General features: G+C 36.0%; 6 protein-coding genes across 11 annotated transcripts; 3 read left to right on the forward strand and 3 right to left on the reverse strand.

Annotated features, from left to right (window-relative positions):
- The first annotated feature begins 8423 nt into the window (after positions 1–8423).
- Positions 8424–13444, forward strand: LOC141592423 (putative alkaline/neutral invertase D). The gene is made up of 5 exons (XM_074413095.1): positions 8424–8646; positions 10177–10604; positions 10792–11223; positions 11806–12364; positions 12908–13444. The coding sequence occupies exons 2-5, from the start codon at positions 10227–10229 to the stop codon at positions 13201–13203; spliced, it is 1665 nt and encodes a 554-aa protein (XP_074269196.1). The 5' UTR covers positions 8424–8646; positions 10177–10226; the 3' UTR covers positions 13204–13444.
- Positions 13445–13640: 196 nt separating this feature from the next.
- LOC141592424 (uncharacterized) lies at positions 13641–15683 on the reverse strand. Its single transcript, XM_074413096.1, has 2 exons — positions 15547–15683; positions 13641–14070 (listed from the first exon to the last, which is right to left on the reverse strand). Exons 1-2 carry the CDS (start codon positions 15620–15622, stop codon positions 13853–13855), a joined length of 294 nt encoding a protein of 97 aa, XP_074269197.1. The 5' UTR covers positions 15623–15683; the 3' UTR covers positions 13641–13852.
- A 1193-nt stretch (positions 15684–16876) lies between these two features.
- On the reverse strand, positions 16877–18424 carry LOC141592426 (NAD(P)H-quinone oxidoreductase subunit T, chloroplastic). Its single transcript, XM_074413101.1, has 2 exons — positions 17860–18424; positions 16877–17377 (listed from the first exon to the last, which is right to left on the reverse strand). The coding sequence occupies exons 1-2, from the start codon at positions 18195–18197 to the stop codon at positions 16960–16962; spliced, it is 756 nt and encodes a 251-aa protein (XP_074269202.1). The 5' UTR covers positions 18198–18424; the 3' UTR covers positions 16877–16959.
- A 500-nt stretch (positions 18425–18924) lies between these two features.
- On the reverse strand, positions 18925–22390 carry LOC141592425 (putative purine permease 11). 5 transcript variants are annotated; one of them, XM_074413099.1, is made up of 3 exons: positions 22188–22390; positions 20763–20870; positions 18925–20175 (listed from the first exon to the last, which is right to left on the reverse strand). In XM_074413099.1, the coding sequence occupies exon 3, from the start codon at positions 20151–20153 to the stop codon at positions 19041–19043; it is 1113 nt and encodes a 370-aa protein (XP_074269200.1). In that variant the 5' UTR covers positions 20154–20175; positions 20763–20870; positions 22188–22390; the 3' UTR covers positions 18925–19040. The 5 variants fall into 5 exon arrangements, 4 of the variants coding, with proteins under 4 accessions (XP_074269200.1, XP_074269199.1, XP_074269201.1 ...); XM_074413098.1 differs by having other exon boundaries at positions 20763–20900; positions 22188–22351; XM_074413100.1 differs by having other exon boundaries at positions 22046–22322.
- A 6129-nt stretch (positions 22391–28519) lies between these two features.
- On the forward strand, positions 28520–37751 carry LOC141592428 (phosphatidylinositol-3-phosphatase SAC1). 2 transcript variants are annotated; one of them, XM_074413102.1, is made up of 15 exons: positions 28520–28915; positions 29016–29386; positions 29997–30219; positions 30569–30645; positions 31077–31264; positions 31348–31445; positions 32173–32306; positions 32396–32530; positions 34212–34596; positions 34736–34857; positions 35363–35473; positions 35615–35824; positions 36046–36237; positions 36549–36660; positions 37345–37751. In XM_074413102.1, exons 1-15 carry the CDS (start codon positions 28766–28768, stop codon positions 37588–37590), a joined length of 2754 nt encoding a protein of 917 aa, XP_074269203.1. In that variant the 5' UTR covers positions 28520–28765; the 3' UTR covers positions 37591–37751. The 2 variants fall into 2 exon arrangements, 1 of the variants encoding a protein (XP_074269203.1); XR_012521155.1 differs by having other exon boundaries at positions 28540–28915; positions 36046–36297; positions 36437–36660.
- A 27756-nt stretch (positions 37752–65507) lies between these two features.
- On the forward strand, positions 65508–66056 carry LOC141590425 (uncharacterized). The gene has a single exon (XM_074411019.1). The coding sequence runs from the start codon at positions 65508–65510 to the stop codon at positions 66054–66056; it is 549 nt and encodes a 182-aa protein (XP_074267120.1).
- The last annotated feature ends 6033 nt before the right edge of the window (positions 66057–72089 follow it).

The following is a 72089-nucleotide window of genomic DNA, read 5'->3' on the forward strand; positions in this document are numbered from 1 at the left end:
AATTCTTTCAAATCAACCCCATTTTGTTAATTACTTTAAGATTAAACCCCATTTTAGCAAAAAGTTCTATTACATGAATGATGTTATGTTATGTTAAGTTATTCGTTAGACTTTGAACAATGATAAGTAATTTTTATCTTCTCACGTAAGTGGGGAGATACAAGAATAACGTGAGAAGATACAAGAATAACGTTGATGTTGAGTGAGAAAAGATAACAGAAGAAGGAAAGATGGTGAATATGTTAACTTCTCATGCAATCCAATACACGACATACATGGCCTTATTATATAGTGTAATACAATATATTATTCTAAGCTATATATTCCTAGATTAGCTTCATCTTAATAGGTAACCAATAATCTACTTACCTAATTACTATAACAAACTATATACACAAGATAAGAATAATATCAAGGATATTCCTTAATATTATTCTTTACACTCCCCCTCAAGTTGGAGCACTTGGTAGACCGAGTCCCAACTTGAATTGCAAATGATCAAATGTTTCTCCTCCTAATGCCTTAGTGAACAAATCCGCAATTTGTTCCTTACTCCGGATGTGTGCCGTGTGAATTTCGTTCGAAATCAAATGTTGCCGCACAAAATGACAATCTATCTCAATGTGCTTAGTTCTATCATGAAACACCGGATTCTTTGCTATATGTATCGCTGCTTGATTATCACAATACAAGCTCATTGGCTTCGTATGAAACACGCCTAAAGATGCCAAAAATGCCTTTATCCATATCAGTTCACTTGTTGCTGCACTCATGGCTCTATACTCGGCCTCTGCTGTTGATTTTGCTACCGTCACCTGCTTCTTAGCTTTCCACGAAATTGGTGACCCTCCTATTGAGATAAAATATCCACTTAATGACCTCCTAGTCAACGGACAACTCGCATAATCGGAATCACAATATCCTCTGAGTTGTAGGTCCGGACTTTTCTTGAACGTTATGCCCTTGCTTGGGTTCCTTTTTACATAACGAACTACTCGTAATGCAGTCTCCCAATGTTCCTTTCTTGGTTCATTAACAAATTGTGACAATACATGAACCGCATAGACAAGGTCCGGTCTCGTAATTGTCAAATATACTAACCTTCCAACAAGACGTCGATACTTCATTATGTCTTTCAAGACATACCCGTTTGCTAACCCCAAATTGTGTCGTGGTTGGATAGGTGTGTAAGCGGTCTTTGCTCCTTTCATTCCGGCTTCCTCGATGATATTCATAGCATATTTCCGTTGATTTAGAAATAACCCATTCGATCCATGTGCTACTTCAATTCCCAAGAAATATCTCAATCGTCCCAAGTCTTTTATTCCAAAGCTTTTATTTAGGAAGTCTTTGAAATGTTTACATGCCTCTTTATCGTTGCTAGCAACGATCATATCATCAACATAAACCAACACGGCAATGAAAATTCCATCTCGATTCAGCGTGAACAATGAGTAGTCCGCCATTGATTGTACAAACCCGTAATTTTTCATTGAAGTTGTCAATTTTGCGAACCAATTCCGAGAAGCTTGTTTTAACCCATAGATTGATTTCAACAGCTTGCAAACTTTGCTTTCCCCTTTTCTTTCGAATCCTTGTGGAATTCTCATGTATACCTCCTCGTCGAGATCTCCGTGTAGGAAAGCATTATTTACATCTAATTGTTCAATGAACCACCCTTTTATCACCGCAACTGCAAGCATGCACCGTACGCTCGTCATTTTCGCCACAGGTGCATAAGTCTCATGAAAATCTACTCCCTCTACTTGAGTAAATCCTTGTGCCACGAGTCTTGCTTTGTATCGCTCAACCTTTCCGTCTGCTAGATATTTAATCTTGTACACCCATTTACATCCAATGGGTTTCTTTCCTTTAGGCAAAGTGACTATCTTCCAAGTCCCATTCGTTTCCAAAGCTTCAATTTCCTTACTCATCGCTTCTCTCCACCGTCTATCTTTGGCTGCCTCTGCATAGTTAGTAGGCTCATGCTCCTTATCAATAGTAGCTAGAAAAGCTTGATGAGATTGTGAAAAACAATTAGTAACAACATAATCATCTAAGGGATATCGTGTACCCGACCGTGACCGTGAGGAGTCGCTTTGACGTGGTGAGCATTCTGTTTTGGGGTGATAATTCTCGTTGATTTACAATAATAGTCTTTCTTCCATGCCGGCTCGAACTTGTCGCGTGCACCACGCCCCATTCTTTGCTCATTTTGTTGTATACCCGTATCCCCATTCCCAGGAGCTTCTGCAATTTCGTGCTCAACATCTGATGCATCATTAACCTGTCTGTTTCCTGTTTCATTTGTGTCACTAATCTCACTGTCTCCTATACCCACTTCAGTTTCATTGCCTGCTTCTGCCAAATCATCACTCCCCCTCTCAACATGGGTAGGTGTAAGGGACATGTCATAATCAATAAAGAAATCTCCCCACTATTTCGTTCAAAACCAAAAGTAGGAAACTTGCCATGTTGAGGTGTAGTCGTATCATTTGAAACTAAATATGGGTATACATTCTCGTAGAAAATAACGTCACGTGACACAAAAACTCGTCGCTCCTTTAAATCATAGACCTTCCAACCCTTTTTACTATGTGGGTACCCAATAAATATGCATCTCTTTCCCCGTTCTCCAAATTTATCTCGTGGTTTATCTTTATTATGGGCATAACAAAGACAACCTAGCACCTTTAAATTATTCAATTGGGGTTTTTTTCGATACAAAATTTCATAGGGAGTCTTTCCGTCTAACAAAGGAGTGGGTGTTCGATTTATCAAATAAGCGGCAGTCATAATACACTCGCCCCAAAATTGCAAGGGTAACCCTCCTTGAAACCGTAATGCCCTTGCCTTTTCAAGAATGTGACGATGTTTTCTTTCTACCCGGCCATTTTGTTGGGGTGTATCTACGTTACTAGTCCGAAATAAAATTCCATTTTCTTCGTAATAACGTTGCATTGGCCCGGATAACAACTCCGTTCCATTGTCACTTTGAATGATTTTTACACATTTTTCAAACTGAGTTTTGACCATTTGACAAAAAATTTTCATGTAATCTCCAGCCTCACTTTTGTCTTTCATGAGATAAACCCATACTCCTCGACTATGGTCATCTACTATGGTCAAAAAATAGTGTGCACGAGTCAAACTTGCCACCCGATATTGGCCCCAAATGTCACAGTGAATAAGACCAAATAAAACATCACATCTTTTATTATTAAGCTTAAAAGGGGTACGAGATTGTTTCGCCCTACAACAAGAATCACAAACCGTATCCAAATTCCAATTCAAACGTTGTCCAACTAAATCGAAAAAAATAGGAAAAATACTTTTCGAAGGGTGTCCCAGCCTTTTGTGCCATAATTGACTTTCCCTTGAAACAGCGACTTGCCTCACCAACTCGGCCTTGTCCGGTTGATAATAGTACACCCCTTGTCGATGCTCACCCCGTCCAATCTGCATCCTCGTAGTCCGGTCCTGCATTTCACAATAATCAGGATGAAAAGTTATTACACAATTATTTTCACGTATTAATTGTTGGACGGAAATAAGATCGCAAGTAAGTGAGGGCACAAATAAAACATCCTTTAACACAAAGTTTGTGCTTAATTTGACTTCTCCATGAACATTAGCCTCTACTCGTCTCCCATCTGGTAGACTTACTGTCGATGAATCCTCTACCCAGGTGTTCTCAAGGTATTCTCGTCTTCCCGTCATATGATGGGAAGCTCACATTAATCAACCATTCAATATTTACAGCTAATTTCATACCTTGCAATTTTTCGCTTCCATCCGGACTATTACTTAACAAAATGCGAAGCCTTTCTATTTCGTCATTTGTGAATGGAACATTCTGTTTCAACGTGTCTCCTGGTTTATTGCTTGACCCATTCGAAACCGCATTTGCTTGGTAATTATTATTGATGATTTGTGTAACATTCAAATTGGGATTATCGGAAGGATGAAGGTATAAGGGTGATGTCATGGGAATTGTCTTTGGACCACTCCCAATACCGCTTAATTTTGCTTCATCACCAGGCATGGTGAAATCTGAGGACTTTTGAATTTTCGTTTTGACAGATGAAAAAAAACTGATCTTTGGATCTATTCTTGGCTCTGATACCATGAGAAAAGATAACAGAAGAAGGAAAGATGGTGAATATGTTAACTTCTCATGCAATCCAATACACGACATACATGGCCTTATTATATAGTGTAATACAATATATTCTAAGCTATATATTCCTAGATTAGCTTCATCTTAATAGGTAACCAATAATCTACTTACCTAATTACTATAACAAACTATATACACAAGATAAGAATAATATCAAGGATATTCTTTAATATTATTCTTTACATTGAGGGTAGACAATAACCGACGTAATGGGTAAGTAAGGGCAATCACACCAATAAAGTGTTACATACAACTGTTCGATTCTCAGAATTAATAGGTTGTATTCTACCTATAAAATAAATAAGCAAAGTTTGATTAATTGGATTTCTTGATAATTACATTCATTATACCCTATTACTAGAGGTAAACAAATCCATTATTTAAATAACTAGACTACTCTTAATATATAATTGACGTATGTAATAAAGAATACAATTTTTCGTGTAAAGCGAGTATCTTATAATTTTATTTTATTTTTGTAAAATATAAGTATTTTTAAATAACTACTTCAATTCGTACTTTCTTCATTTAATGGGCCACGATACTCGATCTTATTAGTTGATCAATTTTACGATCAATCTCGAATTCTGGATTCTCCACCACTTGGTGCAAGTAAATCATGGTCCACGGCACGGATGAACAGTTCCCATCAAAGCTTTGCTGTTAATGTACGCCTTTCTGCATCAACGTTATGTACATTTGCAGCAAAATCATTCAACAATAATACTCGTATTAGTACCAGTATCACAGTACGGACTAGGGACTACGAGTATTTTTTATTATAAATATTTGTCCAAGGAAAATGATTACAAATTCTATTTCCTTTTTTTTTTTTTTTTACGTTTTTTTAATTGTTAAATGACGAATATATTATCTTAGTTTATTGGTTTCGCTATCAAATGTTACATTTCATTTTTCTTTACGAGAATTTGTATTAGATAAAAGGTTTTCAATTATACTCCCTCCGTATCAATCCAAATGTAACATGGTAAAAATTGGGGGAACCAAGAAAAGAGGGTAAAAGTGGAGGCAAAAGAGGAATTGAAAGAAAGCTTGTAGTATTGGGTTGATGTGTGGGTACAAGTTGGTATTTATGTAAATATAAGCAGAAAATAAGGGTATTATTGTCAATTTACAGTCCATTTATAGTATAGTACGGACATTTTTTTTTTTTTTTTTGAGGAGAAAACCCGAAGGCCTTACTGCATTAATCGAGAATCAAAACAAACAGCAATGTTCGCAGTCGGTGGTAAAGTTTCCGACCACACATGTCTACCAACTATTCTAGGTAACAAATGAGCTAAGGAGTGCGCCACCGAATTGTTCACGCGACTCGTATGCGACCAAATAAAAGAAGTAAACGAATATAGTACGGACATTTTAGACAAGTATTACTTTTGGATTGGTACGGAGGGAGTATATAAGATGGAGTAGACTTACTCAAGTACTTGTTCGATCTCTTAAGTGAATTTAGTCAAAGACATAAATGGAGTACAATTCAAACTGATATTATATGAATTACCTGTATACATTGTACTCTACATAATATGAATGAAAATTCATAGTGTTTACGAGTACGGAGTACTCATTAAGAATCTGGTAAAGATTTATAAATAGGTAGAAAAAACAAAAATGAAAACAATGTTAGAGCATTTTATTATTCTTCTATACTTGGATGGGATTTAATCAAGGATTCTCGTATTAAAGCCGAAATTTTGGATTATTCTTTATTACTCCGAATCAACTACAGTATAAAATATGTTGAAAAGCAAATAACTTTTATAAACAGAAATTCAAACAAATACTACTATTGATATTCTTGGAGTATTTCTTAATGATGTTTGACGTAAAATGGATAGGGCAACTGAATTCTAATACAAGTACTAAAAGTAGTCCTTTTCATCATCCTAATTACTGTAATTAAAGTCATACCTTACTAAATCGTCAAGTTAGGTTGCTGTTCTATGTTGACCATGATAATGACTCAAAGTTGATGTATCACCTTTCTAACGTGCTAAAATGGAATAAGAGTATTAATCACTTTATAATTAAAACAACTTATTTTGATACGAAATAATAAGACGAGATTTTGAGACCATTTTATAGTCAAATGTAACTAGCACTAGTTAGACCATTGTGATTAAATGGTCACAAACCACATCTTATTATTTTAGGCGAAAATTAGTCATCTGAAACAAGAATTTGCGGGGATTAATAGACGTTAGGCTGTAAACGGCCCTACAACTCCAATTTTTATTTTATTTTTTTAAAAAGAATGAAGAGAAGTGTATCATATATTGGTGCTTGCATCAACAATAACGTACCAAATATATAAATATATATTTTTTTGTTTTTCAAATTTTCTAACATGTGCACTTTACGCACATGAGAAATATTTTCAAATTTATTATCGTATGTCATAAGGATACATGTTAGAAAATCCGTTTTTCTATTGTATTAGAGAAGACAGTAATCGAAGTAGAAGACAGAAATTTCAATAAGTTTATCAATTGGTCCGTCCAGTACGCATCGTACCACTATTTCCCTCGTGCGCATTCATTCTCACCACTCTAACCGGCTACTGCTACTCCCGGTTTTCACTCTTCTATACAGTATACATTAAAGTCTAGCCACTCAATTTCGTACGAGCTGTACTTTTTTTAGGTATTATCGACCCAATATTTATATTACAAATTTATGTTTAAGATTTTAAAATTCATTTTAAAGTTATAATGAGTCAACTATGTTAAATCTAACAAAAAATAAACACTGATCTAAGGTTTAACAAAAAAAGGATACTATATATATAATTGAGAGCATATTTAATCCATTTTCAACTTAAGATGGATATTGTCGATTTAAAAGTGACTTAGGTCATGTTCTGTTCAGCTGAAAAAAGATGAACTGAACTGAAGTGAAATTAATAGTGCTAAACTGAATTGAACTGAATTTAATCCTGAAATGAACTGAAATATGAGTTAATTTGTGAAGAGATGACCATAACTGAATTGAATTGAACTAACTGAAATGAGCTGAAATTAAGCCCAAAATAAGATGACCTAAGTGTTATTATATACTCCACGCGTACATAGACCTGGCAAAACGGGTCAACGGGTCGGGTTCGGGTCGGGCCAATTCGGGTCGGGTCAATTCGGGTTTCTCGTTGAGTTCGGGTTAATTCGGGTCGGGACGGGTCTTTTCGGGTTTCGGGTCTATTTCGGGTTTGTTGTCGGGTCTGTTTCGGGTCAAGCGGGTCGGGTCATTTTCGGGTCAATGAATAATAGAGAAATAGTCATTTCAAGTCTTTTCGGTTCAATTAGAGTATTATTTTATCGGGTCATTTTCGGGTTTAGTGGTTCTGGATCGGGTCATTTTCGGGTCGGGCCAGTACGGGTCAAGGAAGCTCGGGTCATGTTCGGGTCGGGTCGGGTCAATTCGGGTTTTCGGGTCACATTCGGGTGATGTAGTTCGGGTCACTTCGGGTCTCGGGTCAATCGGGTCGGGTTGCTTTTGCCAGGTCTACGCGTACACCACTTTATTGGGGAGGATTATTATTTGGGGGTAGGTCTTCATATCACAAATAGATAGATTATGATTCTGCAAAAGTTTTTGACATTCGCTATTTTTAAAATATATTTTGAGAAAAATTGGGAAACTTGGCTATTAATTTTTTAATGATTTATTTTAACAAAATATTTTTTTTTTTCAATATTGCTTATGATTTTATGAGGTAAGAAAAAGAAGAGTACTGGATACACCAGAGTGTGAGAAGGCTTGCCAAAAAGATGAATAATAGCTGATAATAAAAAAATACCAAATATGTTAGAAACGTGTCAACCAGTAATGATAAAACAGTCACTAAGCGGAATAACCGCATTAAAAGCTTAATATGATTTACAAAAAAATGTTTCTATTAAACCGTTTTTCGATTTAGTTGACCATTAAAAACTCGCTTTTTAAATAAAACTAAAAAAACCAAAAAAAACACAAATAATCTTATCTTAGTAGATCTCATTTCAGACGGCATATTCCGTTGTAACTTTTATGTGACCATTTTTATGGTCAAATATTATCATTTACAAAAAATGGTCACATAAACCTGTCTAAAAATTCCAGACCGAATATACAGTTTGCCGATATACCCTTTGAAATAAAATTTTACGATCTTATCTTATCTTATTAATTTCCCTAATCCAAAAAGTTAATCTCACTCTGTTATTAATCTTTCCTCGTTTTCAGTAGTAAACTACAAAATATCAGACCCTCTTCCTCTCCTCACACTATATAAGCCTGCTCCACCAACCCATGCTCTTTTTTTCCCTTCTTTTCCTCTCCTCCTCTTATTTTCTCTCTCCTCTCTCCTCCGCCGTCTCCGACTAATCTCCGACAACTCTCCGGCCACCTTCGCCGTCGATTTTGCCGGAAAATCTTCTCTCTCCTCCTCCTTCATCTTTCCGTACACCGAGGTCCATATTTTTTAAGATTTTTTTCCTTAATATATTTTGTTGATCTTTATTATGCGAGATAGATCTGATGTTTATGTTACATTTATGCACACGTTAAAAAAACCGTTATTTAATTTAGATATTTATTTGACGGATCTGCTTAATGAAATGTTTTGTTTTTATTAGCTCATTTTAATTTAGATACGAAATCTTATCCTAATTTTAATTTAAATATTCTACGTAGTGTAATTTAATTTTGTGCATTTTTTGTAGTGTAGTATATTATTATTGTTTTGGATCATGTCATAAACTCATAAGTTTGTTATATTTATGGAGCTCACGAGTATATGTTAGTGGTCATAGGATAGTGATGTTTTTGTGTAAAGAAGCGCGTTTTTAGTCGCATTATAATTGTATAGTGATGTTTTAATAGGTAAGTAGAGTATTATTTTATGATTTGATTTATATATATCTTGTGGAAATAATCTTTTGTATAGGTTTTAATTGGTTATGGATAAGGTTGCATACATTTGAGCTTCTGTAGGCCTTAATATCGACTTGATCCATAAATAAATGTGGTTGTAATAGAGATGTATGGAAATATACTTTTATGTAGGTTTGATTGGTTATGGATAAGGTTGCATACATCTAAGCTCTTCTAGACTTTAATATCGACTTCATCCATAAAAATGTGGTTGTAATAAAGATGTATGGAAATACTCTTATGTAGTAGGTTAATTGGTTATGGATAAGGTTGTGTACATTTGAGCTTCTTTAGGCCTTAATGTCGATTTGATCCATAAAAATGTGGTTGTAAGAGATGTATGGAAATACACTTTTATAGTCTTATGTAGGTTTTAAATTAGGTAGGAATAAGGTTGCGAACATCTAAGCTCTCCTAGACTTTAATATCGACCCAATCCATAAAAATGTGGTTGTAATAGAGATGTATGGAATTTGGAAATACTCTAATGTACTTCGCATGATTTAATTGTTTATGGATAAGGTTTTGAGCTTCAGTAGACTTTAATGTCGACCCGATCTATAAAAAATGTGGTTCTAATAGAGATTTTTGTAGGTTGTATAGTTAGTTAAATGATTAGTGTTTATTGTTTGGTAATTTTATACAAGGGCATGGTCATGGATAATATTGCGTACATTTGAGCTTCCCGCTTCCCTAGACGTTAATAGTGCTATAGTTAGTTAACTAGTTAATGTCTATTGTTTAGAGATAACCGTAAAACTAATTTAATTTACGTAAGGATATGGCTGCATACACCTGGACCTCCTTTGTCCTTTGAACCCAATCGATCGATTATGGTGGTGGTGTTTGTCGTAGTGCGCATATGTAAAAAAAGATTCATGGTATATATATTTATTTGTGGCTTGTCCAAGATGCATGCATCTTGTTTTGAACAATATATTAGTAGGAGGTTGGAGAAGAATATTTTTTTTTTTTGAGATAATGTATTATTGTATTAAGTCTTTGTTTTAGGTTTTCTCATACTTTTGACAATGTCAAATTCTTATGAAGTGCTTATAATTTTGTAGATTAATTGTACAGTTGCGAGTGCGTGTCTTTGAGCAAGAGTTTATAAATAATGGAAGGAGTTGGGCTTAGAAAGGTGAGCTCCCATGCCTCGATCTCTGAGATGGACGATTTTGACCTCTCAAAACTCCTTGATAAGCCGAGGCTGAATATCGAGAGGCAGAGGTCATTTGATGAGAGGTCATTGAGCGAGTTATCCATTGGTTTGACTAAAGGGAGTGTGGATAACTTTGAAAATATGTACTCCCCTGGTGCAAGGTCAGGTTTCGATACCCCTGCTTCATCTACTCGGAATTCTTTCGAACCCCATCCTATGGTTGCCGAAGCTTGGGAGGCTCTCCGACGATCTATGGTGCACTTTAGAGGACAGCCTGTTGGTACAATCGCTGCTTATGATCATGCCTCAGAGGAAGTTCTCAACTATGACCAGGTAATATTTATTCGGAAATCATTTGTTGGCTTTGACTGCATTTCGTGCTTAGATCACCTAAGCTAGCCGGTAAAGTCATTGGGAGGTGATACTCCGTGTTTGATACCCATCAGTGCATTCACATCAGCCTCATATCTACCATTGTGTCGCACTTTTGCTGAACTATTTTTGATTATGCTATACTCAGGTTTTTGTACGGGATTTTGTGCCTAGCGCGCTAGCGTTCCTTATGAATGGTGAGCCAGATATAGTCAAGAACTTCTTGTTAAAAACACTGCAGCTTCAGGCTTGGGAAAAGAGAGTTGACCGATTCAAGCTCGGGGAAGGAGCAATGCCAGCCAGCTTCAAGGTGCTCCATGATCCTGTCCGAAAAACAGATACTATTGTTGCGGATTTTGGTGAGAGTGCAATAGGACGAGTTGCGCCAGTTGACTCAGGCTTCTGGTGGATTATTCTGCTTCGTGCATATACGAAGTCAACAGGAGATATGTCATTGTCGGAATCACCAGAATGTCAGAAAGGAATAAAACTTATTCTTACTCTGTGTTTGTCAGAGGGGTTTGATACGTTTCCCACCCTACTTTGTGCAGATGGTTGCTCAATGATTGATCGAAGAATGGTAAATTACTGCCTAGGGATTTCCGCCATTATTGACTTTCACCGTGTTTTGGATGTTTTATGAATCTGCTTTCTTTAATTCTAATATTGAGCTCCTTGTAAGTTTTGTCTACCAGAATGTCTATAGGAGTCGAATGTAGATTCTTTCTATAAAATAAACCTTAGTCTGTTACTACCATGTAGAACCTAACAAAATGGAACTGAGGAGCTCTCAGTTCGGAAACTGTCTACAGCAGCGATTATTTCTCGGCATCATTAAATTGTTTTACTTCACACCCATCACACATTAATGTTATTGAAAAATACTCAATTAATTAAAGCTATAGAGTTAGGTGTCTTACTTATGCTTGTAATCCCGTGCCACGATCATGGTCGTTGCTGGCATTAATCTTTCTACTGTTGTCTGCTTCACGGCAAGTATTTACTGCCATTAATCTGTTCTTCAGCGAACTGATCTATTATTTGCTGACACAAACCTTTTCTTACTTGTTCATTAACTATTGACAGCTTTACTGCTAGTTTTCTGTATGAGTGTGTGCTCGTTTTCTGTACATTCATTTCTTATGTGATGATTATATTGCAGGGCGTTTATGGCTATCCTATTGAGATCCAAGCGCTTTTCTTTATGTCACTGAGATGCGCATTAGCGTTGCTTAAACATGATGCAGAAGGGAAAGAATGCATTGAAAGAATAGTGAAGCGTTTACACGCTTTAAGTTTTCACATGAGAAGCTACTTTTGGCTTGATTTCCGTCAGCTTAATGATATCTACCGCTACAAAACAGAGGAATATTCTCATACTGCAGTGAATAAGTTTAATGTCATTCCCGATTCAATTCCCGAGTGGGTTTTTGATTTCATGCCTTGTCGAGGTGGTTACTTTATCGGTAATGTCAGCCCAGCTAGGATGGATTTCCGGTGGTTTGCCTTAGGCAACTGTATTGCCATACTATGTTCTCTTGCAACTCCTGAGCAATCCACGGCAATTATGGATCTCATTGAAGAACGGTGGGAAGAGCTGGTGGGAGAAATGCCGTTGAAAATTTGCTATCCTGCTATAGAAAGTCATGAATGGCGGATCGTCACTGGATGTGATCCTAAAAACACCAGATGGAGCTACCACAATGGCGGATCATGGCCAGGTTTGCTCCCTTTTTCATGCCTCTTGTGCCCTGACATATCTCGTGTTTTGTACTTCAGTTGTTGAGTTACCTTAATCTTATACTCCGTATGGAAGAAGAAAGTATATTGGGTGTTTAATAGAGTATATCGAGTTCTTGTCTAGTAACGTATGGTGGTTACCGAGTATAAATACGTGATTGATTAATGATTCCGACAAGATGAAGAACAATATCAACTTTATGGAAACTACTGCTCCGAATTTTTATTTTTTTTTTCTTTCTTGGATTGATTGTTCTTTTGAGCAATTAAGGAGCACATTTTGAGATAGCGCGATTTTTAGGCCTTGGCTAAATATGGAATATGGATTATTCTTTAGTTTCCGAGGTTTTTAGTAATTGTCAGTATTTGATACGGAGTACTACATATTTATTTGATTCGTGTCACATGTAAGACTGCCTTGCGCAAAGTTCTCGTGTTTTGCCATGATGGAACCATGCTCTATATTTTACTTTTTTCATTGGATTTTTGCCTTTTTGACCATTTTTCTCGGAAATCGCATGCAGTTCTTCTATGGATGTTGACCGCTGCCTGTATCAAGACTGGTCGTCCACAGATTGCTAGAAAGGCCATTGATCTTACCGAGCAACGATTGCTCAAAGACGGCTGGCCTGAATACTATGACGGGAAACTTGGCAGGTATATTGGCAAACAAGCTCGGAAATACCAGACATGGTCGATTGCTGGATATCTGGTGGCGAAAATGATGTTAGAGGATCCATCACACTTGACCATGATCTCACACGAGGAAGACAAGTTGATGAAACCATTGATCAAGAGATCGTCATCTTGGACATGCTAAATCGAACAAAAATTTAGTAAAGTAGTATCGACAAAAAGCCAATCCCAGATATGCTAAGATGGATTACATGTAATTTCGCCAACGTTTATTCTTTGGCATTTTCTTGCCATTCTCGGGCTGATTGCAAGGTCGGCTTGTGTACTATATTGTCTGCAAAAACTAGCTTCTTGTTAATGTTCATGACGAAAGACATTTTTCCTCAAAATATTCATAATCAAAATGGTTCGGTTCTGGGCCAAAATACGTGTTGATTGCTTAGGTTACATTTTTCTGCATTCCGAACTTACTTTTACTTGCAGATAATACGGTGTATAAAACCGTCTCATATAATTCTTTTGCGGATGATTGTAGGTAACTTGTCTCACTTGAATTGTAAATTTGTAATGTACAGTAGAAAGTATGAAGCTGTAGTGCCGAAAAAAACAAGGACAAATGAATTGAACAGAAAATTTATTCCATTTTTACGGAATTCTTATTTCACGATCATCTTTCAAAGTTGTAAGACGAGGATAAAAATAAAATTCTAGGCAAAACTGTCGAAACTGTGACTGTCAAGATAATCTTATCTCACGGTGCGTAAAACAAATACTCTATGATGCTAAATAATGTGCTAGTGCTACCATATGAGCAGGAAAGCAGTATGGTAAACTCAACCAGAGGCGGTCTTCTTTTGCTGGAAGACGACAGCGTAGATAGGTACACCAACGCCAATAGAAAAGGCACATAAGACAGCAAGAGGCATTACCACCTTCTGGTGTTTCATCCTGTCCAAGTTGTACATGTGTTTGGCGTGGAGATAGAATGGTGGTTCATCATGCCCGTGTCCACCCATCATTTTCATTCCACTTGAGTGAAATTCTCGGCTTCCTGATAGAAATATAAAAAAAATAGTTTCTTGTAATGTCAGCGTTTGTTAAAAGTAACAATGAGAAGAAACTCACAAATGCATTCCAAATTAGTTGTACAGTCAATAGTTTACGTTTTCTTTCTAAACATGTTTTGCAGGGGTAAAAAAAAGAATATGGCACTCCCTCGCCTCCTTTCTATGCATGTTTACGTTTCCTTTCTAAACATGTTATGTATAGACTCGGAAATTTTTTACAGATTGTCAAAGTCTCCAACTTTTAAGCACAAGAGATTGTATAAATTGGAAGTAGAAATAATGTATGGTTACACTCAACACTGGTCAAGAAAAGCACAGTTTCAGAGACGAGAAAGGAAAACTGAAACGAAACGTAAACATGCATAGAAAAGAGAGGTTTATCATTGATGGACTACGATTACACAACTACGAATTGCATCTCGGCCCTCAATGATCTGTCGAATTGCTAGCCTATTGTTCAAATAGACACAAAAGATAGCAAAATTCTGAGGTTACAAATGAACACTGTTTGAAATTTGCTGAGATAGAAAATTCAGACCAACATTAGGTGCGATTCACCTACGACATTTAAAGAAGCAGACAATGCTAATTCTTAAGTCCTAACCCTCAGACAGACTCTGTACAAGTTCCGCATATCTCAGTTACATTACTAATAATAGGAATTAAATATAATTGTTGGGACTCAATCATCACCTTAAGGTTTTGTTTTGGTTGAGATGGTTCATCTATCAACTAATTGACGGAGTTCCCAGCGTCTCAATTCAGCCGAACAATGACAAAAGGGCTCCTAAGTCATAATTTTCTGATATCATTCGCGAAGCTGAGTATGGCGTTCTAACCCTAACTCCCTAAGACATGTCCATGGAAATGCGACAATGGAGGGATACCACGTAGAATTTCCCAATAAGATAAACATAACAATCAAAATAACAATTCCATCAAACCAACAAACCCATCAATTCGATTAACAAGATCACAAGCTCCTCTGAAGGATGAAATTCTTCCATTAAAGACACCAAAACAACAATTAAATAGAAATCAAAATTCCAGAATTTGAGCAATTTAATCAGTAATTTTTTGCAACTTAAGGTTATAACTCATTGTATCCCGGTCATTTCTTTGCGTTCTTATTTTGGTGTCTCAGTCATTTACTTACATTTCCGTTTTTTAATTTGTAATTAGTTCTTCATATGTTCAAATTTCTTTTTCACCAAAATTCTTTCCCTCGTCTATCATTATGCCAAAAGCAAACGTAAAGAATTGACCGGGGAATGTACATATATACAGTAAAAGATAAGAACTTTATCATCAAGAAAAAGAATTAATAGAAAATTAACAATGCCCACTAATTAGATCAATAAAAATCATAAGATTTTGGCATTAAACTATTAATAAATCACATGAAATGCGGAATTGAAAAGAAACCCAAGATTTATAAGATTGATTGTATTAAATTATACCTGGGTTAGATAAGATGGGTTTAGAAGAATTCATCAACTTTGATGCACATGATCGTAATCCGTTGCTCATCGCCATTGTTGGAAGTATTAGGTGGAGAAAATGGGAGAAAAAATGATGCAGATTGCATGAATTCCAGAAAATTACTTGTATTTATATATACTCCTTTTGTCCAATCATTGGGCCTCAGACTTGACAAACGGGTTAAATAGGTTAGGTTCGAATCTAGTCAGTTTGGGTTATGTTATTTTCGGGTTTGCAAGAATTTGGGTTGAGTCAGGTGATTTTGAAATCCGACCATTTTCGGGTAATTATTATCAAGTTCTTAAGAAATAATGATCAGTTTGCAACAATTAACATTTGGGTCGAGTCATATTGGTTTGGCTCATACCTAGATTCCTCAATTCGGGAGTCGAGTCGAGTTGTTTGGGTTGGATCAATTTTGCCAGATCTATAATGGGCCATATTTCATCGATAACACTCAACCTTACGTGGCTAGTCGACTTTAGATTAGATCATTTATGTTCACGGATATTGAACTAGGTTATGACTACTTATGAGTGTCACGCTTAAAATTAACAAACTTTATTATTCACTTTTGTCTAAGAAAGTCATGATTTCAACAACTGAATTTAAATTATAAAACTACCCCCTATTATCGACATTTGTGGGGCTATCAACTTGAACTACATCAAAATTTCATGACACGAATACTAAAGAAGAATTTGTTTAAATGTCGTTAATTCACAAACGATATTTGTGATACCCTGATACATACGATCGAGATACTAAATATACGGAGCGTAAAGTTCAAATATTTTATCCTTGTAATATCACCTTATGTGATGTTTCGGGGATGACATGAATTTGTTTTCTTGGAGATTGATGACGCTTTTCTGGTATGGAATGACTCTTACTTTGTCGGTTTTTGTTGGTTTTGAGAAACGACTTTGAAAAGCATTTTATTACTATCGTGACGATATTATGGGAAGTGAGAAATGAAGTTTTTTTTTAGAACAAGATACCCTATCGGCCGAGTTGGTTTGTGTTGCAAATCATGGAAAGAAAATTTACCTTATACGTTGGAGGAAGGGTTAAACAACTGGAAATCATTGATATCGTGGAAGGAAAAATGGTTTACGCAAAGGAGACTCCAAGACTTGATGCTTGAATCTAATACGCAAGATCTCTATTTTGGAAAGGATACATTGTATTGTGTTTTGATGTTTTCTTTGTTTCTTGTAAACTTTCTTGTGACTCTACTCGCTGTAGATCTCCGGGCTTTACCCCCTTATTGCTAATAAAAAAAAAGGTCATAACTCATAAAACCCGTCAAAAAAGTTCATTTTTAATTTCTTATAGTCTCGCGTATAAATGTATAATTATCTATATACACACGAATTTATACACCAAATTTAATACTCTTTGAAAAAAATAACATAAACAATACAACAAAGTGAAACAACAATAGCAATAATATCAAAAGTAAGAGCAGTCATAGCTTGATCACTCAACTTCATATTTTTACCACCAAGTCTATCTACCATATCAGGAACTGGCTCATAATTCTTAAAATCTTGCATAAATGGATCTTCAAGTTTCATCCTCATTTTTTCGGCTTGTAGACTAGCTGCCTCTTGAGCCAATGTCCAATCATAGAATCTCCGACTCTCGCTGTCGCTTAGAGTATTGTAAATTTCTCTTAATCTCATGAACTTTTCTGATGCTGTTTTTAAAGGAAGTGATGTTGTATCAGGGTGATACTCTTTTGTTAATCTTCTGTAAGCTGTTTTTATTTCTTCTACGTCCGCGTCTGGTGCCACCCCTAAGAACCTTCAGAATTGAAAAATGAGTCGTAAGATCAGTACAATTGTCTCGTCCTAGGCGTAAGGAAGTTGCTTAGGGCCATGGATTCTATTTTTTTTGGTGTTCAACCAAACGGGGTTTTCTAATTCACAGAAAACGGTTAAGTTATAGTAAATCCTAGGTATGAATTTCGAACCCAGGTCATGATTCATGAATACTGAATCTCATGACTTTACAAACTAAGCTAGTCAGTAAATCCTCAAAAAACCCTTATAGTATAGTCGTTAGACGCCCCATCTACGGCCTAAATTTCTCCTAAACTTGAATCCTGGCTCCGCCACTGTAGACATCCTATCTATGGCCTAAAATTCCGAAAACTGAAAATTTTCCTGACATATTTTGAGAAATGGGAAGGAAACAGAAAAACGGAGGGAGTCGTAAAATGAACAACTAAGATAGATAGATAGATAGATAGATAGATAGATAGATAGATAGATAGATAAACTTACTTGTAATGAGAATCAGAAGAGTTGAGCAATTCAGAGAATTTCTCTCCTAACAAATTACCCTTATCAGCTTCAGCTTTAAGCTGTTCTTCTGTAACATCAGAACTACTCCCTCCAATCCACCCTTCATCTTCTGTCTCCCAATGAATCCTAGTATCCACACCAGGTGGGGCCCTCTGTCGCTTCGCTGCGTCTTCTGCCATGGCTAATACAGTCAGTTTAGCAACATTCTTTCTGCTAGATGCTGCAATTTTGATAAATTTCTTCCTCCATGATGTATAGTCATGTTTGGTGTCGAGGAAGGCGGAGATTGGAGACGAAGGAGTTGTTGCATAGGCCATAGGACTTGGGAATAAAGAATCCTATGGCCATCAGGGCTTACATGCTCTGATACTCCTCTTACATTCTGTGGTTCAGAATGTAAGATAGTAACTGCAGAAATATGGCTTGGTTCCTGTTTTGTCTGCTACTGAAATCTGTTTTATTATTTCAATGTCACACATACCATTTTTTCGATTTTTTATTTTTTTCGGTGTAAAGGGAGTTACGATAACAAAATATTATTATTGAGCATGTCTGGAAACCGACTCACAAATAAGACCAGTCATTCACTTTATGAGCTATGCTATCTTACTTCTACTGAGACAGAGGGACTGTACTAGGGCTGAGAAAAAAATCCGATTATCCGAACTGATCTGATATCCGATCCAATCCGATTATCCATGCTCTGCCCTAGTCTGTACAGCTCAGAAAAAAGAAGTCATCTTATATCTGGTTAAACGTCCCAAACCTTCTAATCCGCTTGTTCATTGGACAAAAGATTCACGTAAGACATTCGCCCATTCCAACCTAAACACGTAGTTGATCACCTGTACTATATGAAGAGAGACTCCGTCATTCCAGCTCCAAACAAGGTAAACAGGCAGGTCGGTCGTATGCAGCATTTTCCGTAAAGTAACAAAGACCTTATTTTCAACCGACTCTTCACAGAAAAATAGATGACCATATGCTATATTCTTCGTCTCTGTCTCTGATTCCGACTATAATTTGTTTACAGTCAAACCAAAATGACGAAAAAATTACCAGTAGACTATCTTCTGTTAAGCCAAGAGGTAAAATAATGAGCATTAATACCACTTGTCAAATTTACATTTCGAAGAATTAAAAAATGCTACAAATTTAACCTAAGTTACTGATATAACACAAGAAGAAACCTTATCAAAATCAGAATCATCTGCTGATATCTGAGTTTGAGAAACTGTTCCTCCGCGTTTTATATCCAGATAGATCTGAAAAAAGTAGGTAGCGAATCCCCATACAGAAAGAACCATTGCCAAACCTTTCACGCCGGTCATTGGATCATGGAAAACAATCAACGCAGCAATAGGCGTGATAGCCAGAGCAGCTGTACTAGTGACATTCGAGAACAAGGATGACACGAGAAAAATTAATCCGACCACACCAATGCAGCATATCTGCCAAGAAATCCCGGACCAAACTAAGGTCATCACGTAAGACGCAGCTCCCGTGTCAAAATTCTCCATTTCTGTCCCTAAATTACGCCATTGACCACTTGCCAAAAGCCCTGCCATGGAGATGATGGTTGCTACAAATGATGTATAAATTTGCATCCTCATAACGACATCAAATGATTCGGCCTTGAGAACTTTCTGGAAGGAAAGTTGCATAAGAGAGAGGAGCAGGGAATACACGGCCGATGCGCCCAGTGTACATAAAAAGCCAATAGCATATTCTAACCGGGATACTCCTTCCGGTGCACTCCATTTGTTACCCATGGCAAGGAGTCCCGAGGAAATGGTGAGAGCAACCACTGAGTTTAGAATCATCGATGTGAATTTTTGAGAGTTCAAGAAAAAGGAAAATATTGCGTTAAAAGCCAGCTGGGTTGCATTTATAAGTGAATAAGTCGAGGCTGGAAGATACATAGCTCCGACAGAGAAGAGCAAATTATCGCCAGCTAGTAGCACACCGAGACATAGGTAGACTAAGGTGATGTACTTCTTGTCGATGGGATTGGATGGGACTGGGTTGTTTTTTGGATCTGAAGGGATAAGAATGAGAGGAATACAAAGCATAGGAAATCCTGCAGTTTGTACGAGGGTGACTAAAAACAAGCTTGACCCACTTTCGGCATAGTAAAATCTTCCTAGCAGATTAGCAGCAGTTTGGCCTACAAGCAGGAAGGCAATACTGAGAGCTACAAAAAGGCACCATCTCTTACGAGTCAATTTAAAGTTTGGTGACAGCTCAATCATTTTTATGTCGTTACACAGCATCAGATATTGGATATTGTAAAATCTGCACAGTATTGCAAACATTTACGGTTATTTTGGATACAATAATAAGAGGGAAGGGGGAAGGGAGATGGATGGAGGAGAGGGAAAGGGAGGGGGAAGCAATATTATTTACTATTCAAATATTTTCTACATCTGAAGAACTACAACGACAATACCCCACTGCCTTGAGGGCTCCCGTAAATTGCATGGTAAGGAGGTTAGGTCATTAGTTTCCCTCCCACGCTTGTCCTCCAATTCCATCAGTCCAAACAAGGAGGTTAGGTCATTATTTTCCATGCAGAACTCTTTTACGATGCCTTCTAATTTGTTACGCCAATTTCATATATGTTACAATAACACAATATCCTACAGCACCATTCACCCATGAAACCAACTAAACAAGTGCCTATCACAGGTGACAAGAGTTTCCGTAATATTGATTCTCAAATCAGACTGTATATCATGGAAATGCAGGTATCTTGGAGGATGCTGAGAAGACCGCGGAAAAGAAATGCAGATGAAACATATTGACATTCAAGAGACTGAAAAAAAAAGCCATATGTTCATAATATAGATTTCCAAATTCTAAAAGTGAGATGGTCAGCCTACCTAATAATTCTTGCGTCGAACAATCATCTACTTGATCTGCTGTAAACGATTTCACAAATAAGCAACACCTTGGACTTTCACATATTGAACACCTTGGACTTTTCACGCCTAAAAGCAGATTTCACAAGTAAGCAACACCTTCACCCACAATAATGAAAGCCTAAGTCAGGGAGGCCGTATACATTTAGACTGATATCCACGGACTGATACATCGTCACTGATGTAGAATATAATGCAGCTAACAGACAAGAAAGGATAACAGATGTCAAATAGTAAATAAAATTATGTACTCGATCATATAGTCATATATCATGTGAAACATAAATTTACATTGAAGTGGAGCTTCGTGTGCAAGGAAGAACAACATACATATGGCTAGACAAAGTACATCAAGAAGAAAATGGTGAAGATGACGTCAACATAACAATTAAAACACATCATCTTAACCTAATGATATTTGAAAAAGCAATTCAAAGCCTAAAGATTCTTCAACAGAATCCTCAGTTTGCTTTAATCACCCAAATAAAAGTATACAAATAACTACAGAAGCAAAATAACCCGAAATGCATCTACACAATCATCTTATATATCCCAGAAAGATGCACACACTGCAAGGTCTAAAACCATTTACCACTAAGCTAAGGCCAGCATAAGGGCTAGGTAGAGACGCGTTTCTTGACAATCATATAACGAAGAGACAATAATATAGGGAAACAATTGCAAGTCTTCAGAATCAAGACCCTACAAAATAATGGAAGGTAACACAATTTCTGAAAATCAAACAATCTACACACCTAGTCCTCCTAACAACCCAATCAGGAAGACTGATACTACATGTTGATTTAAAGAATATACAAAAAGGACATCAAAATCTAGCAACAACCTATGTTACTCACACTTGTTCAGAACTATCGGAGACAGGTCGTCTAAAACAAGAATTTGTGAAAATATTTTTATGAAAAATATGCATATTTTCGCTTAAAATGAGGTGTCGAGTCGGAGTAAGATCGACAATAACAACATCAAAGATAAGTCAACAATACCCCACTCAAAACTCCAAAAACATGAATCACACATATGACAACATGAAATTCAAATTTACAGTTACATGTACAGTAAAATTGAAACATCACACTATCCTATCCTATCAACATCAAAAACAAGAACACAATGCATTTGAATCTAACTTCACTATACAGAAAAATGGCCAAAATTAGAATCTTTCTATCCCATAACAATAATTCAGAAAAATGGGTAGCTAGAATTTCAAAATCAAAACATACCCATGTTATCAAATGTCATAATTATCAAAACCCAATTCAAAATTCACACATAATGTTCAATTTTGACATTATTAGGGGTAAATAAAACCTAATTCAACAAGAATAGAAGAAGAACAGATAAGATTGCAGCAAGAATATGGACCTAAAATTGAAAAATGGTAAAAGAATGAAGATAAATCACAGTAAGTTTTGAACTTGATTGATTAATGGAGTTTGTTGGAAGATGACATAAATCTGATGAATGTGTGTAGAGATTGGAACAGAGCGATAAGAGTATGAATATGATGGGGGTTCGTTATTATTGACATCCAAGATTATATGGTAACTGCTTTGTTTTTACAGGATGGTGGATAGGATACTTCTTTTGGATCCTTCTTGGTATGATTTGTTTGTTTCTCAAATTATCGGGTAAGGTCGTCTAACACGAGAATTTTTGTGAAACGGGTTATTTGTATTCGTTTACGTTATTCAAAATATGATTATTGTTTTGATGGCTATGGAATGCGGAAGTCTCCATGACTCCATTTCACCCGTTGTAGTGTAAAATGGTTATATAAAAGTCTGATCGGTTTGTTTTTTAAAGATGAGGTCCGCAAGGTTATTAGGTTAAGATTTTTTTTTTTTTTTTTTTTTTTTTTTTTTTTTTTTTTTTTTACATAGGTTAAGATTTATTAAAGGTGTGCTAAGCCGTGTTAAATTGATTTTTTTGCTTCAATGCCAAATTTGTTTTGATGGTCATAGATCAAATATAAGTTTTTTTGGTAACATATTATTCATTCATGAGAAATTCATGAGTTACTATATGTACCTATATTATGGTACATTATAGGCAACGAGGAATTCAGAAATGTCAATAAGTTTCATACTTCTAATGGTATATTATAGGCAACGAGGAATTCAGAAACGTCAATAAGTTTCATACTTTTATTGACAACAAAATGCACTCGAGTGAATAAAAAAAATGACCAACTATCATTTCGTAGAGTGTAGTAGGGTACCATTATATCGACTCTACTCTTAGATGGTAGAATGACGAAGTCACTTTTCAAGTAAAATAAATAAATTAGGGTGTTGCTCTTTCACATACGAACTTTACTCTTTCACATACATATTTTCATAATGTTTCCAAATACTACCCCTTCTTTCTACAAAAAAACCCTTAATTTTATCCTTTCTCTTCCTCCTAAAACCTAATTTAATTTCACTCAAATTCTTCAATTATGAAACTTAATTCTCATATCAAACAAGTAATTAGTCTAATTTATTAAAACATTACATTAATTTATGCGACTTGATTGTTTTGTGTATTATAAAATCAAAAACAATAATTCCACAAACTTCTTTCGGCATGTAATTTGGTCAGAGCACTTGATTGTTTTGCTTTATGCACAAGTCCTCATCTCCTCGAATGAATCAGTGGCTACCAGTTTAATTATCTCAATCAAATTATCATTATCTTCTATTTAATTCTTGATTGTTTTCTCATTTTTTTAATTAATGAATTATAACATACTATATGGGAGAGAAGGAGTAGAGCGATTTGGGAAAATGGTACGGTCTGGTGACTTTGATGGGTGGGGGCCAGTTGTCGATTAGGGAAAGCGACTGTGGTTGCCGGTGGGTTGTTAGTGGTGGCCAGGTACGGGGATAAAGGCGGTGGCGGTGGGTGGTTGGCTTTATTACTCTTCTATTCAGGTTATTTGTTGTCCTATTTTATTTTGGCGTGTCTCGGTTAATTGTTGTCCTTTCTATTTTAGGATTGCATTTGTTGAGTAATTTGATCATTCACACTCAATTTGGAACACTTGTCATCTTATAATTGGTCTCCTTCTCTTTCCTTGATCTTTATTATGTCAAAACCAAAGAACAACAAATGGCCGAGACGGAGGGAGTACAATATCTACATCTTAATTTACCAAATTGTTATTTATAATGTCGTTGGTGATATCTACTACTCAAATATGCTACATCTTGATTGACTTACGTGATCAGGATTGACTAGTTGGATAACTCAAGCGAGAGGTAACCTTTATCGGGGGGTAACTTACGTGATCAGGATTGACTAGTTGGATGTGATTACGGGTCTATGATATGTGTAAATGTTTGTGTGAGGTTCTGACCTCACAATAGGTGGTATGGTGTAATAATTATAAAGTTGTTATACGAATGTTTTGTAATTTATGTTGGGTACGGTATACTAATGGAATGAGGTTCAAAAGGTAATAATTTGATTGATCTGACATGGATAGTTAAAATTTTATGTGTATTGATGATACATGTTTATTCCGTGAAATGGTAAGGATGATGTTCATGAGATTCTTATCAGTTTATTCCGTATAATATGTTGTGTTATAATCTAGTAAAACGGTTTTGAATGAGTTTTCTTGTTCGAAATGTCATACTGAGTCAGTGTTTATGGGAATTATATGTGATTGTGATGATTATCGATGTGGTTGTTGTGCCTCGAGTGGTGGTCCGGGCATGGTACTTCATGTTGTGATGCGGGCATTTTCGCACTGTGGTGCGGCTGTTGGTGGCGGTGTTGCGATGCTGTCACCGGTTGTGGTGGAGTAGGCGGGATGATTATGATTCGAGTTTCGACAGTACATACCAGTTATACATAGATTGTTGTTTTGTTTGATGTTGCTCCCTGCGAGTTTCAGTTTGTGCAGATAGACAGTTGTCTTGCTATTGATGTTTTCTTTATCAGGTTAAGTTTGGGAATGAGGGTAGAGTATGATATGAAATAGAGTTGTATATGTTTTCGTTGTTGTCATGGTATAGTGATATTCTGTTGATGGGACACGGTTGTGAGAGGTTGTTACAGTAATTTTGATCTTGTTCTAGATAAGGCTTTAGTAGACATGGTAATGGTAAGTGATTCGTAAAATATGTGTGGTAATGACCTGAAAGATGCAGGTTGTTCATAATCCTTTGTTGAGACAGTGAGCGTAGGGTGTTGGGGAATTAGTGTCATGTTAAGTTATGTATGAGTTTTGCGGTAATGAAGGAAAGAACTTGAGGATCTAGTGTGAGTGTACGTAACGAGTGTGGATCGTGAGTTATGCTTTTGGGAGATAGGTGCTTTACATAGAGAGGTATGTTGTTTTGCAGTAATAATGGAGAGTTAGTATGGTGATTTTGCTACGAGTTTTATGGTGTAGGTCAGGTGGTGTGCCGAATGAGTTGAGGTATGAAAAAAAATGTTTAAGTAAGAGAGCCTTGGATATATACATGACGAGTGTTTAGATTATAGGTGGTTATCTTTGACATGCGGTGGTGATGAGGATAATGAGACGATATAGCTAGGATTTAGTATTAGTGAGTTACGAGGACGTAACATTTATCTTAAGAGGAGTAGGATGCGATAAAAGAGATTTTGATGGTTGTGCATATGGTAGTATAATTGGAAGTAGAGTGTTGGTGTAGCATAAAGGACGGATATTTGTTTTGATTGATTTTATTAAAGGTCATGACCGTGCTTGTAGTAGTTCGATGTTTAGGAATGGGAGAATATTTCAATAGTGTTGACAGTTGGATGATGATGTTATGAGTGTGAGTAAACTTCGAGGACGAAGTTCCTTTTAAGGGTGGTAGAATGTAACATTCCGTTTCGATGGTTGATCTTGTTTTGTGGATTGTCTTGGTATTGAGTTGCTAGTGAGTGTTATGGAAGTGAGATAAGGTTGGCAACGTTATATTGTGGTTATTCGATAATATTATGGAGTCACTATCGAGAAGATATGTTAACTAGTAAGCGTGGTTGGTGGAGTTAATGTTAGGTGTCCATGTTTTATAGGTTGGGTTGGAACTTCGGGGACGAAGTTCTTTTTAAGGGGGGAAGACTGTAATACTACGGATTTTTATAAGCTAAGTACTCGACCGAGTAGAGCCTACTCGGCTGAGTAATGTCAAGAGTGTAATCTGTTTGGGTTCTGCCGAGGAATACTCGGCCGAGTATAGTGAATACTCGACCGAGTAGAGGATACTCGGCCGAGTATACACTTTACTCGACCGAGTATCCGGTCTGGCGAGTAATATTTCAGCGGTTGATGCGGGAGTGTTTAGGGTTATTCAATATTGAAAGTCAGTTTCTAAACGTCATTTACAACCCTAAACATTTTACGATTACTCTAATCACTCCCTAATCCTCCACTGTGTGGGCAATCGTCGTAGTCCTTGCGTTCAATCTTTCATTCTTTCGCCGGTGACGATGTGGTAATTGTTATGCATTTGTATGGTTGATTGCAGTGTAAGCGAATTGCGAAAAAGGTAGGGTTTTCCTACTCAGTTTACTGTTAATTGATTTAAGATTGTGATCGTTGTACTCAGGGGCGGAGCCAGGAATTAAATATATGTAGGGCTATTGAAATACGGTTGTAATTTTTTTTAAGTTCAAACAGTGTTTTAGGCAATATCTGTAATTTTGGCCAAAAATTAATACGATATATTGAGTTTAACGGAGAAAGTAGAGTACTGGAAAAAATTTATATTTCAAAACCATTTTAACTAGAAGTATATATTTATGTTGCCAAATTTGAGGAGTTAATGTGGACATATTTACTCTAAAAGTGTTGAAATTTAATAAAATATATTCAAAAGTCTAAAACATAATAAATTTGAACCTAAAAACACCCTACTAATATTAGTTAAAAATGGCCAAAAATAAATTTTATATATTTATTTAAGGTGTTAATATTTATGGTAAGTTAAAAATAAACATAAATGTAAAAGAATGATGGGTAGAAGGTTTGAACCCACAACCTCCAATTTATTCATTCACCCCTGAACTTTTATGTAGTGAGCCAGTGACCAACTTTGCTACATTTTTTACATACCTACATTTGATAGTGAAAATTATTTAACCAGAAATCATGTAGGGCTATAGCCCATATAGCCCATCCCCTCCCTCCGCCCCTGGTTGTACTGTGTATGATTGTTATCTGCTGATCATCGGAGGTTGGGTGTTGTGGTGATAATGTTGATGTGGTTGTGTTGTGACGGTTGTGGTGTTGTGACAGCTGTGATGCTGTGTGTGTGATTGTGGTTGAGTCATTTGCGGGAGTGGCTTCACACCCTAGTTCGCCCTCCGTGGAACCCGTCACGGGAGGGGATGTGCACATTAAGGGACAGGGATTGTTAGTCGCTCGTTGATGAGCCGGACTTGGTGGGGATGGGTCATGCGGTCACCCATCGGCGGAGTGGATTACCCGTTGCGATGGGTAATGGCGGGGCTACACACTTTGGTGTGTAGTCGGTTACTATGGAGGATGATCAATCGGTTACATTGTTTGTTTGTCTTACATTGATTGAATGGTACTGACCCCGTTGTTGTTGTTTTGTAAAACCTGCGGTGATCCATTCGGGGATGGTGAGCAGACTTGACAGGTATTGCATTTGGTGAGCTTGGGCGATCATGGGGAAGTCGTCATCACCGATTGTAGTATCACAATCCACGAGTCTTAGCTATGATTTTGTAGTTGTCCTCAGTTGTATTCACTTTATTGGTTTTGGTTTGGATTTGGATTGTTGTAAACATTAATACTTTACAGTACTTCTAATAAATGTGTTTAGGACGGACGCTTTTGATATATACTAACCTCGGGCAACCGAGATGGTAACAGCCTTTCATGCTTGGGTAGTCCTGGTAAGGTACCTTGGTTCGAGGGGGGTGTTACATTGATAGTATTTTATTTCTTCTAAAATTATACTCCGTATTTTAATAATTATAAAATAAGATTCTTATTCAAAATATACAATCTTAACATTGAATAAGTTGTTTGGCGTTATTTGATAAAAAAACAAAAAAACTTAGGCCTCGTTTAGTTCATCAAGAAATTTAACTGACACCGAAATCTCCAATTTATGTTAATTAGTTTCCTGTATACAAATTCACATTAATTCGAAAAAGTCGTTTGGCTGCGCTTGTGGGAGTTGAAGTTCACCGGAGTTGTGAACTATCTAGGAGGCTAAGTCTTTCAATTCCACCATTATATAAACATTCAAAACTCTTTAGAAAATTGAATATCTACATTTTGTCAAAAAATTGGCAACCAAACATGGGATTGACAACTAAACGAGGCCTTAATATACTTCTAATAAACAAATGATTATTCGTCTTATTTTCGTTTCTTTCCCCATCTATTTATCTGAATTCAACAATATTACGTATTATGAAACCGTTTTATCAGATAATTATTAGGAGTATAAGACTATCACAAATTCTCATTTGTGACGGGTATATACTCGTCACAAGTTTGCGACGGGTCAAATACCACCCACATAAAGAGAAGAGACAAAAACAAAGTGTCTAAGGAGTAGCATTCTGTTTTGTCTTATTTACCCTATATAAATAGTATTTGACCCGTTATAAAATTATAACGGATTATCCGTCATAAGGGAGACTAGATAGAAATAGTCTTTTCTAATCAAGAAAGAAAAGGATAAAGTGTTTTTAATACAAGTATAAAACCCGCGATGATCACATTACAGTTGCAAACTTGCAACCGCCATAACTGATTTGGGTAAAACCGTAAGGTAAAATTACCTTTACCATTACCGTTGATTCTCCTTCAACAAATACACAAATCCCTAATTTTTCTACCGTCGATCAATCATAATTTTCCCCCAAATTCAAAACCCTAATTTCGCGCAATTGAACATCTTCTCCATCATACTATGATCGCATTGATGCTAATTTAATCCATCGGTGTTGCAGCAATGACAATTAAGCAGGAAATCAACTCAAACCCTAACCCTAATTCAACTTTTTCATCTCAAGCTTCCGGCAAAATTCATCCCTCCGATGATCCCCAAATTGATATTAACTCTTACTTGCTCGAAAAATTCAAGCTTTACGAAACTCGCGCGGTAATTCCGTCTCTTCTAATCGCTCAATTTCGAAAAAACTTAATTTTAGTAATTCGATTCTTAAATTTGATGAATTTTGTTGTTGTTTTTGATTTTGTAGAGGTTTTATTTAATTGGGAGTGATCGGAACAAGAGATTCTTCCGAGTGTTGAAGATTGATCGATCAGAACAGTCGGATTTGAGCATTAGTGAAGATCCGGTGGTGTATTCACCGCAAGAGGTGAAGAATTTGCTGCAGCGAATTGCCGAGGGGAATCGTGCGACGGGAGGCTTGAATTTTGTGGCGAAAGTATACGGCATTGCTGGTTGTATAAAGTTTTTGGAATCGTATTATTTGATTTTGGTTACTAAGCGTAGGCAAATTGGGTGCATTTGTGGTCATGCTATTTATGCTATTGATGAAAGTCAGCTGATTACTATCCCTCATGCCTCGGTTCAGACTGATGTCGCGTATTCCAAGACCGAGCTTAGGTAGTAATTTGAATGTCACTATCTCGTGTTTTGATTTTTATGTTCTGTTGGTTTGGTCATTGTGGCATTTGTAGTTAGTTACTTGGGAAGGGTTGGAAGTATTATCTTGGTTGTTGAGCTTGAGTGAGACTGGGAGGACCTATGTTCCTCTGACTCTCCGGATTACCTTGCATTCACTTATCCATGTCTGACACTCGACACTTGGACATGGGTGGGTATGACACTTGACATTACGATTTCTGCCAAAACAAACGGGTGATGTTTTCATAAAATAGCGGAATGTGACACTTGGGACTGTCCTACTTCTAAGTGAGTAGGAGTAACATACGTGAGAAGAATGACACTTGAACATGGGTATGACCCTTCACATTACCATATATGCCAAAAAACGGGTGATGTTTTCATAAAATAGCGGAATGTGACACTCAGCTACTTCTAAGTGAGTAGGAGTAACAGGTGAGATGAGTCGGAAGTCGTGAAAGGGTTTTGCTTTTGTATTACTTGTTTGTGTTACCCTTGGAGTGGCTCAGTGTCATGATTTTATCATTGTAAGAGACTTTTTAAGTTTTTTTTTTCGGATATAAACCGGAGGAGTTTTCTCTTTTTTCAGGTACAAAAAACTGCTATCTAGTGTTGATTTGACTAAGGATTTTTTCTATAGCTATACCTATCCTGTTATGCAAAGCTTACAGAAGAATGTGCAGTCAAAGGATGCAATAGGAATTCCTTATGACAGTAGGTTTGTGTGGAATTCATATCTGACTGAAGCTGTTCGCATGAGATGCAAAAATAATATTTGGACTGTTGCATTAGTCCACGGTCACTTCAAGCAAGTATGCGACGCTTTGTGCTTTTCAGTATCTTATTATTATTGATCTCATAAGTGTTGACTTGTAATTGGTGTTATGGGATATTGGGATGTTTTAGTGGGCATTATCTTACTGAAAGTCTTCTCATTGTTGGCATAAAAATGAAATCTCCAAGTGTCCTACTTATACTTTCGTGTTGACTGTTGATTATCTCACATTGGTACTTGAGGAGATTTGAGCTCTCAAAATAATTCGTATCACCATCTCTTGAAAGTAATCTATAAGTTCAACTATGTGCTAAATTATACTGCTTTCCTTTTTTTGCTACTTGACATGTCCAGCGATTGATGTTTTCACTAACGTTGGTTGGCAGATGAGGATGTCTATTTTTGGACGTGATTTTAGCGTTACTTTGATTTCTAGGCGTTCTCGTCATTTTGCAGGAACTCGGTATGCTCTTATTCTTTTCGTATAGTTTGTCATGATGCATATAACATCTATAACAATAGTGATTTTGTTTTCCTGGATAAGTAAGTTGTTAACTTATTTGTGGATGGGGTTGGCTAGATGGTATGAAGTTGCAGAAATACCGACTGTAGTAAGAATTAATGGATAAGGTGTTATTTCTAAGTTATTGGGTTTATATATCGACATGGTCTGTATTCCTCGACCAGAATAGAAATTGATTCTCGAATAAATAAGGTTTTAGTTTTTATTGATGAACAATCTGATGTTTAATTGGGGGTTTTTATATTTCAGGTTACTATGAGACCCCCTTTTCTTTTTATTGCTATGTGTATAGAGAAATGCGATACCTTTTGAATTTTATACTCTCATTGTGTTACAATGCATATAATGTCACTCGATTTTGCTTTGGTCAGGTATTTGAAAAGGGGGGTAAATGATAAAGGGAGGGTTGCAAATGATGTTGAAACTGAACAAATTGTTCTCGACGAAGATGCTGGTTCTTGCAAGGGGAAAATGAGTTCTGTTGTCCAGATGCGGGGTTCTATCCCTCTTTTCTGGTCACAAGAGGCTTCCAGATTCAGTCCAAAGCCGGATATAATTTGTAAGTCTTTTTGCTTTAAATCCCTGGAAACCTAGTAAGAGAGAATCTTTGTCAAGGCCTATCTCATCTCTCTGTCTTGTCAGTGCAGAGATATGATCCTACTTATGAGGCAACTAAGTTACATTTCGAAGATCTGGCTGAGAGATATGGCAATCCAATTATTGTGCTTAATTTAATAAAGGTTCTCTTCCCCATCAAACTTTGTAGTGGTGTCTAAATAAATGTAGATGGACAAGACTCACAAGAGGTTTATGAACTTTGTAGGCGTGTTTCACATCTAAACCCGAGTTTTTCCCCAAATTTTTTGACCTAGACATCTAAACCCGAGGTTTTTCCACATTGAAACTTGTGAGTAAGAGATGGTAATCTACCCTAGTCCCTTCTGTTCAAGTTTATTTATCTAGCTGTCCCCACTTTTCCGCTCCTAAACAATCCAATAACTAATTTTTTCCAGATAAATAATTCATGTCGTGTAGTTGGAAAGAGCACTGATGTTGGAAGGGCTCTTTATTTGTGAGACGCAGGAAACTTTTTGCGCTTGCTGGCGCTGGGTGAAATACCTTTGTGCTTACTATACAATACAACCTTACCCATGATATCGCAACATAGGCCGCTTTGTTTGTAAGACGCAATAGACTGTTTGTGCTTGCTAGTGCTGGGTGAGATACCTTTGTGCTTCCCATACAATACAACCTTACCTATGCTATCACAACATAGAGACACTGTTTCCAAATGACCCAAAATGAAAGAATTGCATGAATGACTGTTAGTTCACGATGAAAAGAAGCGCATCTAGTTTAATGAAACATTTTGCTTATTCCATCACAAGAGGAACCAAAGAAAAATGTGTTTTTGGGTACATTTAAATGGATATTATACTGTGATTACTGATTAGCATTATATTGCAGACTGTAGAAAAAAGGCCCAGGGAAATGATGCTTCGACGTGAGTTTGCCAGTGCAGTTACATATCTAAATGAGATTCTCTCTGCGGAAAAGCATCTTAAATTTATTCACTGGGATTTCCATAAATTTGCAAAGACGTAAGCCTGTTTTGTTACTGCATAAAGTCAGGTTAAGAAAGCGAGTCTTAATGATGGCTCACTAGATTTTAATTTTTTTGTGTCCACAGGAAGACTGCCAACGTTTTGGGGGTTCTAGGCGTTGTTGCAAGTGCAGCACTTGATATGACTGGATTTTATTACAGTGGTCGACCTTTTGTTGTAAAGAAGAGAGCTGCACAGTTAAGTAGAACCACTACCCTCAGGTATGGAGTTATCATTCTTTATCTGTCGTGTCATTAATCATTTCAGACTTGCTTATTATTCTAGGGTAAAATTTATGCAAACCGATGGTATGCTGTCTTAGTACAGTAATTCTTTCATAAATACTCTGACAACTTAATTTGATACTAGAATAGACTCCGTGCAATGCATGCACGGTATATATAGAAATTTACTTTTTGTGTATTTTTATTTATAAATTTGAAATTGATAACTCATTTATCTTCAGTTTTTCACTTGTATTTGGTTTAAGGGAAAAAAAAAAATTAAAGCCCGTAAAAAGTCATGAAATGGGTATTTAATGACAAGTTATGTTTACCGCTGAACTAATGATTTTACTGTATAAATTTTTACCAATAGCAGATTTTCTAATAGGAACTTCTTTTCATAGAAAATCAATGAACTTTTTATCATAAAATTCATACTATAAAGTTTTTTAAAAAAAAGAAGAAATTTTTATTATCATAAGAAAAATTGGAGGTAAATCTCCGCACATTATGAACTTTGAATTTTAAAGATATTTCTATCTAAAATATTAGGCCCATTTATATTCGGCATACTACAGAATAGAGTCACTAGACTACAAACACTAAGCCCAATCCTAGGTAGTATGTTTTAGGGAGGGAAATTTGGAGTATCTCTTAATCTTTTAGTAGATAGGGGATTGAAAAGGGGATCTGTTAATTTGATGCCTGTGCTTCAGGGATTGCAAAGTGGAAAGTAGAAAGGATTTTTTGCCCTATCCCTGCCTCCCTCGCAAGGGTTGTAATGGAATGACCTCCACCTCCTTTTCTTTCTTTCTTCATTTCTTTATTTTTTTTTCTGGTCGATTTACCATTTTACCTCCACCTCTTCTTCCACCCTCATCCCTCTTTTTCTCTTCCAAGCCCCACTTTGCTCCGTAAATTTTCTCCTTCTTCCATTGCTTCTTATTTCTGCTTACCAAACATAGGGATAATCATTCAAATTATCGCTGTTTAAGGTGATATTGCATTATCAATTTATCATTACAAATTTTGCTGTTTTATTGGTCCCGCCAATTAATTGTGAGAGTCAGAGTTTGGGATGGGAAGAAGCAAGTGATATATGATGTAGGTGCATGAGGAAGAGAGGAAGCACCTAGCTATTCGGCAATTTTTCCGACTCGCTAGATTAAGAACAGAGCTGCTGGTATCAAATGTGAAACTGAGGAGGGCTTTGCACCTTTTAGCACAAATCTAAGATTAATAAATGTCCTGAAAAAAATTTTCCACTGTAATTTCACTGTCTAGAGTTGTCACTTTTAGTATTCTCATGCTTCTTATTTCTCTAAGAATATGCTTCCTTTTGTTTTATTTTGTGATCTTATTACTTACCATCGGCGTGAATTGTTGCATGAGATAGTGAATTAGAAACTGAATGTCTTTGATTCTATTTGCCTATATCAAATAGAATTCGGGTTGCGTGGTTTCTTCACTACTAGTCAGAGGCAGCGTTTTGCTGTCCAGCTATTTTTTTTTGCATTTTAGGTTTTCTTCAATTACGATGTTTTTAAATGTTGAGGGCCATAAAGACATAAAATAAAAAATGTTCAGTGAACTAATTTAGTGTTATGTCTTAAATTTCTAGCACTGAATTTTTTTGGGACTTTCGTTACTCTTATTGTGTTGATATTTTGATATCCAGGGATGCTTCTATAAGTGATCTCCGCGCTAATTCTGAAGGTCTCTCACGAAGTGCAAGCACCAATGAGATGTTTAATCCTGTATCTAATAAAGAAAAAGAGTCTGATCTTAGTCAGCAAAGCAGGAAACGTAGCTATATGGGGCCCGAAACACGTTTTCAGTGTGGGGTTCTACGAACAAACTGCATTGACTGTTTAGACCGCACAAATGTAGCTCAATATGCTTACGGTTTAGAAGCTTTGAGTCGCCAGCTTCAGGCAATGGAAATGTCTGGGGAATATAAAGTGGATCCTGATAGTAGCATTGCTGCTGCCCTCATGGATATGTATCAGAGCATGGGTGATGCTCTTGCACAACAGTATGGTGGCTCTGCTGCTCACAACACAGTAAGCATTTTTATATTTAAGGCCGTTCATACATTTCTTGTATTTGTGGGATACTTGATTTTCATAATCCTAAAGCCCACTATTTTAAAATTATAGTTCCAATCTCTACTACACAGGCATAACAGTTTTATTGTGTCAGGTATTTACAGATAAGCAGGGCAAATGGAAAGCTACTACTCAATCCCGGGAGTTTCTGAAGTCTATTAAGAGATATTACAGCAATGCTTATACCGATGGAGAAAAACAAGATGCTATTAATCTGTAACCCTCTCATCTTATTTTGTTTTGTACTTCTAGTAACGTAGATGACATATATAGTGCTGCTAGGCTTTATGTCTTAATCTGCAACCCTCCCATCTTAGTTACTTCCATTGTAAAAGGAGCATGGTGAGTGAGACTAGTGGAGTTTTTTGTGCGAGACTTGTGAAGTTTTTTTTGTGTGTGCATGTGTTTTTTTTTTTTTTGGGGGGGTGGGTGGGGGGGGGGGGGGGGGGGGGGGGGGGGGGGGGGGGGGGTGGGGGGGGGTGTTTAGGTTTAGGTTGGAAGGTAACGAGGACGACACTGGAGGAGCAACATGGTATGCTAAGTTTAACAAATTCACAATAGATAAATCTGGAAAAGTGACGGGAGTAATATTTTCCTGCAGATTGATCACAATGGCCATCTTTAAACCAACTTCGACTAAAAAAGTAGGGAGTATAAGAGTATTTTAAACTGTGTATTCCAGTGCAACATTCTACAACTGTGTTACTTTGTGATTTGTCAGATTCCTGGGTTACTTTAAACCTCAAGAAGGGAAACCTGCTCTCTGGGATCTGGATTCTGATTACTATCTCCATGTTACTGGTGTTGGAGATGATGTTATCTTGGATAGAAGGTAACATAGCACACGTCTCTTTTCTTTTGAAAGTTGCTCAAATATTTATGAAATGGGAGTTGATTGCAATGTTTGTTGAAATTCAACACCAAATAATATGATCTTCACGTTTTTGTGTTTTTTTCCTGATATTTTTTGCAGCCCTTCAGATGATGCCCAGGTTCTAAGTGTAAAAGCTTCTTTGGAACCTGTTCCTGCTTGCAAAGAAGACTTCTCAAGGATCAAGTTGACTTCTTTCAATAAACTAATTGAAAAGACTTGCAGTTTGATAAAGAATGTAAGACTCTGTAGTGAGCCCGGCCAAAGACCAACAGGTGGTGGAGCAACTTCAGGGGTGGCACCTGATGCGATGTATGTTTCCTACTCCTACATTTTTCTGTGGTTCCTGAAATTATCCGTCTTTCTCCTTAATGACATAATCATTCCTTGTTCCTCATCATAAAATGTTGTGCCCTGGAAGTGTTGAACTTTGACTTCTGCTCTGGTTATATCATCTCTTTTTTTGGACTGTTTCCCTTTCTTGAAATGCGTTTTTGGAGGTTTAAACGAATATTACATGCTTTCATTTGCAGTGAGATACAACTAAAAAGCCCAAATTGGCTATTTGGCCAGAAAAAGGATGAACAAACTGGCTTGACTCCCAAAGCAGGTTTAGGTACAAAAACATATGGTGCCACACACGATGACAGGACGGAGTATGATTCATGTGATCTTAGTTGGCTCTTTCCAGCAGACACTTTTAATGAAGAGGACATCTACCAGAGGTGTTTTTTTTTCCCTGACTAGACTAATACTACTACATTTTACCTATGTTACTCAGACTCGTCTACTCGTATATCTGATACGGCTATTTTGTGCGAAATTTTCAATATTTTGGTCTAAAATGAAGTATCAAAGTGTCGTATTGTATCCGACAAAATACGTATCGGATACGGAATACGGTAACTAAGTGAAGTATCGGAGTAACAAAGCATTTTACCATAACTGCATCATTTATCAGTATCAATGTGGCAATCCAAATGAAAGCAGTATTTTTTTTTTTTTATATAAATCATATACTTTTGTCTTTGTGTAGTTACCTTAGCATGTCTTCGGTGGATGAAGCCAATGGTTGGTATGGTGGAACGTTGCTTGGTGATCTTGACGAAAATAGTGAGATATATAAGCATTATGCGCAATTTTGTGAGGTAATAAACTGAAAGTTATGGATCATAACTTTCCCCATGCTAAAACTTCATTTTGTGTAACCTCTCATCTCCAGTGTCTTATCTCATAGAGTACATAAACTATATGAGACCGTTGTATGTATACAATGGGCTTATTTGTGTTATATTACTCCTCTTATATTGCGTTGACTTGTTGGATGAATAGAACGGTCTCACACAAGATTAATTGCTTACATGATGGACTCCTTACTTCCTTAGTCATTTGGTATTTGACGAAGTAACAATTACAAAGAATCTACTATTTAGCGTGAATGTGTGTGATAAGAATGTCTGTAGGTGTATTCTTTCTGCAACCACACTATCCGATTATATAAGCACTGTCCTATTTTGTGTTTACTTAAAACGGAACTTGGGACTTGGGAGGGTTATTTTTGAGTGCTTTTTTACGGTTCATAAGTAAAATGATCATAATTTGATTCAAGGTAAGGGGAGACTCTTCACTGTTATTCCAAGTTCGTGAAGAGCTTCTGCACTTCCGCGAATGGCGGGGTAAGCCAGTAAGGGGACGGCTGGAGGAGGGTGTGGTTAGAATTGCATGGAATGATGATATTACTAATTGACGCGTATATGTATTGTATTGACTCTATTTAGATATATAATTCGGCTGGAAGTAGTAAAAATCTAATTAGTGTCTTACCATCACAGGGCCCATCTTTGGAACCTTTCCAGAACGATGAAGAGAGAGAAGAACATTATGCCGAGGTTGTACAAAGCAGCTTAATTGAGAATGTTGATGATGCAGCCGTTGAGGCCGAAATGACAGCCATTTTAAAGGAGTATGATCAAGTTGGCGTTGATCTTGGCATTGCCGCAATGTGCAGATCTTCGGCTAGGGATCCTAGCCAACTAACTAGGTGGCTCATCGGAGAAGATAAGTTGGTTAAATTGTGAATTACTTCTAGGTCATGTTTTCTTATGTATATATCATTTCATCATCCGAAACCTGGGTCTGTTTTAGATAGTACCCTTGCTTCACTATAATTTTTCTGAACCGAACTAATTTGCGTATATATCTAGCTGAATAAATTGCGATAGCCAAAATTTGAGAGCAAGTACTTCTGTGGTGGCTGATTGTACACAAATCTTTTTCTTGTCTTACATTCATTTTCATCGGCTGATTTATGCTGTTTTCGGCTGTTTTTTGGGGTATTCCTTGATTCTATTTAGCAAAATTAATTATCGAAAACAAAAATAAGGTAGTACACTTGGTAGGTCAATTGCTAAAGGGATCTAGCCAACTGCTATGCATATTGGACGCAAAATCTCATTTAAGACGGCATATTGGAAGATTTATGATGATTTGTGAAACAATGAATACTTTCTACTAGAATGTGTTGTTTTGTAGATTGGTGAGAATCAGATTTCTAAAAAGTATAAATGAGGATTGTTCCGTAGAAAGTAACCAAATACTCCCTTTCCCTAGATTAATTGTTTATTTTTTTTTTTCAAATCCTCGGTGAGGCGTATTTAATTCAAAGATAAACTGAATGAATGAGACGGAGGGAGAAACTAACTTAAGATATTATTTTATTTTCGACTACTATTCGAGAAACCTTTTTAGATATAGTTAATTCAAGAGAATAACACCTGCCCTTCTTATATACAAACTTTAATTTTGTGTTGATCAGGAGTATCTCCTACCGACAATTGAAGCAATCTCCTTCGAGTACTGAAGGCAATTTAATGGGTTGACCCATCCCAAGTTTGACTTTTTCATTTGCAAGAGTCAGGAATCAAACCCCTAACTACTTGTTTAAGAGATGAGAGCCCTTACCACTCACACCATCCAACTTTAGTTACAAACTTTAATTTTAGCAACACTATACTCAATCATCCTTCAAAGCTAAAGATACTTGTATTTTCTATGCACGATAAGTTTTCTGCCCGATAATATGGGGTTATATATGAAACAACCCCTTACGAGATGAGACTTGCCTTCGTGTTATTCATGGTGAAACTTAAATAAGGTGAAAGTTTAATTTGTGTGTTGATTTTATCGTTTTCATGAGTAATTTAAAAGGATCTTCATCTAAGGAGCTAAACTTTTGATATTATATAATTTCTAAAAGAATTTCAAGCAGGTAGGTCGAGGACTATATTAATACTTTTCTTCCCGATTGTTTTTTCACGTTTACTTTTAGCTCAAAAATTAAGGAAATAAGACACGTCTTACTTTAATAAATATAAAAAGTGAAAAAAACATTATGCTATTGGAAACAAAACAAAAAAACTATTTTTCATACTTAAAATAGAGACGTACACAAATGACTGTGACACCAAAACGTACATAACACCTAACTCTAACTAACATTTTGTTCCGCTTGTTCCAATTCTTTTTTTCCCACCTCGTCTTTGTCGCACTCCATTTTGTCTTTGACGGATTTTCTCCCACATTTATTTTTTTTCTGTGTCTGTTGTGACCAAATAAAATAAAAAATGAGTTAAGTTACTAATAACTTTTTTTTTTACCAGGAATACCGGGAAATAAATCAACTCAATTTTTTTTTACCAGGAATACCGGGAAATAAATCAACTCAAATCCTTTGATTCAAGGAACTTACCACTAAATTTCCTTCAGGAGAAGATTTAGGAAATGTAATATCATAAATGTCGTAGTTTTCTCCTTTATATGATACCTTACTTCCTTGTTTAGTAAATGTCCAATTTGTAGATTTTTTTCTTGACCGTTTTTTCGATGATTTTGGTTCCTGTCCATTATTATTCATGAAACATCTATCGCAAACTCTTAAAAAGAATAAAGATACAAAGTATTATATACTATTCGTATAGTCGTACTTCCTACATTTTTTATATAACAAGTTATCATCTATTTACGATGATGTTTGAAATTAAATTTGACCAAGTATTTCAAATAATACTAATAATATCAATTTTCATACTCATATCACTAATAGAAATAATACTTACAATTTAATATTACTAGGTGGCGCGAATATTAATTTGTTTATTTTAAGCTTACCTTAGCAGCACCATTACTTCCTTCTTCTGGACTAATGGTACTCTTCTTTGTATGTGTAGGACGGATTCCATGGAACACAAAATCGTCAACTGTAATTATCGAGCGAAACGATAGATATTTGCTCTCTATGTGATAAAAAGTCTGTAATGCAAAAAAAAAAAAAAAAAAAAAAACTAGATGTTACGTATTGATTCTAATAAAAGTAATGTACGGTTATAAATTTTTATAAAATTTAATTTCTTTAGAAAAATATTAAGAAATTAATTTTATACCATGTCATATATTTTTCCATTACTCCTTAGCTTCTTCTTGATTATCCATCCTTTAAGACGACCAACGTCTTTTACGTTTATGTTTTCACCGGAAATATTCTGAATCACACAACAAAAATTACGATTTAATCCCGAGTGATACTCAAATTAAGTACCACTAATATATTGGTACGTATGTACCTCATGGTTTTTGGAGTTCTTTGTAACATTATTATTTTCCAAGTACTCGGCCTTTAGTCCGTCATCAAGGAATGCTTCAATCTTTGTACATGCAATTAAATTAACATCAATTCAATTACAAAAAAATAAATTATTGGAATATCAAGTTACCGAGTACACACATTTCTTAATAAACTCGTATTAATTAAAAGTAAACAGATGACTGGAATAAAAGGAGTAATAAAATACCAACTCCAAAGCGAATTCCTCGGAACAGTCGTTGCCAGATGTTGAAATTTCTTCATTTGAGAAAATTTCATCAAAGCTGAATTCTCTGACTGATGATGATCCCTGTAAGAAAATTAGTGTTAATAATTAATTAGTGTTAGTAATTAGTTAGTAAAATTAGTGGTAATTTATGATAAAAATCGAGCAATCAATAATACCGAGTATTAATAAACTCTTAGAAGATACGGAGTATAACTATTTTCAACGAATCATATCACTTTTCTTTATTTAATCAAATACACTCTTTCCGTCTCAATCATTTATTGTAATTTGTTTTTTTTACCAATAGTAAGTTAATATTAAAAATAAAAACAGTCTCGACATATATGACACAGACCGCATAATAAAATCTAAAAAGTGAAAATGCATACAAATAGCATGTAATTATCTATCAAGTTTTACCAAAAAAAAACAAAAAAAAACAAATAGCATGTAATTAAATAATTAATCTCAATGTATTAATCATGTACGAGTACAAAAGATCTTGTAAACGATGTTAACAATTATTTAACTGGACGGATTAGTTAATTAATCAGAAATTATGATTTGAAAGTCATTTAATTAATCAGAAAATATGATTTGAAAGTCATTAATTAATTTTCATCTATTGCAATGTGTAATTTTACAATGTGGAACATAATCACACGTTTCACATTAGATTTTATGATCATTGGCATTTAATTAATTTGCTATTGATGCGCGCAAATAATTTTAATCACGATTCAAGCATAAATATATTAGATTTCATAAATTAAAGAAGATGCACATAAATCTCAGAGAAAAATCTAAAACCTACGTCAGCAAACAACAAATTTCACAACGTACAAGTGCAAATGTACAGTATAGGTGTACAAAGACTAGGGATCTAGTCTTTTTTATAAACGCGGTGTGTCCACCATCAGTAACAATGTATAATAATTAAATTGTTCTACTTCGAACAAAATCAATATACCCGAAGTAAGTGTTTTGATATACTCCAACACAAGTTGAATCAAATATCGAACACAAGTAACTTATTATACGATAAACTCATTTAGTTGTTTCAAATAAATGTATGTTTTAAAACAGGAGTATTAATCTAACCCTAATCATATTAGTCACGAAAATCGATAATCATGCATGATTAAATACGAAATAAACACACATATAAGTGACGGTTACCTTCTCCATGGTAAGTGTTCTTCAATTCGAACAAGAAAACCTGTTAGTGGAATAGGGAAAAGTTAATTATTTGTAAGAAAATTATTTGTGTGATGTTAATTATTTGTGTGATATTAATACTAATTAAAGTCTCAATTTATATTCAAGGTAGTAGGAAAAACTCAAAAGAAGATGATTATTACTTTCCTTACCAGTTTAAATTCTTATTACAAAAGGTACCGAGGACATAGAATGTGTGTGACAATGTGTGTAAGCAGCATAAACGATAATAACAGTTTGCTTTAACGTATCACACGATATTATTCTAAATTTGAAAAATCGTTGGGATAAACAATAATTACTAAAAGTTTGCTATGATGTATTACACGATATTATTCTAGATTTGAAACCGTTGGAATAATAAACGATAATAGCGGTTTGCTTTAACGTATCACACAATATTATTCTAAATTTGAAAAATCGCTGGGATAAACAATAACAACTAACAGTAACGTATTACACGAATACACGATATTATTCTAAATATGAATCCTTTAGAATAATAAACGATAATAACTGTATGCTTTAACGTATCACACGATACTATACTAAATTTGACAAATCGTTGGGATAAACGTAACAATAACAACTAACAATTTGCTCTAATGTATTATTATCCTTTAACGTATCACACGATATTATTCTAGTTAGTACATTATTTATGTTGTAAATTGTATTTGCTAAATCATTTTAGACGAGATAAAAACTTATATGAGATCGTTGTATGTATATAACGGGCTCATTTAGTGTTATTTTAGTCAAGTTATTATTTTCTGTGTTAACTTGTTGGATGAATAGAACGGTCGTATACAAGATTAATTGTTTAGATGACGGATTCCTTGGTTATTTTGTATATGTGGTTGCACACAAATCTTTTCCTTCTTTTTACTTTCATTTTTTTAAGTTTGGCTGATTTATGTCGAAACAATTTTGACGAGAGGAAATGGAGAGTAAAAAAACGGAGATCATCCAACATATTATTAGGTTATAATAGGACACAATCGCTTAAAACACGTACATTAATACTCATAGTATAATTTGAAGATTTTCCGCTTCTTTTCACCAAAAAAAAAACTATAATTTGAAGATTTTCGTCTAAGAAGAACGAATGTTATTATTTTTTAGACAATTATAGCCTATTATTTGTATAATTAATCTTTCTGCTAGAACGTACAAAAAGAGGGATATGAGATCATTATCATTTTTTTTTTTTTTACAGTAGGTCTTCTGAGAGATGTATCTCACTAAATTTATTAAGAGACCATTTACAAATTGATGGAAAAATGGTATAGAAAGAAATAAAATGTGTACGTATACTATAAAATGGGCTACTAATAAAAATGGTTATAATGTATGATAAAATAGGTACGATTGTTATTAAATTATGTACCAAATGAAATAAACATTTTAAACCACAATCAATAACAAAAGGGGCACAAAACATATATAAAAGGATACGATAAAGTTCTCTCAATAATTTAGTGAGAAACCGTTTCTCAATAACATAACTGCTAATACAAAAATGATTTAAGAATAGAAGAGATGTCTACTTTGAGAAATACATTTTTTTTAAAATACTTAAAATACAAAAATGACTGAAACACTAAAATATGAAAAAAATTTCTATTACGAAAGTTTTGGGAAATTTATGCATTCTTAGGAAATGACTTATTTTGTGAGTTTAATTGTGTTGTATCCTCACTTCTCCTCTTTGTTTGGGCCTGCATTACAAATTAAACAATCATTTCCTTTTGAGTTTTTCCTACACTTTTGACTATAAATTGAAACTCTAATTTCATTATTTTAGTATTAATATCACACAAACACTCATTACAAATTAAATTAAAGAAAAAAGTACTACTCTATTTTCTCTAGTTTTACTCATAATTTCTCCCTTATTTTTCTCATAAATTGCCATCTTTTTCCCTTTCTACAACAAGCTTTGTTCAAAGAACACTCACCATGGAAAAGGTAACCGTCACGCATATGTGTTTATGCCCTAATCTCCTTTTTTACTTCATCTTTAATCATGCATGATTGTTGATTTACGTGACTACAAATAAATTACTTGTGTTCGTTCAATATTTGATTCAACTTGTGTTGGAGTATATCAAAACACTTATTACTTCGAGTCTTCGAGTAGCGATTTTGTGCATGGAAGAACAATTTAATTTTATACATTGGTCTAGGGGCATGCAGTACTTAGTTTACACCCAAAAAAAAACTCTGATCCCTAATCTTTGTACACATATATTATATATTTGCACTTGTAGAAATTAAATTTGTTGTTTCTTGTTGTAGGTTTTAAATCTTTCTATGAGATTTTAATGAAATCTTATATATTTACACTTGGATTGTTCATTACAATTATTTACCTGAATAAATAACGATCGATTGATACTAGAATATTAATTAAAGGCCACCGATCATATATTTGGTATGAATCGTGTGATTAAATTCATTAATCACTTAATATAATTATAAATGTTCTGCATTGTATAATTACCCTTTGTAAGAGATAAAAATTAATTAATATAATAACTTTGAAATCATATTTTCTATTTTATAATTAATATAATTTTTTTACAGGGATCACCATCAGTTAGAATATACAAGTATGAAGAACTTGTCTCTGCTACTTCACCAACTGGCAGCAAAAGTTCCGTGGAATTCGCTTTAGATATGGTATGTTATTATTCCTTTCGTCCCAATTATTTATTTACCATTAATGTTTAATGTGTCACTAATTGTATGTCCAAAGATTGAAGAGTTGCTCGATGATGGAACAAGTAACGAGTACATGGAAAGTAATAATGTTACAATGAACCCCGAAAATCATGAGGTACGTACTAATATATTAAGTTTATATGTAATTTTCATTAGTTTTTCATCGTAATTTTCATTAGTTTTGATCTTCCCTAATAATTTGGTTTTACGATTAGGATACTGATGCGATTCAGGATATTTTCCATGAAAATATAAATGTAAGAGATGTTAGTCTTCTAAAAGGATGGATTATCAAGAAGAAGCTAAGGAGTCAAGGAGATGTAGTTGACATGGTATAATAATACAATTAACATCTTAATAAATTAAATTTAATAAAAATTATACTCGTACATTTACTTTTATTAGAATAAATATGTGACATGTACGTTTTTTTTTTGTTTTTTTTTTGTTTTTTTTTTGCATTGCAGACTTTTTATCATATAGAGAGCAATTATTTGTCGTTTCGCTCTATAATTACAGTTGACGATTTTGTGTTCCGTGGAATCCATCCTAGTGATGCTAAGGTAAGTTTTAATCTTAAGACGGATAATATATTTGGCACCATCGACTCATCGAGTAACACTGAATTGTCATTATTGTTGTTGTAGTATTATTAGTATTAGTATTATTAGGTATTATTTTTATATATAGTGATATTGCTATGAAAATAAATATTATTAGTATTATTTAAAATACTGGGTCCTATTTTTTTTAAGAGAATCTGATGTTTAAAGGATAATAATAATAATGGACAGGAATCAATCGAATCGAAAAAACGATCAAGAAAAAAATCTACAAACTGGACATTTACCGAACAAGGAAATGAAGTATTATATAAAGGTGAAAACTACAAAGTTCATGATATCACATTTCCTAAATCCTCTGTTGAAAGAAATTTGGTGGTAAGTTCGTAGAATCATAGGATTTTAGTTGATTTATTTCCCATTTATTCGAAGAAAAAAAACCGTTATAAAGAACTTAACTCGTTTGTTGATTTTAGTCAAAACAAACAGAAGGAAAAAATAAAAGAGGGAGAAAAAAAGGACCGGAGCAAGCGGAAGAAATGTGTATGTGAGAGCAAATTAAATGCCGAAAATAATGGGTAAAGCATACGAAAACTTGATGAATGTACAACCGCCCAAGGGTTGGGTCAAACCCGACCTTTGGGCACATAAGTTATGAACAATGGCTTGTTAACGCTCGTAAAAAAAATTTACGAGGACCTCAAGATTAGAAACTCCGATCCTTTAGACAAGATCGATTTCAGAACTTTAAACGAGCATTACTTTTATTTTTTTTTGTCTTAAAATGGTTATTTGTTGAAAAATGCAGGGCCAAACAAAGAGGAGAAGAAGTGAGGACATCATTCAATTAAACTCACAAAATAAGTCACTTCGATCCTAAGAACGAAAAATTTTCATATTTAGGTGTTTCAGTTATTTATGTACGTTTTTGTTTTAAGTTTGTGTATAATTACATTCTGTAAGAGATGGAAATTAATTAATGACTTTGAAATCATATTTTCTAATTAATTAACTAATCCCTTTGAATAAGTGTCCACATCGTTTACAAGATTTTTTTTTTGTACTTGTACATGATTCATACATTGAGATCGATTAATTATTTAATATAGAGCTCGGATACTTTATCACAAAGCTCACATTATACACCGTACAACATATACAACTGATTGTATAAACCATGAATTGCTTTTTATTGTATTAATCATGTATGATTATTGATTTATGTGACTAATAAGACTAGGGTTATATTAATAATCTGGCTTTAAACATAAAATTCGAAACAACTAAATAAGTTTTAACGCCCGAGTTTTACTAATATCCCCCGAATTATGACATAAATTTTCCATGTTATGTCATCGATTCTTCTCCCCATGTTTGGTCCCGCATTTTTCAATAATTTAACCATTTAAAACACGTACAAAATAAAATTAATTCATCGTTTAAAGGTTTGAAATCGAGTATAGAAGCTTTACCTGAAGGTTCAGGGTTTTTAAGTAGGTTGCAAGCCATTGTTCTACAAATAACTTATGTGCCCAAGGGTCAGATTTGACCCAACCCTTGGGCGATTGTACATTCATCAAGTTTTTGTACGCTTTATCCATTATTTCAGGATTTTGCTCCCACGTACAATTTACTTCCGCTTGCTCCGTTTCTTTTTTTTCCCGTCTCATTCTTGTCGCAATTTTCTTCCCTTTGCTCCGTTTCTCTTTTTGTCGTCTCCTCTTTGTTGCACTCCATTTTGCTTTTAAAAGATTTCCCCCTTGTTTTTTTTATGTTTGTTTCGACTAAAACCAACAAACGAGATAAGTTCTTTATAACGAGTTATTTTTGTCGAATAATGGGAAATAATCAACTCAAATCTTTTGATTCAAGGAATGTACCACCAAATTTCTTATAGGAGAAAATGTGATATCAAAAATCTTGTGAATTCCATCTTTATATGTTCAGTAAATGTCCAACCCGAAGATTTTCTTATTGATCACTTTCTCGATTGAATTGGTTCTTGTCCATTATTGGCAAATCACTTAAGACTTTCCGAAATATTGGAATTTAATGATTGTATCAAGTTTTGCAACACGGGCGAACCTAGAAATTAATATACGGGTAATAATATTTTCATAACAATTTTTTTTGTTAAAAGAAGCGCGGATGAACACAATTTTTAATAACAACCTATGTGAGGAATGTCGCACTCCCTTGACAGAAAACAATATATAAACTCAACAAATATAGTACGCAAGTTAAGGTTGAACACAAAGATGGCGGGGGTAATGTTTAGCTTGCTCGAGATCTATGTTTAGTCTAACAATAGAACTTGATTGATTGATGATCTAAATTATTAACTACTAAACGAAATAAGCAATTAAACTAGAGATAAAGATTAAATATGATATATAATAAAGATGAGTTTTATCAAATTGGAGAAAGTTTAGGGTTATTGGGTTCACCAATGTAGGAGGGGTTGATTCTTAATCAAACGAAGCTAGAATGTTGGGGTAATCTAGGTAGGTCTCAATCTTTCGACCCGAGACGATCCCTTGGGCCGAGTCTAATCGAGTAACATATTTAATTTTTTTTTGGTGTAAATCAAGGTGTCCACCGTTGACAACAGTGTATAATCCCCTCATCGCGGGCGCTCTCACGAAGAGGTAAACGGTTGGTTAAAGAGTTTGCTCCATTTCCATGGGCAGAGATCGAACCCTGACCTCATGGTTAAGGGATGAGGTGAGCAACTACCACACCAAAACCGTTTGGTTACATATTTAATTTAGGACCAAGTAAACAAAAAAGATTTAGATGCAGACTTAACAAAGAGAAATGAACAAAGGAGAGAAATTGTACTAGCTAAGCAAAAGGATGAAACTTGAATTGATTGGAAGATCAATATCTTGAAACTTCTTTTACAGCCCAAAATTGCAAACAACAAAGACTAACAAGATAAGATCTTTGCTAAATTATGAAGGATTTAAGCTAAAATCAAGAAAAAATTAAAGTTTGATTAAGGATTAATGTAACACCCCCTTCTTACCCAGCCAAGGTAATCGGGGATATTACCGTCTCGGTTCCCAAGCAGGGGCGTCTCAAAACCGTCCGAGGCCCGGTGCGAAAATAGAAAAGGAGGCCCTATAAATTACCCTCGAAACTTTATAAAAATAATGAACATACTGTAAATAAAACTTGTAAATTTAATTACGAAAACCTTCGACAAAATACATCATAAATAATTCAGTGAAATCAACCAATATCTACCGAATTATGATAATGCTCAAGTAAATCTAACTACTCGCAATTATTTTGATTAGCATAATTAATCCAAAATTAGTGAAAATAGAAGGAGATATGCCTGAAAACTGAAAGTATGCCTAATTACTTTAGGCGTGAAAATGTTATCACTGCAATTTAAAGGTCATGTGGTCAACGTTGCAACAGTGGATGAGCAGATTTCAGTCCGACTCCATGCCATCACTAAATTTTCCAGACCCATATAAAGAATTAACCAAATTAATTACTTGTATGAATTACAAACTAAATTTTGGTTTGATCCATCTGATAAAGAATCGACCAAAATTATAATGAATTAACCCGAATAATCTTAAATTACTAACAATCTTAAATTACAAACGAATTAAAACTAAAATTCATAAAATTAGAGAGCAATTTCTACCTTATCTTCAGATTATTTCGTCTTTGTAAACCTTACGACTTGAAATAGATGAACAAGATCTTTTATCCAGCGTGTAATTTGATTGAAGGGTAATTGAGAGATGAGAAGTGATGGCAAATCTCTGTCATCATATTTGTGTGAAGACTCAAAAGATATAATATATCAGAAATTTATTGGAGTTATTATTTGGGAATTAGAAGCGTGAAAACTTCAAAGGACATATTAGGAAGGAGAAAATTAAGGAGTGAATGACTAGAATGAGTGATTTTACCAAGATCTCAGTTGTAATTGTAGTTTTTCTTTATTCTTTATTCTTTTTTTTTACACTGAGAAGGATTATGAATTTGGGCCAAAAATTTGGAGGCCCAGTTCGACCGCCCTGGGCTGCCCTGGGCCTTAGACGCCCCTGTTCCCAAGGCAGTGAAATCGGAATTACAATTAAGAAACACTTATATAAATAACATGTTTGGTGAATTACATAACTAACAAATGAATAATAAATGTGAATTAACCATTATACAACTCAACTATCAACTATGTCGACTACAATCTAATCAAGCAACTCGACTCTAACTCCGTGTCTCGGCCCGTGATCCCACGCGCTACCAAATTCAACCCTCTACTCAAACTGCTCCCCATATGACCGAAAATATCATATGGATCAACACAGACCACCACAATTAAATTCGGTAACAATTACACAGACAACGCACGTCAGTCTCACTATAAGTATGATTACCAACATACTATGACCAAACGACTCGACACAAGGACTCCATCACTTACCTCCCATATCCCAATACCACAATCATCTCCATCCTCATCGCAATCCCTGTGACAACATCGCAACACTGTCACTAACAGCGGGACGCAACCCGAGGTACTATAAAACCAAACTAATAATGTTTTCTTCTTCTAAGAAAACCAGCCCAAGAAGGCTTTTTATAGAAAAAATTTTGTTCTAAATTTTCATCAAAAACCAAATGACCATTTAGCTTGGTATTTATAGTAATCTCAAACGTAAACAATTGAGTAAAACATCACATGTGACTTTGGTTGAAAAATTGACCAAAAACACGTGGTTTCACATGTGTTTTTCGATCATTTGTTATAAATGAGTATTTTTTTGTTTTTGATATTTATCCCACAAATGCTTATATGTCCTATATTTAATTGTCTTATATAATTAAATAATAATTTTATTATTTAATATTTAAATAATACAAATTTATGACCAATATACACTTAACTTTTAAGTGATATTTGACCAATTTAACAATATAAAATGTGTCTTATAAAACCCAGTTAGCTAATTTTACAACTCCTTATAATAAAAATTAGCTAATTACCTCCGTCTCACAATATATACCAAAACCTCATTAATTTAGTAATTAACTATTAATTACTAAATTTCATTTTATTTAACCATGTTAAAATAAATTAATAATTTATTAGTCAATTATCGTATAATTGAATAATGAATTCTTTTGGTATGAGTTCTTAACTCATTATCAAATATAAATTCACGTGACTAACTTTTAATCAATTATAATTCAAGGGACTAATTATCTGTATCATATACAAGATAACTAATATTTCCATTGGAGCTCCATCTCAGCGCCGTCATACGACAGTAACGTATAACCCTAGTCGGCTAATCGTTACCGATATACATTGATCAACTAACGAGTATAATAATATATATCCCGAGTATATTCCTTAAATGAGATTTATTGAAAGTCAACGTACTATTGTGGAGGACACTACTCCAACTGTATAAATGTGACGGAGGGAGAAACTAACTTAAGATATTAATTTATTTTCGACTTTACTATTCGAGAAACCTTTTGAGATATACTCCCTAAGTCTTGGTTAATTGTTGTCATTTGGTTTTGGCATAAAGATCAAGGAAAGAGAAATGTACCAATTATTTTGATATTATATAATTTCTAAAAGAATTTCAAGCAGGTAGGTCACGGACTATATTAGTACTTTCCTCTTCCCGATTGTTTTTTCACATTTACTTTTGGCTCAAAAATTAAGGAAATAAGACAGGTCTTACTTTAAGAAATATAAAAAAGTGAAAAAAGCATTAGGCTATTGGAAACCCAAAAAAAAAAAAAATTATTTTTCATACTTAAAATAGAAACGTACACAAATGACCGTGACACTATAACTCTAACTAATATTTTGTTCCGCTTGCTCCAATTCTTTTTTCCCCGCCTCGTCTTTGTCGCACTCCATTTTGTCTTTAAAGGATTTTCTCCCACATTTATTTGTTTTCTGTGTTTGTCGTGACCAAGTAAAATAAAAAATGAGTTAAGTTCTAATAACGAGGATTTTTTTTTACCAGGAATACAGGGAAATAAATCAACTCAAATCCTTTGATTCAAGGAACTTACCACCAAAATTCCTTCAGGAGAAGATTTAGGAAATGTAATATCATAAACGTCATAGTTTTCTACTTTATATAGTTTTTATGCATCATTTTGTTCATAGATCTAATATAGAATATTACTAAATATGTAGTAATTTGTAAATGTTCAATTTGTAGATTTTTCTCTTAACCGTTTTTTCGATGCTTTTGGTTCCTGTCCATTATTATCCATGAAACATCCATCGCAAACTCTTAAAAAGAATAAAGATACACCATATTATCATATATTAGGGATGAACAAAAAATCCGATTATCCAAACTGATCCGATATCCGATCCGAATTTTTGGATATCCGATCCGAAAGTTAAGTTTGGTTTGGATATGCGATCCAAAATCTTTGGTTTTGATTTGGATATGGATATTAGAATTAAAACATTTGGATATCCGATCCGATCCGAAACTATAGTTTTCTAGTATAATTTCGAGAAAATAAAATTTATTTTAATACAACTTAATTAATGTTTAAAATACTAGAGAGATATGTAAGTGGTACTTAAATTTTATCTCGAGAACATTGGAGTAAGAATATTTAAGAAAATTATCAAGTAAGACGATGAATATAATCGTGTTTCAAACTTAATTTTAAAGTAAATTCAAAAGTATAAATATCTGATGGATATCCGCATCCGATCCGATTATTTTGGATACCCGAATATTGGATATCCGAAACATTTGGTTTGGATATTGGATATCTAAGTTCAGGATTTCTAATATGGATATCCGATCCGAACTAACACTTTAAATCGGATATCCGATCCGTGCTCTGACATATACTACTCGTACAGTCATACTTTCTATATTTTTTATATAACAAGTTATCATCTATTTACGATGATGTTCGAAATTAAATTTGACCAAGTATTTCAAATAATACTTTTCTTTTTGGTGCTAGTGTTTCAAATAATACTAATAATCTTAATGTTCATACAAATATTACTAATAGAAATAATACCTAATAACCACAACAATAGTACTTACGATTCAATATTACTCGGTGGCGCGAATATTAATTTGTTTATCTTAATCTTACCTTAGCATCACTACAACTTGCTTCTTCTGGACTAATGGTACTCTTCTTTGTATGTGTAGGACGGATTCCATGGAACACAAAATCGTCAACTGTAATTATCGAGCGAAACGATAGATATTTGCTCTCTATATGGTAAAAAGTCTGCAATGCAAAAAAAAAAAAAAAAAAAAAAAAAAAAAAAAAAAAAAAAACAAAACAAAAACCTTACATGTCACATATCGATTCTAATAGAAGTAATGTATGATTATAATTTTTTTTTATTAAATTTCATTTCTTTTAGAAAAATATTAAGAAATTAATTTTATACCATGTCATATATTTTTCCGTTACTCCTTAGCTTCTTCTTGATCATCCATCCTTTAAGACGACCAACGTCTTTTACGTTTATGTTTTCACAGGAAATATTCTGAATCACACAACAAAAATTACGATTTAATCCCGAGTGATACTCAAATTAAGTACCACTAATATATTGGTACGTATGTACCTCATGCTTTTTAGAGTACTCGGCCTTTAGTCCGTCATCAAGGAATGCTTCGATCTTTGTACATGCAATTAGTGAGACACGTTAACAATTAAATTAAAATCAATTCAATTACAAAAAAAATAAATTACGGGATATCAATTTACCGAGTACACACATGCATTTCTTAATAAATTCGTATTAATCAAAAGTAAACAGATGACTGAAATAAAAGGACTAATAAAATACCAACTCCAAAGCGAATTCCTCGGAACAGTCGTTGCCAGATGATGAAATTTCTTCATTTGAGAAAATTTCATCAAAGCTGAATTCTCTGACTGATGATGATCCCTGTAAGAAAATTAGTGTTAATAATTAGTTAGTAAAATTAGTGGTAATTTATGATAAAAATCGAGCAATCAATAATACCGAGTATTAATAAACTCTTAGAAGATACGGAGTATAACTATTTTCAACGAAATCATATCACTTTTCTTTATTTAATCAAATACACTATTTCCGTCTCAATCATTTATTGTAATTTGTTTTTTTACCAATAGTAAGTTAATATTAAAAATAAAAACAGTCTCGACATATATGACACAGACCGCATAATCTTATCTATATTAATACAAAAGACAATACTCAATCCTCAGCGCGCCACGTCATTAATGCAACCACTTTTTTTTTTTTTTTTTTTTTTTTTTGGAAATTCAAGTTATGGTGGGACCCGTTAGTGTGCAATGTATTTAATTCTTCAGATTTTCGTCTTTTCAAACATGCGATAAATTCCGTCTTGCAACAAATCCTATTAATTCAGAAGACAATACTCAATCCAGGGCGTGCCACGTCATTAATTCAACCTTTTTTTTGGAAATACATGTTATGGTGGGACCTGTTAGTGTGCAATGTATTTATTACTTCAGAATTCCGGCTATACAAACATGCGACAAATTCCGTCTTAGAACAAATATTATGAAATAATATTATGAAATAATTTTATACATTTCGAATAAATGAAATTAATGGCATATAAGCGAAATGAATTACAATTTGGAATAAATGAAACTAATTACAAATAAATGAATTACATAATTTAAAAAAAAAAAATAATAATAAAATTACATAATTACGAGAATGAATTACATTTAATAATGGGATAGAATTACATATAATGCGAATAAATTACATGCATAATTTTTATAAACTAGATAGTACGATATATATTTTTTTTTAAAAATATCCTTTGTTATTTCCTCTTAAACCATTGCATGTGAACACGTATTTGTAAGGAGTTTAAACATTAATTATGTAGATCGCTGATTTAGATCAACTAGATAAGTACAATCGAAACGTAAACAAAAAAATACATCCAAAAACATTAATACCGGCCCAAATACATACCCGTGCAATTTTGCGCGGGTTTAAAACTAGTAAAATCTAAAAAGTGCAAATGCATACAAATAGCATATAATTAAATAATTAATCTCAATGTATTAATCATGTACGAGTACAAAAGATTTTATAAATACAGTGTGTCCACCATCAATAACAATGTATAATAATTAAATTGTTCTACCATGAACAAAATCAATATACCCGAAGTAAGTGTTTTGATATACACCAACACAAGTTGAATCAAATATCGAACACAAGTAATTTAATTATTACTCCATGTGATAAACTCATTTAGTTGTTTCAAATATATGTTTTAAAACAGGATTATTAATCTAACCCTAATCATATTAGTCACGAAAATCGATAATCATGCATGATTAAATACGAAATAAAAACACATATGAGTGACGGTTACCTTCTCCATGGTAAGTGTTCTTCAATTCGAACAAGAAAACCTGTTAGTAGAAGGGGGAAAAGTTAATTATTTGTAAGAAAATTATTTGTGTGATGTTAATTATTTGTGTGATATATTAATAGAAGTACTATTTAAAGTCTCAATTTATATTCAAGGCAGGTGGAAAAACTCAAAAGAAGATGATTATTAATTTCCTTACCAGTTTAAATTGTTAAACTTACAAAAGGTACAAAGGACATAGAATGTGACAATGTGGGCAAGGCGTATAAACGATAATAACGGTTTGCTTTAACGTATCACACGATATTATTCTAAATTTGAAAAATCGTTGGGATAAACAATAACTACTAAAAGTTTGCTCTGATGTATTACACGATATTATTCTAGATTTGAAATCGTTGGAATAATAAACGGTAATAACGGTTTGCTTTAACGTATCATGCGATATTATTCTAAATTTGAAAATCGTTAAGATGAAAAATAACAATAGTTTACCTAATGTACTATACGATATTATTCTAAATTTGAAACCGTTAGAATAAACAGTAATTTTTATATAAATCATAGTATACTTTTGTATTTATGTAGTTACCTTAACAAGTCATCGGTGGACGAAACAAAATGGTTGGTATGGTGGAACTTTTGTCTTTGTGTAGTACATTATTTATGCTGTAAATTGTACTCCGTATTTGCTAAATCATTTTAACCGAGATAAAAACTTATATGAGATTGTTGTATTTATATAACGGACTCATTTAGTGTTATTTTAGTCATGTTATTATTTTTTGTGTTGACTTGTTGGATGAATAGAACGGTGAGTAATGCCTAAGATAAGGACCTGAACTATGACATTTTTTTCCGTTAAAGACCTAAACTATCTGAGTTTACAGTTAAGGCATTAGGTTTAACACCGTCAACAATTTTTTCACAAAAAGCTAACATGTAGGGCCCACATTAATGCAATTGTTTTTTTTTTTTTTGGAACAAAGGAACAATAATATAAATGAGAACAAAGAGTTACGAGTACATCACGGGGGCGGGTCAGGGGAAAGAGGCGCACATGCCACAACAGAGTCCGACGTACAAAGATCAACAACAAAAGGAGGGGGCAAATCCCACTCAAAACAACCTAACAAATCACTAGAATCTCTAATGGAGTGGTGGGCGATGGCATCCGCAACACGGTTCGTCGATCTCTTCTCAAAAACCAGCTTCAAATGCGGGGAGTCCTGCAAGAGGGTCCTACACTCAAGAATGATGTTAGTAAACGGTCCACAAGGGGCAGAGGGGCATAAAATAGAGGTAACCGCATCAAGACAATCAGAGGCAATCAAGACATTGTTCACAAGGATTCTAGAGCGTAAAATCCCATCCCGAATGGCAAGGACTTCACAAAGGAAGGGGTTGGGTCCAAGGAAGCGGGTGGACCAACCTAAAACCCAATTACCAAAACCGTCTCTGATGACACACCCCAGGCTAGCTAAGGAAGAAGAGGGGGAGAAGGCCGCGTCAACGTTGGTTTTAAACCAACCAAGCGGCGGAGGGGCCCAGCTCAAAGGATAGCAAAAGGCATCAAGGTGGGTGGAAGTCGTGACAGGGGCAGTGGGGGGACAGTCAGAAGCGCGGGACCAGGTAAAGGATTGGGAAGCGACCGAGGCACAGAAAGAGGAAGGGGAGGAGGAGATAGAAGCAGAAGGGGAAGGGGAGGGAGAAAAGGTTAAGTCACAACGACGCAGCCAGAGGCGCCAGAGGACAAAGGTAAAGAGGGTAGCCCAACTAGGGGGGTGAGAAGTGCAGTTATCGTAAATCCAGTGGTGGAGGTCAGCATCAAAAAAGGAACTAGTGACATTGAGGATGGACCAAGAATGGGAGGCGAAGCTACAGTCACGGAGGGCATGAAGAGAGGTCTCAGGTATAGAGGGGTTGGGGCAAAGGGAGCAAGACGAAGAGGGCAGGATATTCCTACCAAAGAGGGAGGCCTTGTGCGGTAACTTGTTCCACCACACAAGCCAGAGAAAAACTTTGATACGAGGTTGGGTAGGGATATCCCAAAGCCAGTGCAAGTCGGCAGGGAAGGGGGGAAGGGCAGTGGTCGGGTTAGGACGGCACAGAGAGGAGTAGGTATCACTGACGGAGAATTTGCCTTTTGGGCCAAGAGAAGTGGAAAGGACATCAGGTCTTGGGGTGGTCGGGATGGGGGTGGAGAGAATGTTGCTGATGATGTGGTCGGGGAGGACAAAGTCTAGAGAGTCAAGAGCCCAACCTCCATTGGAAATAATAGAGCTTAATTTAGCAGAGGAGGAGGATGGACTAAGGGGGCCAAGAACGAGGGTTCTGAGGGGTCCAAGATCAAGCCAAGGGTCATCCCAAAGACTGATGGTGGAGCCATCACCAATAGACCAAAGGAGGTGATCTTTCAAAAAGTTCCACCCTCGACCAATATTCTTCCAGATATGGGATCCCCGAGAGAAGGAGTGCCGGGATGGGGTACAATATTTGCTGTGAATGGTCTTAGCAGCGATGGAGGAGTCATTGAGGAGGACATTAGAACAGAGTTTGGTTGAGAGAGCATCATTGAGGGGTTCAGCGGCCTTAATTCCAAGGCCGCCAAGGGAAAGGGGGAGGGTGACAAGGTCCCAGTTGGCAAGATGGAGTTTATTAGCGGACTGACTAGACCAAAGGAAGCTCCTAGTAGTCTTGTCAATGTCGCGAAGGATGGAGGAGGGGAGACGAATGCATTGCATAGCATGGTTGGGAATGGAGTTAGTAGTAGACTTGATAAGACAGATCCTACCGGCTCTAGAAAGGAACTTAGATTTCCAAGAAGCAAGTTTAGACTTTATGTTATCTAAAATGTAGTTTAAATCAGAACGCTTTGGTTTCTTACTGAGGAGGGGGAAACCAAGATAGGTACCCAGGGTGTTGGTTTTCTTGATGCCGAGGGCATCTTCGAAGAGAGTGACCTCGCTAGGGGGGGTATGCTTCGAGAAGGTGATCTTGCTCTTAGAGCAATTGATCTTTTGACCCGAGTCGGAGCAGAAGGAGAGGATGGTATCTTGGAGGGCACACAAATTCCTCTCAGAGGTTCTACCAAAGACAAGGATGTCATCGGCAAAGAGGAGATGGGAGAAGGAGACACCACCTTTTCCGAGGGGAAAGGGGATCCAATCGCTATTGTTGCAAGCCAGGTGAATGAGGCGGGAGAGGGCCTCCATACAGATGATGAAAAGGTAGGGGGAGAGGGGGTCACCTTGTCTGATTCCACGGGAGGGGGTGAAGGTATCAAGAGGTGTGCCATTGAAGGTCACAAAGGCAGAAGTTGTAGAGATGCAGCTCATAATGAGAGAGATGGTTTCAGGATCAATGTTAACCGAGATAAGGCAAGACCGGACAAAGTCCCACTCAAGTCTGTCGAACGCCTTCTCAAGGTCAAGTTTAAGAGCAAACCAGCCAAGTTTGCTCTTGGAGGTGTGCATGGAGTGGAGGATCTCAGAGGCGATGATGTAGTTAGTATCCGTTCCTCGACCCGGGATGGAGCTCCCTTGGTTAGGGGAGATCAGAGAGTGCATAAAAGGCTTAAGACGGTTAACAAGAATCTTTGTGACGGTCTTGTAAGTGGTGTTACAAAGACTGATGGGTCTGAAGTTGGTGATGGATTGAGGAGAAGGGATTTTGGGGATGAGTGAGATGGAAGTCAAATTGATGGCCGCAGGGATGGTTTTTGAGTGGAAGATGTTTTGGATGAAGGGGATAAAATCGGCTTTGATGATCTCCCAGCATTTCTTGAAGAACCCAGCATGGAAACCGTCTGGCCCAGGAGCCTTGCTAGAGCCAAGGGAGAAAATGGCGGTGCGAATTTCTTCAGTAGAAGGGATCTGGAAGGTGATGGTGAAGGGGGGGCCAGGGGAGAGAGGGTTAGCAGGAGGGACAAAGTAGGCAATCTCTTTTCCAGATGTGAAAAGGTCAGTAAAATAGGAGGTGATGTGTTTATTTAGATCGTCATGACCAGAGATGGTAAGACCCGCATTGTTGGTAAGAGAGAGAATTCGATTAAAACTTCTCCTAATAGTAACAGATTTTTGAAAGAAGGCGGTGTTACGGTCGCCATCAGTAAGCCAACTGATGCGGGACCGGTCTTTCCAATAAAAGTGCTCAAGGTCGAGAACGCAATTAAGTTCCTGAGTAAGGGAATCATTAAGGGTCAGAAGGGATTCAGAGTTAGGTTGGGTACACAGGTTGCGCTGAACCCCAAGAAGACGAGCAGAGAGCCTACGTTTTCGAGAGGGAAGGTCGCCAAAGATCACTTTGGCCCAGTCGGTAATAGTCAGACTAAGGTTAGTGAGCTTGGAGGGGATACTGTCCGTGAGGGAAGGCCACGTTTGGGCAACAAGCGGGTAGAAAGACGGTTCACAGGTCCAAAAAGTCTCAAATTTAAAGGACTTTATAGAAGGGTGATGGGGGAGGGAAGTCTTTAGCATGATGGGGCAGTGGTCAGAGGAGAGACGGGTCAGATGGTAATTGTGAGAGTTCGGATATTGATCCATCCACGCCTGGTTAACCCAAACCCGGTCGAGTCTTTCTAGAATGGGATTTATACGACGTCTATTAGTCCAAGTGAACTTGGGTCCAGAGAACCCAATGTCAATTAAATTGCAAGAGTCAAGGGAAGACTTGAAAAGGTTAACTCTATTCAGCTTAATACCCCGGCCCCCAATCTTGTCGGTACTACACGTCACTTCATTGAAATCGCCTAAGCAGACCCAGGGGAGGTCGTGGGAGGCGGCAATATTAATAAGGTCCAGCCACAAATTTTTTCTAAGTCTAAATTTAGGGCTCGCATACACAGCAGACAAAAAGAAAAGGAAGGAGATATTAGGTACCTGGACCACCACATTGATCAATTGGTCAGTTTTGTTTAGAGGGGAAACAGTTGCCTTTCCAGCATTCCAAAGAATGATGATGCCGCCTGTGAACCCCACCGGGTCCAAAATCTCGAATGAGTCAAAGGGGAGCCTACGCACAATGGCCAAAGAGTTAGGGGAACGGACTCTGGTTTCGGAGAGAATCACAATGGTCGGGTTATGAGCATTAATGAGGTAGGACAAATGAGTCCGGAAAGAAGGTCTAGCGATGCCTCGGCAATTCCAATACAAAATATTCATTTTGGAGGGCAGGAGGAAGGGACCGGGGAAGTCATCCGGGTCTGGCCGAGGGCCCACGGCCTCTGCCACGCCGGGAACGTGGCTTTGGCATCCTTGGAGTGGGTTGCGGTTCAACCCCGAAATACTCAGCAGTAGTTCTCGATGGTTCAGATCCTTGGCTTGGTTCCAACTGACCCAAATGTCCAGGGCATACAATCTGGTTGCAGTCCGAAAAATCACTACTGAGTTTGAGAAGCTCGCAGTTCGAAGGTCCTTGCAAGTCAAACTCAATAGATAGATTCTCCTCAATCGAGGCAAGATGGGTGTAGGATCCAAAATGAACTGGAGCTCCGGCGGTACCACTAAAGAGGGGTGGAGGACGTGCCACTCCCGTAGGAACCACATCAGGAAGCACATTAGGACCGGAGGAAGAGCAGTCAGATCCGAGAGGTCCGGCAAGTGGGCTGGTTGGAGGCAACCCGACATCGACCGGGTGTTGATAAGACAAATGTTGAGGCATGATTGGGGAGGGTTGAAGGGATTTGCGAGTATGGCTCGCAGGTTGGAGACGGTTGCCTGAGGCGAGACGAGGCGATGTTCTTGGGTGAAGGTGTTGTCGTTGATTGGAATTTCTGGTAGAGTGAGGGTTGGGGGTTGGAAGTAGGCCGCGGGAATTGCATCCAGGGGAAAAAGCAAGACTCTTAGAGGTGCTCGGGTTGGGCAGAGTTGTTGGTTGAATAGGGGATTTGGCGGGAGATAGGAGGATGGGATGATTTGGGTCAGATAATCGTTTTGCTGAGAAGGGGGGGACGGGGGAGAGAGGGGGTTCATTTTCTTGTGGGGGAGTTTCAGAGGTCTTTTTTTTGAAAAGAGAGGAAGGTAAAAAGGGGGTGACAGGGGAGTGGGAAAATAAAGAGGAGAGGGGAGGTAATCTAAAAAGCTGGTCTAGGAAGATTTTTGGGTTGGGAAAAGATGGGTTGAAACTAGGGTCAGGTAAAGAAGTTTCACAAAAGGGGGAATTATTTAAAGTAGTGGGGATAAAAGGAGGCAAAGGTGGGGTAGAGGGAAGCATACCTTGGACTTTGAAAGGGACAATACTCCAGTTATCAGAGGAAGACAAGGCAATGTCACTGCCAACGGTAGGGGCATCAGAAGAAGTCACATGAGTCTTGACATTGTCAGCAGGTGACCGAGTCATCTTTTCCGCAACCCCAGAACACAGACCCTTGCAAAAACCATGACACAATTGACAGTAAATTTGCTTTTCCGCCAACTTAATCTCCTGCCGGAAATTACCCAGCCAAACAGAATCCGGGATAGGTTTAGATTGATCTAAGTGAACGGAAATTCGAGCGAATCTTGCGTTGTTTCTGTAAAGACCGTTTGGGTCATGCTTGATAAAAATCCCAATGGAATTTCCAATAGCCTTAAGAACATCGGCACGGTGATACTCGATTGGTAGTTCAGGTAAAATTAACCACGTAGGAATGGAGGTGATGGAGGCAGAAGAGGGTTGAAAGTTAGGAGTCCATGGTTGAACATGTAAATAATTGCCTTGGACGAACCACGGCCCGTTTTCTTTAATACGGGTAAGATCCGAAGCAGACTCAATTCTACACGAGTAAAATCCTTTTCCCAGTCCAATTAATTGGACGTTGCTCTTACAGTTCCACAAGATTTTTACAGAGGCGGCGAGGTGAACGGAATCGATTGATTTTCCGGTTAACTTTATAATTAGGGAATTTTCCCATTTGGATCGGATGGATAGAAGAACCTGAGGAGGTAAATCGATGGCAGGCTCGCGCCTGGTGGTAGAATTGCCAGGAGACGGTGTAAAGAGCGGGAACTTTGTGGTGGTAGCGGTTTTTGATTGGGGATTTGGGTTGGGGTTAATGGTTTGGGGATTTAGAAGGGAGTTAGTAAGGGCGGATTTATAGGAGGTTGGAGCGGTGGAGGTTTGATCAAGGGTTAGGTTAGGTGGTTGTGTGCTGGGTGTGGAGATCGGCGGAGAGGGGTTTGGGTTAAGTTTTGGTTGGAGGTGAGGGCCAAAGTGCGTGAGGCATCCCGGAGAAAGACTCGAGCTGATGGCACCGGAGGTGGAGGCGGCAGAGGAAAGGGCATGGGTAGGTGGTTTGTGGTGGTGGTCCGGTAAAGAAGGGGATTTTTTATTGGGATCACTCATTTTATTTTAATTTTTTGTGTTTATTTCTCTAGAAACATCACCATTAATGCAATTGTTACTAGACTAAAATCAAATACGTAGCAAATAATTTAAAAAATGGTGACTTTGATTTTGGCTGACTTGTCTATTTTTTCTTTCCTTCTAATTTTTTTTTTATGTTGGGATCAACTTGGTTAAAATTGCTTGACGATGACGAAAACCGAGTTTGGATGGCTAACTAATACGGAATACTTCATACTTAGAAACTTGAAAATGAAAAGCGAAAATTTAATCACCTTTATTAATTAAATTAACGAAATATGTAGTTTTTCTTTTGCCAAATTTGTACAACCGAGACAATGATAAGACAAAATACAATGGTCACACTGTTGCCAAATTCGATTACATAGAGCATTTTTTGAGATTTTAATTAGAAATTATTACCATAAATTAAGCGCTATTCTATCAATAAACTTCGGTTCAAGTAAAAATAAAGCGGGAATATAGTTTTTTTTTTCTTTTGTAAATAATCTTTTAAATAACTAACTTTTCACTTTAATGTATATCGTATATCATCATTCGTATTTAATACATCCGCTTATAGACTTATAGTATTGTTATTATATAAGACGGTCTTAAACGAGAATAAGTGAATAACTGAGTAAAAAACACAAAAACCTCAAAATAATCAACCCCATTTTTTGGATTATCTTATTGTAGATGTATAACAACAATTTAAAAAAAAAAAACCTTATTCTGGCCCCCACGTGCTGTTTCATGGAAAAAATAAACTTTTAATGGATGATAGTTGACGGCGTGAAACAAAAGTCCTTAACTGTAAACTTTTATAGTTCAGGTTCTTAACTGTAAAAATGTTTATAGTTTAGGTCCTTATTTTGGGCTTAACTCATAGAACGGTCGTATACAAGATTAATTGTTCAGATGACGGATTCCTTGGTGATTTTGTATAATCTTTTCCTTCTTTTTACTTTCATTTTTTAAGTTTGGCTGATTTATGTCGAAACAATTTTGGCGAGAGGAAATAGAGAGTAAAAAAACGGAGATGATCCAACATATTATTAGGTTATAAATTTATAATATGACACAATTGCTTAAAACACGTACATTAATACTCGTAATATAATTTGAAGATTTCCCGCTTCTTTTCACCAAAAAAAACTATAATTTGAAGATTTTCGTCTAAGAAGAACGAATGTTATTATTTTTTAGACAATTATAGCCTATTATTTGTAATTAATCTTTCTGCTAGAACGTATAAAAAGAGGGATATGAGATCTTTATCATTTTTTTTACACTAGGTCTCATGAGAGACGGTATCTCACTAAATTTATTAAGAGATCATTTACAAATTGATGGAAAAATGGTATACAAAGAAATAAAATGGGTACGTATACTATAAAATGGGCTACTAATAAAAATGGTTATAATGTATGATAAAATAGGTACGATTGTTATTAAATTATGTACCAAATGAAATAAACATTTTAAACCACAATCAATAACAAAAGGGGCACAAAACATATATATAAAAGGATACGATAAAGTACTCTCAATAATTTAGTGAGAAACCGTTTCTCAATAACATAACTGCTAATACAAAAATGATTTAAGAATAAAAGAGATGTCTACTTTGAGAAATACATTTTTTTTAACATACTTAAAATACAAAAATAACTGAAACAGCAAAATATGAAAAAAATTTCTATTACGAAAGTTTTGGGAAATTTATGCATTCTTAGGAAATGACTTATTTGCCTTTCAAAAAAAAAAAAAAAAAAAAAGGAAATGACTTATTTTGTGAGTTTAATTGTGTTGTATCCTCACTTCTCCTCATTGTTTGGGCCTGCATTTTTCAACAAATAACCATTTTAAGACAAAAAATAAAATTAATGCTTGTTTAAAGTTCTGAAATCGATCTTGTCTAAAGGACCGGATCGGAGTTTCTAATCTTGAGGTCCTCGTAAAAATTTTTACAAGCCTCAACAAGCCATTGTTCATAACTTATGTGCCCAAAGGTCGGGTTTGACCCAATCCTTGGGCGGTTGTACATTCATCAAGTTTTCGTATGCTTTACCCATTATTTTCGGCATTTGCTCTCACATACACATTTCTTCCGCTTGCTCCGGTCCTTTTTTTCCCGTCTCCTCTTTTTTTCTCGCTCTTTTATTTTTTCCTTCTGTCTGTTTTGACTAAAATCAACAAACGAGTTAAGTTCTTTAATACGATTTGTTTTCTTCTAATAATGGGAAATAAATCAACTCAAATCCTAAGATTCTACGAACTTACCACCAAATTTCCTTCAACAGAGGATTTAGGAAATGTGATATCATAAACTTTGTAGTTTTCACCTTTATATAATACCTCATTTCCTTGTTCAGTAAATGTCCAGTTTGTAGATTTTTTTCTTGATCGTTTTTTCGATTCTATTGGTTCCTGTCCATTATTAATTACTATCCATTAAACATCATATTCTCTAGGAAAAAAAATAGGACCAAGTATTTAAAATAATACTAATAATATTTATTTTCGAAGGTGGCAAATATATTATCCGTCTTAAGATTAAAACTTACCTTAGCAACACTAGGATGGATTCCACGGAACACAAAATCGTCAACTGTAATTATAGAGCGAAACGACAAATAATTGCTCGCTATGTGATAGAAAGTCTGCAATGCAAAAAAAAAATAAAAAAAAATACATGTCACATATTTATTCTAATAAAAATAAATGTACGAGTATAATTTTTATTAAATTTCATTTTTTAAGATGTTAATTGTATTATTATACCATGTCAGCTACATCTCCTTGACTTCTTAGCTTCTTCTTGATAATCCATCCTTTTAGAAGACTAGCATCTCTTACATTTATATTTTCATGGAAAATATCGTCACGAATCGCAAAGACATCCAAATCGTAAAACTATCTTATTAGGGAAGATGAAAAACTAATGAAAATTACGATGAAAAACTAATGAAAATTACATATAAACTTAATATATTAGTACGTACCTCATGATTTTCGGGGTTCTTTGTAACATAATTACTTTCCATGTACTCGTTACTTGTTCCATCATCGAGCAACTCTTCAATCTTTGGACATACAATTTGTTGGAAATAGAGGCTTTGAGAGCTTTTTTCTTAGTTTCCATTTGTCCCACATTGGTGAGGAAGTGGGTGTTTTATGGGTTTATATAACACCCCTTCCCTTACCTTATCACTAGTGGTCATGGGGAGTCTTTTGTAGAGACTTTGCGAGGTGCTTAATTCAGCTCGCACACGCGCGCGTGCCCGTGCCCGACCCGGCCCGGATCCGGATTCGTGATTCGGGATTTGGCAATCGCCTGCGGCGGGCTGTGCCTATCTTTTTGGGCCGCATCTGAGTTTTGTTTTGGGCTGTGTTGTTGAGTTGAATCGGTCGGTCAACCGATCACAACATGAGGGTCATGCTCCACGTTTGTAGCCCTTGACCGCAACTTCCTAGGAGTCGGTTTTGCCACTACATTGCTGCGTTTTGGCTATAAATAGGAGCCCGACTTCTCTATCAAAACACACGAAAAAAACATAAACTCTCCTCTCTCGATCTTCTCTCGCTCTCTCAATTTTACGGGTATTCTTTGTTGATATCGTTCCGGTCTTACAAACTCGAGTGGGCGAGTTTGTCGAGCAACGAGAGTGTAATCCTTGGGGACTACCGGTCGCAAATGATCGCCACCACGGTCGCACCGGAGAAATAGTTTTTAAGGCAGCGGTTCCGCACCGCGTCACTACCTTTCCTCTGTCGGTATATCTGATCTCTGGCATTTATTCGTTACTGCATTCCTTTCGTAATTCGTTACTGTTTCAGAATTTACGAACAACAATTTAAAAACTATTTATTTAGTGCAGTAGCCATGTCTGTGATTTCGAAAATTGTACCTGATATTTCGAAAATTGAGCAATTAGATGGTCAGAATTATAAACGTTGGTCCCAGAAACTGTTGATGTTTTTTGAGCAGTTGGAAATTGATTATGTTTTGTTTAATGACCCGCCAAAACCTATTGTTCCGTCTGATGCTGAGACTACCCCTCCTCCCTCTAAAGATGTTAAGTCCAATGAAGAGGTTATTGCTAAATTTGTTAAGGACAACAAAACTGCTAGGTGTCACATACTTAATAACATGGTTAACCCGCTGTTCGATTTATTTGCTGATAATAAATCGGCTAAAGTCATCTGGGAGTCCTTACTGAAAAAATATGGGGCTGATGACACTGGGAAAAAGAAATATGTTGTGGGTAAGTGGCTGCAATTTAAGTTGGTGGATGGGAAATCTATTATGGAACAGGTCCATGTCTATGAAAATTTGTGTGCTGATATTGTTAGTGAGGGCATGAAATTAGACGACCTTTTTGTTGCTAATGTCTTTGTTGGAAAAATTCCCTCCCTCCCGGTCCGAGTATAGAAATCAGCTAAAACACAAAAAGAAAGACATGTCCCTTATGGAACTTATCAGTCATATGAGGACCGAAGAGGCAAATCGCCTCAAAGACAACCCCGCTTTTTTACCGTCCGTGAATGCATCTTCTTCTTTGTCAAAAAGCTAATTTGGTTGAGTCCGTGGTCCGTCAAATGCTTTCTGAAAAGTTCAAGGGTAAGGGTAAGGCCAAGGTTGGTCAGGGTAAGGGCAAAGGAAAGAAGACTGATCAAGGGAAGTACACCAAGCCGGTTGCAAAGATTCAGAAGCCTAAGGGTCCTTTGGTTTGCTATGTTTGTGGGAAACCGGGTCACAAAGCCTACCAAAGGTGCATCGATAAGAAGACTGCTGAAGTCAAGTGAAGCCAATCTTTGTGACTGATGATGTCATTGCTTCTGTGGTTGTTGAAGCTAATCGGTGGGTAATCTTCTGAATGGGTCTTGAATCTGGCGCTTCCAGACACCTCTGTCTTTGATAAGGGGTTATTTGCTTTGAGTTCGAGGAGATAGGCGATGGGGAATGCGTCTACATGGGTAATTCTTCACCGCAAAGATCACGAGCAAAGGCAAGATCTTTCTCAAACTCACCTCGGGGAAAACACTTGCTCTCAATAATGTTTTATTTGTACCCACATTGCGTCGAAACCTCGTGTCCGTGCCTTATTGAACAAAGTGGTTTGAAACTTGTTTTTGAGGGCCGACAAGGTTGTAATGTCGCGCAATGGGGAATTTGTGGGCAAGGGTTATCTGTCTGGGGTCTTTTTGTACTTGAACACCGATTCTCGCTTTTAATAATATTGCTTCTACTTCTGCTTATATCGCTGAGTCTATTGATGTTTGGCATGGTAGATTAGGTCATGTGAATGTCGACTACATTAAAAAACTTAGAACCATGAGTTTAATTCCAAGTTTGTCGAGTCAAGAATTCTCTAAATGTGGTAGTCTGTTTGAGGCTAAATTCACAAAGAAACCTAGTAAACCTGTGACAACTAGGACTACGAGTCTTCTTGAGTTAATTCACACCGACCTAGCTGACTTCAAAAATGTTGCAAGTAGAGGTGGCAAGAATTATTATGTGACTTTTATAGACGACTGTTCGAGGTACACCCGAGTTTATTTGCTTAAGACCAAAGATGAAGCAGAACAATCGTTTATAAACTTTAAAAATGAGGTCGAAAATCAACTCGACAGGAAGATTAAAAGGGTAAGGTCGATAGAGGTGGTGAGTATAAATCCATTATTTAGCGGACTTTTGTGCTTTAAACGGTTTAATACATGAGACTAGTCCACCTTACTTACCCCAATCCAATGGTGTAGCTGAACGTAAAAATAGAACTTTAAAAGAGATGATGAATGCTATGCTTTTAAGTTCGCCTGTCTGACGATATGTGGGGGAAGCAATACTTTCGCTTGTCACATTCTTAACCGTGTACCTCATAAGAAAATTGACAAGACACCCTACGAGATTTGGAAGGGCTATCCTCCTAACCTAAGCTACCTTAGAGTGTGGGGGTGTTTGGCTAAAGTAGGTTTACCTGACTTTAGGAGACCTACCGTTGGACCTAAGACCTATGACTGTGTTTTTATAGGTTATGCTCAAAATAGCTCTGCTTATAGATTTATGTCTTTGAGTGACCGTTCTATATCTGAGGCTAGAGATGCCGAATTTTTTGAGCATGTTTTTCCTTTTCAGAAAAATGTTGTTTCATCTACTTCATTACCTGTTGCATCTATTGATATGTCTTCACATGCTAGTTGTAGTAGCACTCCTATTGATCATCTTTGTTGAACCTAGGAGGAGTAAAAGACCTAGATGTCCAAAGGATTATAGTGATTATGTTACAACACATTTATCTGAATATGGATACTCTGTTTGTGCAAGTGATGAGTTTGTTTCAAATGTTTTTAATAGAGGATGACCCAAAAACCTATAGTGAGGCAATGAAATCCATTGATGCTAATTTTTGGAAAGATGCTATTAAAAGTGAACTTGATTCTATTGTTTCTAATCAGACTTGGGAGTTGACCGATTTACCTAAAGGTAGTAAACCCATTACGAGTAAATGGATCTTTAAAAAGAAAATGAGACCTGACGGTACAATAGAAAGGTTCAAAGCTAGACTTGTAGTTAGAGGCTTTACACAAAAGAAGGGCATTGATTACTTTGATACCTATTCTCCTGTGACCAAAATTTCGACTATAAGAACTCTTGTCGCTTTAGCTGCTATTCATAACCTTATTATACATCAGATGGATGTTAAAACTGCTTTCTTGAATGGTGAGCTAAAGGAAGAGATCTATATGTCGCAACCTGAAGGGTTTGTGGTTAAGGGTCAAGAGAATAAAGTGTGTAAACTGAACAAGTCACTTTATGGTCTGAAACAAGCACCTAAACAGTGGTATGAGAAATTCAACACTACTTTGATGAGTAATGGCTTTATGATTAACAATTCTGATTCATGTGTTTATTCCAAAGTGATAGAATCTGATTGTGTTATTATATGCCTATATGTGGATGACATGCTTATTTTTGGTAATAATTTAGATGTGATAATTAAAACCAAAGAATTTCTGTCATCACACTTTGAGATGAAGGACTTAGGAGAAGCTGATGTTATCCTAGGGGTTAAGGTTATCCGAAACTCCAATGGAATTTCTTTGAGTCAATCTCATTATGTTGAAAAGGTGTTGAAAAAGTTTAACTGCTTTGATGTTGTGCCTGCTAGAACACCCTACGATTCTAGTGTACATTTGAGTAAAAACTTGGGTAACAGTGTTTCCCAGGAAGAGTATGCTAAAATTCTAGGGAGTGTGATGTTTCTTATGAACTGTACTCGACCAGATATTGCATATGCGGTTAGTAGACTGAGTCGTTATACACATAACCCTGGTAATGAACATTGGAATGCTCTTCGTCGTTTGCTAAAATACCTAAGAGGAACAGTTGATCTGTGTTTGCATTATGGTAAATTTCCTGCTGTATTAGAAGGATATTGTGATGCAAATTGGGTTGCAGGTAACGATGAGATTTGTTCTACTAGTGGTTATGTCTTCACCATGGGTGGAGGTGCGATATCGTGGAAGTCTTCTAAACAGACTTGTATTGCACGCTCTACCATGGAGTCGGAGTTCATAGCTCTTGAGTTGGCAGGACAAGAAGCTGATTGGCTGAAAAACCTATTGGCTGATGTACCAGTATGGGGAGGACGACTGACACCGGTCTCCATGCTGTGTGATTCGAAAGCTGCTATTGGCGTTGCAAAGAATAGTGTCTACAATTCGAAAAAGAGACACATGCGAATAAGGCACGCTGCAGTTAAACAACTCCTTGAGAATGGAGTGATTACTGTGGACTATGTGAAGTCCGAAAGTAATCTTGCTGATCCCTTTACTAAGGGTTTGACTAAGAGATTAGTCGTTAATACGTCGAGGGGAATGGGGCTTAGGTCCGTGAGTCAAGGTTGAGATTGACTAGGTCCAAAGTTCTCATTCCTATGGCGTAGTATGATTCATAGCCTTTATGGTGGTGCTTTTGAGACGCACTTGATGAATTATACTCTAGGTTGGACTTATGTCCTTAATGGCTCGTGTGAGAAGTGCTGATGAGAAGCACTTGAGCCACCTACGTAGGTGTAATGATCCTAAGACTATGAGAAGTCTTGTGGTCACACCTATCAGTACCAAGGTAACGCATAAGCTCTAAAAGAGCGCGTTGCACTCTGAAATCGCGGGACGATCTTAATTTGAAGGTATGATATGTGTAGTGGGGGGTATCGACCGAAGTTAAGCTAGGAATTCAAATCGCAAGATATTCTCTAGTTGTAAGTAAGTTGTTTCCTCATTTCACTAAAGTGTCAATTCAAATCGAAAGATATTGATACCTAAGTATTCACCCTTCCTTTACCCAGGAATTCTTCTTTCTCTGGCTCTGGCGCCTCTAGTGGGGGATTGTTGGAAATAGAGGCTTTGAGAGCTTTTTTCTTAGTTTCCATTTGTCCCACATTGGTGAGGAAGTGGGTGTTTTATGGGTTTATATAACACCCCTTCCCTTACCTTATCACTAGTGGTCATGGGGAGTCTTTTGTAGAGACTTTGCGAGGTGCTTAATTCAGCTCGCACACGCGCGCGCGCGCGTGCCCGTGCCCGAGCCCGAGCCGGCCCGGATCCGGATCCGGATTCGTGATTCGGGATTTGGCAATCGCCTGCGGCGGGCTGTGCCTATCTTTTTGGGCCGCATCTGAGTTTTGTTTTGGGCTGTGTTGTTGAGTTGAATCAGTCAGTCCAACTGACTGTCAACATGAGGGTCATGCTCCACGTTTGTAGCCCTTGACTGCAACTTCCTAGGAGTCGGTTTTGCCACTTCTGTTGCTGCGTTTTGGCTATAAATAGGAGCCCGACTTCTCTATCAAAACACACAGAAAAACATAAACTCTCCTCTCTCGATCTTCTCTGCTCTCTCAATTTACGGGTATTCTTTGTTGATATCGTTCCAGTCTTACAAACTCGAGTGGGCGAGTTTGTCGGCAAAGCGATAGTGTAATCCTTGGGGACTACCGGTCGCAGCTGATCGCCACCACGGTCGCACCGGAGAAATAGTTTTTAAGGCAGCGGTTCCGCACCGCGTCACTACCTTTCCTCTGTCGGTATATCTGATCTCTGGCATTTATTCGTTACTGCATTCCTTTCGTAATTCGTTACTGTTTCAGAATTTACGAACAACACAATTAGTGACACATTAAACATTAATGGTAAATAAATAATTGGGACGAAAGGAATAATAACATACCATATCTAAAGCGAATTCCACGGAACTTTTTCTTTTGATTGGTGAAGTAGCAGAGACAAGTTCTTCATACTTGTATATTCTAACTGATGGTGATCCCTGTAAAAAAATTATATTAATTATAAAATAGAAAATATGATTTCAAAGTTATTATATTAATTAATTTTTATCTCTTACAAAGGGTAATTATACAATGCAGAACATTTATAATTATATTAAGTGATTAATGAATTTAATCACACGATTCATACCAAATATATGATCGGTGGCCTTTAATTAATATTCTAGTATCAATCGATCGTTATTTATTCAGGTAAATAATTGTAATGAACAATCCAAGTGTAAATATATAAGATTTCATTAAAATCTCATAGAAAGATTTAAAACCTACAACAAGAAACAACAAATTTAATTTCTACAAGTGCAAATATATAATATATGTGTACAAAGATTAGGGATCGAGTTTTTTTTGGGTGTAAACTAAGTCTTTGCATGCCCCTAGACCAATGTATAAAATTAAATTGTTCTTCCATGCACAAAATCGCTACTCAAAGACTCGAAGTAATAAGTGTTTTGATATATTCCAACACAAGTTGAATCAAATATCGAACGAACACAAGTAATTTATTTGTAGTCACATAAATCAACAATCATGCATGATTAAAGATGAAGTAAAAAAAGGAGATTAGGGCATAAACACATATGCGTGACGGTTACCTTTTCCATGGTGAATGTTCTTTGAACAAAGCTTGTTGTAGAAAGGGAAAAAGATGGCAATTTATGAGAAAAATATGGGAAACTTTATGAGTAAAACTAGAGAAAATGGGGTTGTACTTTGTTCTTTAATTTAATTTGCAAGATGAGTGTTTGTGTGATATTAATACTAAAATAATGAAATCAGAGTTTCAATTTATAGTCAAAAGAGTAGGAAAAACACAAAAGGAGATGATTATTTATTTCCTTACCGATGAATTTTTTTATTACAAAAGGTACCGAATACACAGAACGTGACGATTTGTGCAAGGAGCATAAACGATAATAACGGTTTGTTTTAACGTATCACACGATATTATACTAAATTTGAATACTCGTTGGGATAAACAATAACAACTACGAGTAACAGTTTGCCCAATGTATTACACGATATTATTTATGCATAAACGATAAACGATTTTACTAAATTTGAAAAATTATCATGCTTGATTAAAGATGAAATTTAGTATAAAACAAACCATTATT

This window comes from Silene latifolia, chromosome 7 (assembly GCF_048544455.1).
Source record: "Silene latifolia isolate original U9 population chromosome 7, ASM4854445v1, whole genome shotgun sequence".
NCBI classification, from domain to species: Eukaryota; Viridiplantae; Streptophyta; class Magnoliopsida; order Caryophyllales; family Caryophyllaceae; genus Silene; species Silene latifolia.

What these genes read in the sequence shown, in the direction of transcription:
- LOC141592423 (XM_074413095.1), top strand. Translation starts at nt 10,227, where the DNA reads ATGGAAGGAGTTGGGCTTAGAAAGGTGAGCTCCCATGCCTCGATCTCT. An exon ending in AAGTTCTCAACTATGACCAG is followed by an intron (nt 10,605 to 10,791) that starts GTAATATTTATT and finishes TGCTATACTCAG; the next exon opens with GTTTTTGTACGGGATTTTGT. An exon ending in CAATGGCGGATCATGGCCAG is followed by an intron (nt 12,365 to 12,907) that starts GTTTGCTCCCTT and finishes AATCGCATGCAG; the next exon opens with TTCTTCTATGGATGTTGACC.
- LOC141592424 (XM_074413096.1), bottom strand. Translation starts at nt 15,622, where the DNA reads ATGGCGATGAGCAACGGATTACGATCATGTGCATCAAAGTTGATGAAT. An exon ending in ACCCATCTTATCTAACCCAG is followed by an intron (nt 14,071 to 15,546) that starts GTATAATTTAAT and finishes TATTTCTATCAG; the next exon opens with GAAGCCGAGAATTTCACTCA.
- LOC141592426 (XM_074413101.1), bottom strand. Translation starts at nt 18,197, where the DNA reads ATGGCCTATGCAACAACTCCTTCGTCTCCAATCTCCGCCTTCCTCGAC. An exon ending in TCTTCTGATTCTCATTACAA is followed by an intron (nt 17,378 to 17,859) that starts GTAAGTTTATCT and finishes TCAATTCTGAAG; the next exon opens with GTTCTTAGGGGTGGCACCAG.
- LOC141592425 (XM_074413097.1), bottom strand. An exon ending in TTCGACGCAAGAATTATTAG is followed by an intron (nt 20,048 to 20,762) that starts GTAGGCTGACCA and finishes TCCTGCTTGTAG; the next exon opens with GCCAAACTGCTGCTAATCTG.
- LOC141592428 (XM_074413102.1), top strand. Translation starts at nt 28,766, where the DNA reads ATGACAATTAAGCAGGAAATCAACTCAAACCCTAACCCTAATTCAACT. An exon ending in CGTCATTTTGCAGGAACTCG is followed by an intron (nt 30,646 to 31,076) that starts GTATGCTCTTAT and finishes TGCTTTGGTCAG; the next exon opens with GTATTTGAAAAGGGGGGTAA. An exon ending in GGGGTGGCACCTGATGCGAT is followed by an intron (nt 35,825 to 36,045) that starts GTATGTTTCCTA and finishes TTTCATTTGCAG; the next exon opens with TGAGATACAACTAAAAAGCC.
- LOC141590425 (XM_074411019.1), top strand. Translation starts at nt 65,508, where the DNA reads ATGTCTGTGATTTCGAAAATTGTACCTGATATTTCGAAAATTGAGCAA.